At 42.7% G+C, this 53,206-nt stretch overlaps 1 protein-coding gene across 2 annotated transcripts; it reads right to left on the bottom strand.

The window, feature by feature from the left end:
• Positions 1–3,783: 3,783 nt before the first annotated feature.
• Positions 3,784–50,763, bottom strand: CAPN3 (calpain 3). 2 transcript variants are annotated; one of them, XM_060262931.1, is made up of 23 exons: positions 50,320–50,763; positions 44,871–44,940; positions 42,349–42,467; positions 41,961–42,094; positions 41,084–41,252; positions 36,801–36,932; positions 35,421–35,504; positions 29,298–29,383; positions 28,221–28,298; positions 27,560–27,720; positions 27,063–27,232; positions 26,210–26,221; positions 24,844–25,052; positions 22,552–22,588; positions 21,544–21,657; positions 20,016–20,093; positions 16,562–16,619; positions 16,241–16,305; positions 10,988–11,056; positions 8,408–8,486; positions 7,536–7,652; positions 5,523–5,581; positions 3,784–4,055 (listed from the first exon to the last, which is right to left on the bottom strand). In XM_060262931.1, the coding sequence occupies exons 1-23, from the start codon at positions 50,602–50,604 to the stop codon at positions 4,029–4,031; spliced, it is 2,412 nt and encodes an 803-aa protein (XP_060118914.1). In that variant the 5' UTR covers positions 50,605–50,763; the 3' UTR covers positions 3,784–4,028. The 2 variants fall into 2 exon arrangements, with proteins under 2 accessions (XP_060118914.1, XP_060118915.1); XM_060262932.1 differs by lacking the exon at positions 21,544–21,657.
• Positions 50,764–53,206: the final 2,443 nt, after the last annotated feature.

Here is a 53,206-nt window from a genome sequence, read left to right as displayed (position 1 = left end):
ATTCCTAGTAAAAATACCATTCCTGCATTGTTGTCAGATTCACAAAACTCTATTTTATTGGCCAAAAAATTGTTGTGAAGGCCTTGGACTGAGCCTTCAGCACAATACATGTACTAAATATATCAGCTACTTCCATTCAACCTAATGGAGAAAGGCTGGTCAAGAAATTTCTCTGTGCCTGTTGGAATCCTTGGACATGTAAATCACCAAACCAGGATATAAATGTATAACTTCTGCCACAGAAGGGATGAAGAATAATTTTCACAAATAGCTCATAACTTTAGTTCTATGTGCATGATCTTAGTGTGCATATAACTTCTGAATGACTTAGCAGTGTTGCATGGTTGCAGTTCTGTTATTTTTTGGTAATTTGTCTTGAAGTCTGTAAGCAGAAGTCTACATTTTTGTAGAAGCAATTGAACTCCCACAGCCCAGCATCCTATCCATGTGCAGCTGAGTTTGTTGTGTGCTGGAAAGCTGGCCACTCATCTGATGAAATTCATGTTACAAGGTTTGGCCTTGGATATGAGAAATGTCTCTGCCACCAAAAGAGATTTTTCAAAACAGGCTGGGGCTTGACTAGGAGACACCTCCAAGATCTTCCCCAGAGCCAATATTTCTCCTGCCTCTGTGGAGAATGGTCCTGTTGGTCTGTTTGCATCTGGTTTAGCTGGCAGGCAAGGCCTTTTTGTGTTTTCTGCACATGCAAAGGAGGCCATGCCTTGTGTTCTCTCCCTGGCTTCAAGGAAGTTTTCCCCTTTTGTCAGGCTATTTTTTTTTTTGCAGGGCTTACTGCTTGGGGGGGGGGGTTGTTTCTCCCATCCAGCCTCCATCCCTGCTATCATATAAGGGGACTGATAACTGATCTTTCCGCATGCATTCTCTGCATTTCCCCTCTCTGCAAGTTCTGGACTTTTAACTTTGGAAAGAGTTATTTTCTGCACTGTTACTAGACACTAAGCAGTGTTCTGAATTAATTTAGGAGTTATTTCATATCCCTTGTTCACAAGTATATCAGACTTTTCTGGTAATCAGGTATCTTGGTCTACACATGTACTAAATTTCTTGTATTGTAAATCTGAAGTACTGCAATAACCTTAAAGGTAAAATTTGAGTAGGGAAACGGAAAAAAAAACCTTCCAGAAATCAGTTTGACTTAAGGTCCATTGACCTAGTCCACTCACAGAGAAAATCATTCCTGTCTCTTGCTCCATCTACTACAGCTTCACCAGCAACCCCAAAAGCCTTTCCTGAATGTTAGAACTCTTGAGCAGCACAGGCTGCAAAGCAGGGACTGTTACTCAAATTACAACAGACTGTGGAAACTTTACATGTGCCTCATGCAACAGTGCTTAGAATCCAACTCTATGAATTTATCAAGCTTCAGGTCTCTGAGTGCAAGCAGACCCTGCTTTTCTCTACCCTAAGGAATCTCAGAGTGGTTTATAGTCACTTTGCCTTCCTCCCCCTGCAACAGCCATCTTGTGAGATAGGTGGGGCTGGGGGAGAGCTGAGAGAAGGTCACCCAGCAGGCTTCATGTGCAAGAGTGGGGAATCAAACCCAGTTCTCCAGATTAGAGTTCGCCACTCTTAACCAAACAATATCCTGCAGCTATCCCACCAATGAGTAAAAATATTTTATAATGGTCTTTCCATTAGAGTACAACAAACAATTACTTCCCTTCCCCCCCTACCCCAATCAATCCAAAAATAAAAGGTTGGAGTGATCTCCTGCCTTAACTTTCAACATGCTTTTTTGAAATAAGGATACTGGACACAGCATGGCTGGTTGCTTTTTCCATTTGCTCTATACCAGTTTCAAAAGTGCAGATTGTACAAAGTCCTTGAATATTACGTACCAACTCTGATTTAAGCCACTTTTCACTATACAAAAGAAAAGTGGCATATAATAAATACTTTAATTAAATCTGCTCAAATTCTTCAAAAGTTGATCTTCAAGGTTACAGTAACTCAGAATATGAATAGAAATATTTATGAGACAGAACAGTTAAAAATGCTTCTCAGGACAGTTTGACCCATCTTCCCCTGATGTTACCTTCTGGCTCTGGGATTCAGAGGATTAAAGGTAAAGGTAGTCCCCTGTGCAAGCACCAGTTGTTTCTGACTCTGGGGTGACATCGCATCATGATGATTTCACAGCAGACTTTTTATGGGGTGGCTTGCCATTGCCTTCCCCAGTCATCTACACTTTACCCCCAGCAAGCTGGGTCCTCATTTTACCGACTTTGGAAAGATGGAAGGCTGAGTCAACCTTGAGCTGGTTACCTGAACCCAGCTTCTGCCGGGATGGAACTCAGGTCATGAGCAGAGCTTGGACTGCAGTACTGTGGCTTACCACTCTGAGTTTGGAGGTTCCCTTAGACACCATGGCTAGTAGCCATTAACTGACTTGTCCTCCATGAATGTATTTAATCCCCTTTTAAAGCTGTTTCTTCCTGTGGCCATCACTACATCCTCTGGCAGCAAATTCCACATTTTAATCACTCTGTGTCAAGTAGTATTTCCTTTTGTCCATCCTGAACCTATTAACCATAAGCTTCATTGGATGTCCTTGAGTTTTATTATTTTGAGAAGAATCTAGTATTCTGAGAGGGAGAGAAGTTCTTTTTGTCAACTCTCTCCATCCCATGGATAATTTTATGAACCTCTACCATGTCCCCACCCACCTCCCGTAGTTGTCTCTCTCCTAAAAGGAAAAGTCTCAGACTCTTCAGCCTTTCCTCATAGAGAAGGTACTCAGACTCCCTTATCACCTTGCTTACCCTCTGTATTTGAGATCTAGTGACCAGAACTGTACACATTATTCCAAGTGAGGCTGTATCATAGCTCTATATAGGGCTAGTACAATACTGACCACTGTATTCTCAGTCCCTTTCCTAATAATCCCTAACATAGAGATTGCCTTTTTCACTGCTGCAGCACACTGGGTTGAAACTATCCACTACAGCCCCAAGATCTTTTCCCCTGTCAGTCTCAGCAGGTTCAGACCCCATTAGCCTGTACAAAGTTGGGATTTAAGCAGGGCTTTTTTTGTAGCAAGAACTCCTTTGAATATCTGGCTACATCAGTGGAGTGTGGCCTAATGTAGAGTTCCTGCTACAAAAAAGTCTTGAATTTAATCATCAACTTACACCAATACTGAACTTAATTTGCCACATTGTTGCCCACTCACCCAGTTTGTAGAGCTCTTGGAGCCATTCACAGTCAGCCTTGGTTTTCACCATCCCGAATACTTTTGTGTTAGCAGTCATGGGATAGGAGGTCAAGTTCTCTTATGGATTAAAAACTGGTTAAATGCCAGGAAGCAAAGAGTAGAAATAAATGGACAGTTCTCACAATGGAGGGAAATAAGCAGCAGGGTCCCAGAAGGATTAGTTATTTATTCATAAATGATCTGGAACTAGTGGTGAGTACTGTAGTGGCCAAGTTCTTTGTGTGTTCATCTTCATAGTGAGAAGCTGTCATAGTGATACAAATCTCCAAGCCTGGAGATGTCTGCAAAGTATTAAGGAAATTACATGGATAGGTTCCAAACAGGCTCAGCACATGATATGCAAGTGTACTGCATTTATTTAAAAACAAGATAACATCACAAATTTAGAATGGCTTTCCAGTAATAATTCTTTGTTTAATATTTCTGACTCCTTTGGACCTCACACTACAAAACCTGTTTTCAAACTAGACAGTAGGTATGCTTGCATGGGAAAGTAAAGTACAAGAAATGTCCAGTGAGCACTAGATTGATAAGTGTTTCCCATTGCATAGATGTCCCTTGCCATTTGGAAGATGCTGTAGTGCTGGTATAAGTTACCAACATGTGGAAGAACATCTATTTTGGACAAATGACAGTCATCTGATAGAGGAAGAAAGACGTTGATTATGTCTAATGTAGCTGTCAAGTTGCACTTGCCTTCCTGTGTAGCTTTCAGATGTCCCAGTTGTGCAAATGAATGTTGTTTAGAAAGCAAAATCAGCATACAGTTGGTGGTGGGGAGGCAGGTGAGGTTTTATGCATACATGGTGAGCTGTAGCCACTGGAAGGAGATAAAAGCAGCAAGTTACCAAAAACAAAACAAAAAAACCCCACCACCCCTAACCAAAAGGAGAATGTAGGGCTGTGTGTGGAATTTCTGAAATACCTGCATACAAGCCCTGAAGAACCCAGTGGGATTTATTTTCAACTAACCCTATGGGGTTGCCATAAGTTTGCTGCAATTCAACAGCACTTTGCACCACCTCCAAACATGTAAAAGAACAAGCTTCTTTCTTTCCTCTTGTTCCTATACTCATGGGAGTGACTGTCTTGTCTAAAAGTCAAACTTAAGTTTATGAAACTTGCTTTCCATTGTGTAATCATTAACAGTTGCATCATCACACATTCATCTTTTGTGAATATAAAGCTGGATCAGCATGTTCTGAAAGGACTGAAAAATTACTGCTCTGCAATCCTGAAAGTAAGAATAATACTGCTCTGCAATCCTGAAAGTAAGCATAATAGTACAGCAGCACATGGTGTTAAAGGATAACTAATTTGTGATAAATTATCCTTGGCATGTGACCTTTATTCAAATTCTCCGTACAAATCTAGAGGACTAATATTTTTTTGCCAATTTCTTTAAGGGTTCCCCCCCCCATTTGCTTTATTTGTACACATTTTGATCCTGCTGTGAATGTGAATTGTTAACAGATAATAACATATCCACTGTTTTAGGTGAACACAATCGTACATCCAGGCATTCCCAAATGCCAACCAAAATCCTGCACTATAACCATGGTTCAACTTTTGCTTCTTGTTTAGCCTGTAGTGCCAGTGTTCAACCAAAATTGTACTTAATAGGGTTTCTGTTATTTGGAGATGACATAGCTGTTCAGTAAAGGATTACAGTAATAAGGATTACAGTAAAACAGGTTTCATCTATAAACTGGTATTTGAAAATACTTAAATGCATGTACTGCTAGGAATTCTGTTAGTCATCTGTACCAAACCCCTCTGTCCTTCAGCTCAAATAAATAACTCTTGAGGGCCACTTCACACACTTTCAATGTATATCTAGGGGTGCTCAGCTCACTTGTATGGGACTGAAGTTCACTGTCAGTGTCTTCTGCCCCAGATGATGGATTGCATCCAGAGAAAACTTCCACTGATGGAAGGGGAAGGCTGATTTTTGCCTATTTTCCCTTCCACTGCAAATCCCTTCTTGTGATGTTCTGAGGATCCTTTGTCACCCAGGAATAGTATTTCACAGGGAAATTTGGGTTGTAGTGTTAGCAAAGAGCCAAGGAATTCCTTCTTTGACAGCAATCCCTTCCATTTGCATAGATTTCCAGCCTCCAGCCCAATAAGCTTTACTGCCAAGGAGGCAATTCTTTGGGATATCCAATGTACTTCTTTGCAGTACAGTTAATGTGAGGGCCTACTTCCCATCAATTTCTAAGTTTCTTCTTTAAGAAAAGAAACATCTAAACAGTATTCTAATGAAATGTCAACAAAAAGTATTTACCTCTAAGACATTCAGTTTAATAATGCCATCTCCATCTTTATCAAATGCATGAAATGCGCCTATGGAGCAGAAAAAAAATAATATATGAAAATCACTTAACTTAAAATATAGATCAGTCTGAACAGTATGCCAAGCATAGGTCCCTAGTGAGGTATCAGTTGTTGAATATTGTAACTCTGCATGCAAGAGGGAAAGGGTTAAGGGAACTCTCTCATTTGGGTACACCTGGCAATTGACCCAACCCTCTCATGGGTTAGATGATCAGCCCCTTTGGCCATTTCTTGCCTTCTGCTTCATCTTATATAGGGCCTCTCTTCTTCTCTTCCCTTGGGCTTGGAGCTGTAGTAAGCTAACCTTTTTGAAGTTAATTGTTCTCAATAAGTTAAATGTACCTACATGAATATGCTATGTATGTGTTTCTGTTTTTGTAAGTAATTTCTTTCTCTTGTTACCACTAAGTAACTTCTTTGAACAGCATTTTTCCCTTAACAGGGAAATGTGGAAGGTTGGGGATTAATGCATAAAGTTTCTGTGCTTCCAAGTCAATTTTTTTTTTTTAAATTCAATTCAATATCAACATCAACATTCCCAGAAGTTGGTAGTAGATTATGGGGGTTAACTGCTTGTTGGGGCAATTTAGTGTCATGAGCTAGAAATGCATGGACTTGGATCCTAAGCTCTTTTCTATGCAAAGGGAGAACATTGGCTTGTGGAAGAGAAGGGAGGGTAATTTTTGCTGATTCCCCCATGGCAGTTCTCTGTTTTGACTCCCATGATGTTTCTGAAGTTTCACTGAACCATTAAACACAATACCAAAGTAGAAATGACAGCAACAGAATGGGGGGAGGAGAGAAAGCTACCACTTAGGTAGTGCTGATTGCAATTCACAGAATCTAAGCCACAGATCTCAGTAGTGACAAGTTTCATTATTTGAAAGCTAAGTTTGGGAGACTGAGAAATTAATCATATGGATGAGGTAATAGATGCTAAATATACTCTGTGTAATTCTCTGGGTGAAGGAGAAGGTGAGTTGCATTTGGGCCATAACAGCTTAGAACATTTCAGTTTGGCCAGAAGAACGAAGCAGTCAAATTTACAAGGAAAATATTTTATCTCTTCAATTCCTATATGTGTTCAACTTGGGCTAGGCAGCAATATCAATTGCCTATAAAGTGACATTTATTAATCATAAAATGGACTGAAAACCTACACTATATGGCTGCTGAATTAGGCAGCTTTATGATCGTTAGCTAAAGTATCAAACTATAGTTTGATTTCTGAATAGTTAAAAATGTAAACATCCATTCAACTGATAGCAGGACTTTTGATAGCAGGATTTTGCATGTGAAATAATGAAAATGGTTTTATATATTCCCATGTATAAAAACAAGCCCTATAAGTTACTTGTTGGTTTGAGTTTAGTTGGTATCAAAGCTGAAAGTCCTATAGCAGTGAACAAAAATTCAGTTTAAATCTGAAAAACCTGAGTTCCCTTTTAAACTTGCAGGGCTAGACAGGAGGAATAGAGCATGTGGTAGTAGCTTTGTTAGTGCTTTTATTGTAAACAAACAAACAAACTGCTGGTTCTTGTATATAAGATTTTGCCAATTTCCATTAATTCCCCATCAGGCCTTGGGAAATCCCACACCTAAAGGTGCCAGTACTCTCTCTAGTGAATATTAAAAAAAAAAAAAAAAAGCCTTGTGCTCTGCCTTCCACAGAAACAAACTCTTCCTAAGTTTGTATTTGAAAATTCTCATGACAGGAGACAACTTAAGAAATTTAATGTTGAAGACTGATTCCTTTCTTCTAGAAGGCAAGTGAAAACAATTTTTTTTGTTCTAGATGTGCCTCTGAGGGAGGACAAGATGGCCAGGAGGTTTGTTCTGTATTTGAACTGATGTTTTGTATACTAATTGACAATATTTTGGTTTTATCTTGTGTGATTTTGACTGGTTTTGTGCCATTCGTGTCTAATAGTGGGATATAGATAAGTACAATATACAGACTTACGGAACATTCCTTCTAGTCGCACAAAGCAACAGATAAAACTGTCAAAGTCAATATTCATATTTCTGTCAGCATAGCGCATAGTAATGATGTCATAAAGCTGGTTATTCAGCTGAAACCCTGAAAAGGAAAACAGACCGCATAGAACACCTTAGATGTCTTGGGCAGGGGGAAAAGGAAACATTATTTAGATACTATACTTTTATAGGAGACCTATAAGACAGGGGTGTCAGACTAATTTATTATGAAGGCCGGATCTGACATAAATGAGACCTTTTTGGGCTGGGCCATGTGTGTACTTATTTAAGATTAGGTAGCAGAGATATAAACTTTATAGAGGGCACAAAAACAATTAAAGTTTTTTTAAAAAAAAACCCCTTAAAACATGCTTAAAACATTAGCACTTGTTTTTAAAGGTGCTTTCTTTGTATTTCACCCATGGGATCCAGGGAACTGGGCAAAGGAAGTTCCGGCTCTTTCCTGCTTTCCCTAGGGGACCAGGAGGTGAAGGAGCCTCAGCCAATAGATGAGAGAGAGAGGCTTGGCTAATAGTTCTGTGTGATTGAGAGAACCTGGCAAAGCAAACTCTGCCTCCCCCCCCCGCTTCCTTCCCAAGGGAGAAGCCTCAACGAATGGAGAAAATAGAGGTTTTGCTCTGTAGCTCTTGTGCAATTGAGCAAGCCTGGAAAAGCAAGCTGTGATGCAGAAGGAAGCAAGAAAGAGCGAGAAGGAAGCAGACAACAGCCAGTTGCTTGGGAGCCTGATTCAGCCCCTGGGCTGCATGTTTGATACCCCTGCTATAAGAGGTGAAACAAAGGAAACTGATTGAGAAACATCCTTCCCGTAAATACAGGGCAATGAACCCTCTGTGATACCTGCATCTTTAACGGCATTGCGCATCTCATAGCTGTTAATGGTTCCTGAGCGATCCGTGTCATAGTGTTTGAAAATTTTCTGGAAAAGAAGAGTCATAATGATGTCAATGATAACACTAAAGCCCTCCCACTTCAAAGAACACCACAAATCCTTTCTCAGTGTTATTCTGTGGAACAAAATTTCCACCATCTACAGAAAATAATGAAAACCTGACATAATTTTTTCAAAAGCATACAGAACACAGGCTGATTTTATGGCCTAATGATACTGGTTTGAATACAACAAAATGAAGGCAAAATAGAGCTTGTGGAAGCAGATATTCTCGACTTCCTCCTGCTTCCAGCAGCTTCCTGTTGACCCCTCAGAAAGTTGATGTCAGAAAGTGCCTTATAGAAAAATCTCATGTGGCCTGGGCTGGTGCAGAGAGGAGGAGAAGGAAGAAGAGTTGGATTTATACCCCACCCTTCACTATAGTCTCAGAACAGCTTACAGTCTCCATCCCTTCCCCTCCCCACAACAGACACCCTGTGGGGTAGATGGGGCTGAGAGAACTCTAAGAGAACAGCTTTGAGAGAGGTCACCCAACTGGCTGCATCTGGAGGAGTGGGGAATCAAACTTGGTTCTCCAGATTAAAGTCCTCCGCTCTTAACCATTACACCAAACTGGCTCTCTGGGAGGGAAATTAGGCCAGGGCAGTGATTCTGGGGCCATGGACAAAGATCCATGATGGGCCCCTGAATCACAGTCATCCCTCTCCCCTACCTGCCCCCCCCCCCACAAGCTTAAGCAATTTGCAAGGAAAGCATGCTTGCTTGCATAGTGGCTGCTGAACCCATTGCTGCCTAGCTCAAGCCTCTGAGGGGGCATGAGCTGAAGGGTGAGCGCTAAAGGGCTCTTGGTCTGTGGCTCTTAGCCTGGGGGCTGTGTAAGGATCAGAAACCCAGATCCTATTTTCCTTGTGTTCCCAATATGGTAAGTAGACCCTCCAGAAGGAGAGCCACATAAACAAGCAGGATTTAAAAAGACCTTCCTTGATGAATCAGCTTTAACAGAAGTTCAATTCACTGGGATCTCAAAGAGGACCTTTTCCACTGCTGCCCTGCTGTGCCTGTGATATCAGCGTGTGATATCTGTGATATCAGAGTCAACAGTGTGATGCGGTGGCTAAAAGGCAAATGCAATTTTTGGCTGAATCAACAGACGTATAGTGTCCAGATCACGTGATGTGATGGTATCGCTTTACTCGGCTCTGGTAAGACCTCATCTGGAGTATTGTGTTCAGTTTTGGGCACCACATTTTAAGAAGGATATAGACAAGCTAGAACGGGTCCAGAGGAGGGCGACGAAGATGGTGAGGGGTCTGGAGATCAAGTCCTATGAGGAAAGGTTGAAGGAGCTGGGCATGTTTAGCCTGGAGAGGAGGCGTCTGAGAGGTGATATGAACACCATCTTCAAGTACTTGAAGAAGGGCTGTCATATAGAGGATAGTGTGGAATTGTTTTCTGTGGCCCCAGAAGGTAGGACCAGAACCAATGGGTTGAAATTAAATCAAAAGAGTTTCCGTCTCAACATTAGAAAGAACTTCCTAACCGTTAGAGCGATTCCTCAATGGAACAGGCTTTCTCGGGAGGTGGTGAGGTCTCCTTCCTTGGAGGCTTTTGAACAGAGGCTAGATGGCCATCTGACAGCAATGAATATCCTGTGAATTTTGGGGGAGGTATTTGTGAGTTTCCTGCATTGTGCAGGGGGTTGGACTAGATGACCCTGGAGGTCCCTTCCAACTCTATGATTCTATGATTCAATATTCCCTCCTCCAGGAGGAAAGGTTGTGACCGCATTCCTCAGGGCATTCTGGATTGATTGAATACCTTCTTTTTTGGGAAAGCCTTCAGTCTGAATAGGTGAAGGGATGTTATGGCATTCTATGGTTTTATATAAATGATGTTGAAAGATAGTATTCTGGGCTCACCAGACACGCCTTTCTCCAGGTGAAGTTTTTATTTTATTTTAATATTTTAGTTTTTAACTGTTAACCTTGTTTTAAGTATAAACAACCTTTGGAATTTCTACATGGGGAGACTTTTTAAAGAGACAAGAGTTGGGCAATATTTTAAAATGATATTCTCAAATACTGCACTGGAAAGGTGTGTTAGTTTTAACCTCTTGTGTGTGTGTCATGGTTTCAAAATGAATTGAGAACCATGTTGGAGACCACATATGCCCAAAAGGTAGTTAGAACTTTATGTAAATAAACATTTGAAAGCAATCCTACTTCAAAATCACTATCCATATGACAAGCCAATACAACACAAATAAAGCTTCTAGCTTACACTTATTCCTTTTATGTTGGCTTTCTATGCATGTGTGTGTTGGGCAACCTTCTGCTGAATGCTTATTTTATATTGCTGCTTAGAATGTTTATAGTCTGCATTTTGAATGAAGTAGGTCCACAGAGCACTCCTACTCTTTAGAGATTACTCTATTATGATATGCCTGGGTAGCTCTGACATCCACAAACAACCCCCCCAACCCCAAATACTATCTCTAAAAGAAAGAGCATGCAAAAATTCCAGAATACCTGCCAGCTTTTAATCTTGTCCCAAAGATGTCGAAACTCATCAAGATTTATCTTCCCAGACCCATCTGTCTGTGATGTTAGCATTTAAGTCAAAACAGTTCATAAAACAAAATAAGTAAAGCCAGAGTTCAATTAAGGAAGGTGGGGGGAGCTTATTTCCAGAGTAGCATTGCCAGTCTCCGGGTGGGGCCTGATGGTCTCCTGGAATTAAAACAAATCTTCATACTAGAGAAAATGGCTGCTTTGCAGGATGGACTCTATAGCAGTGATAGTGAACCTTTTAGAGATCGAGTGCCCAAACTGCAACCCAAAACCCACTTATTTATCGTGAAGTGCCAACACGGCAATTTAACCTGGATACTGAAGTTTTATTTTAGAAAAAACAACTCATAATGAAATTAAACTGAAAGAACATTTGGTCTGGATAGCATTTGCTTAGGAAACCAAGAAAATAGTAACATGTCATAATGGAAGAATGATGGTGAGTGTCATAAGGCAATAATTGGAGGCTGTTCATTGCTCTGTTGCTTGCAGGTCTGGGTTAAACTGAGAACATGCCTTTCCCAGAGGTGTTCCTGTCCACCTAATTTACTTTTGAACGTGTAGCATACATTATAAATATCATTCTAGTTTGCCATTAGGAAAATGCATGGTTAAGTGCGTGGACTCTTATCTGGGAGAACTGGGTTTGGTTCCCCACTCCTCCACTTTCAGCTGTTGGAATGGCTATCACAGAGCTCTCCTTGAAAGGGCAGCTTCTGGGAGAGCTTCTCTCAGCCCCACCTACCTCACAGGGTGTCTGTTGTGGGGGAGGAAGATAAAGGAGATTGTGAGCTGCTCTGAGGTCCTGAGTTCAGAGTGAAGGGCTGGATATAAATCCAATATCTTCTTCTTTCTTTAAACTAAAACTGCAATCCTGTGCATGTGTAGAGAGTAGGTGCCACAGTGCTCACTGTAGATTACTTCCGAGTAACCATGGACAGCAAGCCCAATGAGCAAAGGTTGTCAGGGATGCTCTGGAAAACCAGAACAGCAGTGCAACAGTTCAAAAACAGCATATCAACAGTTTGCCTTATGGCCCTTGTAGCTTGAAAGAGCTTTGCTCAGATACTGCTATCAGAAGCATCATATTTGAAAGCAAGGAAGCCTGCAGTTCCTCCCTTTCCACTCCTAAACCAGAGGCGATCCCGGCCACTGTTTCTGCCAGATTAGTGGGATCCAGCATTTTCTGTAATAAACATCCCTTCAAAAAAGATGCTTGATTCAAGGTCCTGATCTCTCCTCTCCACCCCCGCCTTCCCCATACACCCGTGCTCTCTTCTTCCCTTCAGCTTGGACCATGCCACAACAGTTTTGAAATATGAAATGCAATCAGGTCTTGGCCACATGAAAATGTGAAACTGCCTTATACCCATCTCTCTAGTGCAGGGGTGGCCAAAGTGTGGCTCAGGAGCCACATGTGGCTCTTTCACACACATCGTGTGGCTCTTGAAGCCCCCACCAGAGAAGGCATTTGTCTCTTTAAACCACTTCTTCAAGCCAAGCCAGCCAGTGGCTTGGAGAATGCATTTAAAGTTCAAGTTGCTTTCTTTCCACCTCTCTCCCTCCCCACCTATTTTCCTTCCTTCCTTCAGACATCTGACGTTCATGTCTGGTGGCTCTCACACATCTGACATTTATTCTATGTGGCTCTTATGTTAAGCAAGTTTGGCCACCCCTGCCCTTGTGGGTCCCATCTAACCCCCTCCCTAAAACTGCAGGAACACCTACAAGGAATTTTCCTCTGTGTGTTGTCCTTGGGGCCTGCATTGTGGTTGCAGCCCCCCCCCTATGTCAGAATTTCAAAGGTGCCCACAAGCTCAAAAAGGTTGGAGTGCCCTGTTGTCTCTCTGAAAGAAGCCCAGTTAGGGTTGCTAGGTTTGGGTTGGGAAATACCTGGATATTCGGGGGAAGGAGCCTGAGTTTGGGGAGAGGAGGAGCTTCAATGAGATATGACTCCAGAGCTTCATGAATGGGGGGGGGCGAGCGAGTGTGCGTGCCCACAGAGAGGGTTCCGAGTGCCGCCTCTGGCACCTGTGCCATAGGTTCACCACCACTGCTGTATAGCAGGGGTGGCCAACGGTAGCTCTCCAGAAGTTTTTTGCCTACAACTCCCATCAGCTGCAGCCAGTATGGCCAACGGCTGGGGCTGATAGGAGTTGTAGGCAAAAAACATCTGGAGAGCTACCGTTGGCCACCCCTGCTCTATAGCATCATACCCCACCTTCCCAGGATTCCACCTCCAAATCTCCAGGAATTTCCCGACATAAAGTTAGCAACTCTATTCCAGAGACAGAAAATTTGTTATGCCTGCTTAGTTGTTAATTTGCTGAGCACTAGACAACATACTATTCATCCTCTGTTCTTCACCTTGTTCTCAAACCATTTTTGTTGGTTTCTGCCCCTTTGGTCTATAATCAAAAGGACTTCTGGTTAAGGAGCTTACTCCAAAAGTTCTTTTCTTCCTGGTTTCTTTATCTTTAAAGCTTCGTTCCATGAAAGCCCTTCCTGGACATGTTTCCTCCCTGCCTCAAGTCTTCTGCCTTTCTCAACTCCAATCTAACCCAAGGACTTGCTTGGGACATCATCTGGACTCTTTCTCAGCCTGAGTAGATAAAATCTTGATTTTTAAAAAATTATCTGGCTTGGCTTCTCAGGCTTTTAACTTGTGCTCAGTTTTTGAACTGCGTACTCTAAGCTCCTTTGCTCAGCCATTATTCTTTATATGGCTAGTTGCATGGGCTTTTTCCTTTGTGCATGTGAGTAATGCCCCTGGCTGCCCACACTGCCCAGTGCCACCATGGGAAGGGCAGACAGCAAGGTGGTGATGGATATACAGGTGGGTAGTAGGAGAGGGGCATATGGGTAAGCATCAGGGGAGGCCCACAGGTGGCAGAAATGGGTCTCCCAATGTACCAGGGCTCTCAACAGCTGCTGCAGCTGATTCCTGATGTCAGGGGTTGCCAGCAGTGCCTTGGGAAATGTCAGGAGATTTTGAGGATAGTGCTTGGGGAGGATGGTGATGTCATTTCAGGGTGATGGTCTAGAAATTCCCCTAATCACTATGGTAAAGGCCATTGAGAAATTCCTAAAACAAAACTAAAGGGCCATACTAGCAACAAGTAAAAAGCAGGCAAACTGCTAATGGTGCAATAAAAGGCAGCAAATATTTATTAAATTAATAATCCCCATGTGTTTCATATTAGCTTTATCAAAGGATCTAGTAGAATAGTACTAGAGTACACATCTTGCCATGTTTTTAAAAGGGGGAAGGGGAGAGAAGGGCTACTTCATGACTGACATGATTTATGTATATATCATGAGATATCATACTATTATAGCTGAAAAAAGACCTATGGAGGTAATGTACAAATTTCAAAGTGCAACTAGGCAGGAGTACCTTAAGAGTTGCTCCTACCGGCATTTGAAAGCTTAGGTAGGGTTAGATAATAAATCATCACAAATCATGATGTTATGCCAATTTTGCAAGACCATTACAGGGCTTTGCAAGGCAGACTGCAGTATTCATTCTGCATGCAGTGGCAGTTACTAAAGCAGGGGTTAGGAAAAGGAATAGTGTTGTGACCAGAGATGAACTGGCCATTTAACTTGCAGGGAAATTTTCCCATGAGCCATACCTGAGAGCAGGGGTGTCAAACATGCAGCCCGAGGCCCAGATCAGGCCCCCGGATTGGCAAAATTGGCATAACATCTTATCAGGCCCCCAAGCAATTCACTGTCATATGCTTCCTTCTCTCTCTCTTGCTTCCTTTTGCATCACAGCTTGCTTTGCCAGGCTTGCTCGGTTGCACAGGGGCTACAGAGCAAAGCCTCTATCTTCTCCATTGGCTGACCAGCACATGAAGCAACTTATGTACAAAACCATGCAATGCCTAGCCATTTCACGTTTTCCCCTGGGTTAGGCTCAAATCAATAACAATGAGATTTCTGTAATGAATGACAATCAAAAGCAATACTCCCTCCGAGCTGTGGTCTTGTGAGCAAAAATTTTACTTTGTGAGCTGCTGGCATTAAAGTTGTGAGCTTTAATTAGTTTAATTAGTTTGTTCTGGGCCATTTTTCCTGAGCTAAGGCAAAAATGTGTGAGCTGGAGGCTAAAAAACTGTGAGCTAGCACACACTAACTCAGCTTAGAGGGAACACTGATCAAAACTGGGTGTGCAACTTACAGATACACACCTGAATAGATTGCTACAGCACAGATATTGTTTCCAGATTTTGATGCAGCAAGAAGTGTCAGTTATGAGACACTATTTAACAAAATATTGTAAGAGTGCTAATCTTTTGAGAATATTTTAAGTTTTTAAAAAATCTTTAATTGTGCTTGTCTCTTTTATAAATTTATATCTCTGCTACCTGGCATTACATTTTATGATACACATGGCCCAGTCCAACAAGTCTCATTTATGTCAGATCTGGCCTTCATAACAAATGAATTTGACCCCTGCCCTAAAGGGTCACTGGTAGCCAAGCATAAGAAGAATCAAGCCCCAGCTACACTGCTGACACCTCAGCGACCACCTTTCAGTGGCAATCATAATCACTGTCAGCTCAACAATGGTTTCCTCATGCATTGCCGCCAGTTTGCATGAGGAAGCAGTGGATGAGTTTGTCTGTTATTGGTGCTGCTGAACTAAGGACCAAAATAAATGATATGCACACTACATGATGGGTCACAGGTGCGCAACTCAACTCAGTCAAACTCACCTTGAACAGTACTCAGCATGGCACAGGAGTAGTGCAAAGGAGGTAGAAGGTGCTTCTGGTTTCCCTTCCTCCATGATTTTGCCACTGGAAAGAGTGGCAATAGGGTTTTTTGTCCCTTTTCTCTGGCTCCACATGTTCAGGACATGTGCAGCCACAGAAAAAGGGCAAAAAGCTCCACATAATGGCCCTTTTTGCTGCCAAAAGCAGCATGGTAGAGAAACTAGAAGCCCCTTCTCCCCCTCCCACAGCACTATGTGAACAAGAGTTGTTTAAGGAGAATTCCTCAAGTCTGCATGATTAGTGAATTGGATTGTGTGCCCATGGCACAGCCCAGGTTAGATATAGCATGTACTCTGGCCCTGCTTGACCCCTGTAGCACTGACTTGCAGTGCTGAAGGACAGCTCAGCTTGGCTTGCTTCAGGGCCATTTTTTAAGTCCTCTTCTGATTGTGATGGCAAATTGTTGCATGTCATTTGAAAAGGATACATCCATTAAGGCAATCATGCTGCGGCAGGACTCTAGTGCAAACCCTTCCGTCTTCAGTTCCTTATCTAAAATGAGTTATTACAATTAAATACCATAAAATATAAATAATTTATATTGCGTTTGAAATGTTGTAAGTAAACAGTATCTTTCCCACCTAATATATTCCAAAACACAATGACCTTGGACATATTGAACACATGAAACTATCAAAGTACATGGTAGGTTGACAAGCATAACAGCCATTCAAAGATGTCTCCTTGCAACATGTAACTTAGACCTCAGAAGTTGAAACTGTAGGGCTAACAGGTGAGCTAAGCTTACGTTTTTTTACAACATTGTTGAGGACGTTTCTCAGTTCATCAGCACTAATCTCCATGTCCTGTAAAGAAAAAGAAGAGTGGCTGACAAAATAGTAACTTCCTTCAAGGAGTGATAGATTGCAAATATAGTAGTTTGATGTGCTCAGTTTCTATGTGTATTTGTGGCAGGCCACACAGTATGGCGTGTGACTTCAGACTACCGTGGGGCCCATAATATGGGCCTTAAGATTCTTTATCTAGTGGAAGAGGCCTGTCTGCAAACAAAGCTCTCTTGAACTCTCTGTTTGGCACCTTAGTTTAAAAGTGCCTGAAATCAGTAACCCTGAAAGAATACCATATAGGGTAGAACTACACATTATGTTTCATTCTGTAATCAGTTTAAAAGAATTTAAATTGGAGCTGGCTGTACATGTGGCTTGCAGAGAATCATATGCACAATGCATCTAGTCAGAACCTTCAGGGCTTCCCAAAGGTTGTACAGTATTAATAATGTAATGATATTCCAAAACAGCTCTAAATTATGAATGGCACTTTCAAGAAACTTTTAGGTCAATGTTGAAGACATTTTACTAAAAACAAAAAGCAGTGGCCTGCATCCAATCATTCTGTGCATAGAGTTTTTCTACATTCCTTTTTGTTCCTTTAGCCTTTGCTGATGCTCAGAGGGATCATTTCCAGGGTTGCAGAACCCTCTTGATGGAATAGCTCTATCCCTGGCTGAAAGAAATTCCTTGTCCTTCCTCTTCTGCAAGCACAACTTCACTGCAGAGAGAGGCAATTCCATCCTGCTGCCCCTCCTTATTCCAGCCCACTGACACACACAGTTACTCATCTGCATGGATTCAGTGACTTATCCCAGGAATGACTGCTGGAATGAAAAGGAATGTGAGAAAATTCCATCCAACTTTTAGTTATGTACATGCCAGTATTTGCAGTTATATTTTGCTTCCTCGCTAATATGTCAATTGCTGTAGTCTGAACAAATGTATTGAAAGAAGCAATTTCATCTCAGATTTGCAACAAAGGTCACTGTGTACAATAACAAACGTCTTTGTTTTAGAAGGACAGTTGTATTATCACTTAGAATTGGTTTGAACCACTCTGATCAAGCAGAGCTAGCTGAATGTCAGGACTGGTTCACAGAACTTTCATTTCTCTCTCTCTCTTTCCACCCTCCCCCTTTTAATATATGTATATGTTTCAGTTTGTATCATGAGCAAACTATTTCAGTTTGTATCATGTTTCAGTTTGTTTAATGAGCCTGTATACAATATACTTAACCACTGAAGAAGGACTGGATGGAACATGTTGGGTTGCATTGGCTTCCACTCGTGTTTTCATAGAATCATAGAGTTGGAAGGGACCTCTAGGGTCATCTCCAACCCTCTGCACAATGCAGGAAACTCACAAACACCTTCCCCTAAATTCACAGGATCTTCATTGTCAGATGGCCATCTAGCCTCTGTTTAAAAACCTCCAAGGAAGGAGATTTATGTTTTATGTATTTTAATTTGTAATGAGGCTAATGTTGGGCCCTTGAATGCTTTTAACCATTTAAAAATACATATATTTTTATAACATTGAAGTTATATATACTGTTTTTAACAAAAGACCCTAAATTTGGTTTGTACTAACCCTTTTGGTTCTTGATTCCATTATTTTTGGGTTAACTGTTGTGATGGACTCAGGAACTTAGCCTGAGTAGCTGGGGGAACAGGCTTGCAGTGATTGGCTGGAACGTTGCCCGAGCAATGAAAAAGTATCCATATGAGGTTTGCTTAGCTGTGGAACACCTCAGGATTTGAGTCTTAGCCAGGGAGTCTTCGAGAGAAGTCCTCAGAGAAGGAGTTTGAAGTGAAGACTGTGGGCTTAGGCCGGTTAGTTGTAAAACCAACTGGACGAGGGGCTGAGAGCAGCCAGAGAGGCTAGGCTCCTTGTGGGAGACAGAGCGGTGTAGTCTCTGTCTGAAGGAGAGAGTTTTCAGGCAGTTTGAAACTCTCTGAGGGAGATTTTGCCAGCCCATCAGGCAATCTCTGTGTACAAACTAGATCACACAAATACACATTGAAGGGGAGAACTGGATTCTGGTGGTCAGCAAGGTTACCCAAGACTCAGACCAGAAGACTAGCTGTGGGGCTGAGACGCATAGGTATTGAGGGGTGTGAGTCCTGGAAGTTAGCTAGTGTGAGAGGGTCTGTGAGGGAGAATATACTGACACCAGTCAGGAGTTCTCTATGTGTGCATGGAAAGAGTGATTGAAGTTTGTTATTTTTATGATTTGGCACTGCCAAAGCCTAGGGTTAAACAACTGAAGTAACAGCATTCTGAGTGGCCAGTGTCAGGCTCTGTTCATTGATGTCATTGCTAACTGCTGTCTACTAACCATATTGATCAATATGCATATATGCCCACTAACCTGTAGTCATAGAACAGTAGGGGGGGCAATGTAGAGAGTAGCTTCCCAAGAATATCAAAGGTTGCCAGGCCTGCTTTGAAGTAGAGAGTGTCTGCCAGACTCTCACCTCCTCCCTAGAGGCGGCAAGGACATTGCCACCGGGAATTGTAACTGAAAAGATAAGGGGGGAAGCCGTGTGAAACTCTCACAGGCAAAAGCAGCCTTTGTTATGGGAATTGGGGTGTAGATGCTATTGCTTTGATGTTAGATGTTAAATACCAATAATTTGAACTGCTCGCTATCAGTTCCAATACCTATCATGCTGGAGTAACTTTGGAGTATACAATAAATGCAATTTTGTTTCAAACAACAAGTTTGCTCATTTGGAAACTTCAACGAACCTTCGCTGACAGCCAGAAGGCACAGCCTGCCTGAAGTAGAATCTAGTAAAATTCTGAAACCTGCCTGATTTATTGTTATTTTAAAAATCTTCTGCCGAAGTATTTGTTATAGTTAACCTCAACCTGAAAAATTTCTTTTCTCAGTAATTGATTTATTTGCCATCCATCTGCCTGCCAACTGATTCTGTGTTATTGATTAGTCCCAATCAATATTATTTTATCCCTCTTCTTTGCCTTTTGTTATCCAAAAAATATTTTTGTGGTTTTTGACTTTAAAACCGTCTGGTGCCAATTTTTAAGAGTTCTGACAGGATTTCTGTGAGTGTGACTGAGGGAAGGTGACTGGGGAGAAATTTAAAGTGGTTGCCCTCCCGAGTAAGTCTCTGACTTGATTCTTTCACAACTGTTTTGCTCTCTGTTTATTTTTCTGGTTCATAGATAACCATTATCATTCAGTAGAATAAATGCAGTCTAATTTGAAGACAGCCTCCAGTTTATCCAATTTGATAACGTAACAACAAGCTCCCTTGCAACACTGATCAGATGAAACTTCAGAACCAGCTTTCAGACATGTTGTGACTGGCTTGACTTAGGGCCTTGCAGGAGCTATTTATTTAGCTGCTGTCAGTCTGACAAGAGAGAAACAGATGCATACTCACATCCCCTGCGATCTGCCGGAAAATGTTTTGGAACTGTCTGTCTTCCTCACTGTCCTTATCAGAATCTGCTGGAGTGGGCTGTAAAACCAAAAAGGATTGATTGAAATGACAGAAGTTGGTATGTTGATTTACAGGTATTCAGAAAAGAGAACATGTTCTTCTCTCTTTCATTTCCCAGGCTGACCTTCTGTCTTCTGTTTATTTCACTGTGTCTAATTTGATGACAGAATACCCATATTTGTCTAACAAGGAGAGGATAGTCTGCCTAGCTTGTTTATATAATGGACAGGCATAAGAGAATAAGATAGACCTACATAATAGCAACATTACAGAATAATTTAAATGAACTTTGCCCTTCTCCCAGTCATGCAATGATAAGGATTCCATGCATGTAGAGATATACCCCGTAAAAAGTCTGCCATGAAAACATCGTGGTGCAACATCGCCCCAGAGTCAGAAACAATGGTGCTTGCACAGGGGACTACCTTTACCTTTATCTTTTTAGAGATGATATTGCATCCACACAGTGAGGGTTTTCTGGTTCCCTGCCACTGCCACTTGTGAATATAGAGGCATTTGCACTAGTAACAAATTGTCCACACAGGAGTGTTGTGCATACTTTCCTCCATCAGCTGTTATGTGCCTTGCCATGTTTCCCTTGCTGCACCATCAAGGGCTTTTAAAGCAACTGGTAATTGATATTGTGCTATATGATCTATAGCCATGATCTATTGAATTCCAAGATTTAGATTTTAAAAATTTGGCCTATTTATCACAGTAATGAAAATGGCTAGATTTGCTTTTTCTTCAACATGAAACCTAGAAACTAATAAATTATGGCAACAGATCATTATAACAGCAATTACTGATTAAAATAAAACTAGAGAAAAATCCTCCAGTGTTATGTATATGGAGGGAATGGTGGCCACAGAGCAAGGAAAATTGCATAGATGGGCACAGGACCTTCTAACATGCACACCCTTCTGTCCAGCTAATGCACTTACACTGCCTTTTTTCCAGAAAATTAGTACCAAACAAGGATGCAAAAATGTACCAAGGATGGGAAAGACCTGAAAACTGAATGTTTAGAGGACAACTTTATGTGGATGTTCCAGAAAAACTCACTGCAGTTTGGGAATTAAAATTTAGGATTTGCTGTTTTATTTTGGTTTTAACTGAAAATGTTTTTAACAATTATTGTAAGCCATCTTGAGCCACAATGAAAGGTGGGATGTAAATGTTGTGATAAATAAAGATGGAGAAAGATTTCTGTCTGGATGCAAGTTAAATCAGACTGTATCTGCATTTATTTTTAAGGAAAGACCAGGGAACTGGAGATCAGGTTTTTACCATCTCTTGTTGGAATTCTGATTTGACTGTTTCTTCTTTGTTCTTCTATGGAATTCATTTTTCAAAGCATTATGGCAGAAGAGGCATGCTTTGCTATGCACAGGGGATAGATGTCGTGTGCTACTTAAACATGCTAGTTAAAACACACAGTTTTCCTCATGCTGACTGATACAAAAACCTCATTGTTTTCCTTTTTTGCGTCTGCACTTCCTTTTTCCTTGTCTTTTTTAAGCCCCTCACCACCTTTCAAATCCTTATTTTTGTTTGCTCTGTCTGAGACAAAGATGATAGGCTAGAGAAAGGACAAGTGGAGAAAAAGAAGAAAAATCCTTGAGTGGAGCTTACCAGGAGAACAGTGTATTTGAAAATGTGTTATACAAATTCTCATGCTTTTCAAGATGGGTAGCCATGTTTGTCTGTAGCATTGGAAAAGAGCAAGAGTCCAGTAGCACCTTAAAGACAAATAAAATTTGTGGCAGGGTATGCGCTTTCATGAGTCACAGTGACTAATGGAAGCTCATACCCTGGATTCGTGCTCTTTTCTCATGCTTTTTAGGCAGGTGTTGTCTTATACACATGCAGAATGCAAATAATGTTACAAACTGAGAATGAAGACAAGACTAGGCTCAGAACTCTTCTTGTTAATTATTTATTTAAAGTACCAAGTGAGTCCATTCCTCAGTACAAATGGTAGCAACAAAGACTGAAGACAACCCAACCCAGTCATGATTGCTGCTTTTGGTGTATAAACACATATCACATATCATCACATATTAGTTCTACTCTTTCTCCAAGGAGCTTAATATATGGTTCCTACTCCCCCCATTTCTTCTCCATGACAACTCTGTGAGGTAGTTTGGACTGAGAGAAAATGACTGTGCTGAGCAAGAAACTGGAGCTCAGCCTCCCCAGTTAGTCTGCCATTCTAACTACTTCACCAGACTGTCTCTATATAAAGCCATTTGACTAAGGATGACAGTGGGACAGTACATGTATACATCACTGGCAACTACCTCAATATTTTCAACTTTCATCGAATCATTGAGTTGGAAGGAACCTTCAGGGTAATCTAGTCCAACTCCCTGCCCAATGCAGGAAATTCACAAATACCTCCCTTCTACATCCCCAGTTACCCCTGCTCCATGAAAGGACTTTAAATAATAAACTGAATTTAGCATGTACTCACAGAAAGATGTCCTGCTTCGATCTTGTTTTCAACTTCCCTACAAAATTGGTAGGATAGCAGAAAGGGGTGGGAGAAAATGAAAAAAAAGAGGAAACATGTCCATTTATTTTTGCCTTAGCACTGTATAACAAAAAATTCCAAAGGAGAAGCCCATGCTGATTCTAAGCATCTTCCGTTTGTATTCCATTTGTATTGTACCTATTCACAGTCTCATTAAAGTTAATTAAAAAAACCAACTTGTCTATATAAATGACAGTTCTGGCACACAGAATAGATCCTGGGAGGTCTTCCTCAGACTGCCAAAATCTCTTGTGCCTAATAAAGTAAAAATAAGCCAAAACATTGTGAAGGTTTGATTACATTGCAGGAATTGTACAGGAAAACACTGGAGATGAAGCTCAGAAGTAACATAAATAATTTAGTTAGTTCTGTGACAGATATTAAATCCTGTTAAAACACATTCAACTACTTGTTTTTTCATTTAAATAATTTGTTTATTTAACAACTCAATAATTGCAGTCACACAAAAAATAGTTACAAAACGTAGTAGAAAAATTCATGTAGTAAATTTAAAATACAGATACAGAAAAAAAACACCACAAATGCTCATTTAAACTTTATACTTTGTAAGGACTACTCGACCTAACCAAGATACCGGTAGTTTATATTTAGCCCAATTTTTGAAGTAGTTTTCAATTTTTAAAATTACTAAATGTAAGTTTTGCTGTATTACAGACTCTAGATTATTGAAGATTAAGATTCCTAAGTATTTTATATTTTTGGTCTGCCCAGGACCCTGGTTATATCAGTTCTGAAATGTTTGTCCTCTTCTGTTGATTCTACCCTCATTGATACTGACTTGATATTAATTTTAGAACCAGACATTGCTTCGAACTCACAGCTTATTAATAGACTGTAGACTCATATCAATTTTTTCTGCCCATCTCTTGGAAGCTAACTGATGGTCAATGAAAATGGACAACTAGGGATTGGCAAGGACCAAAGCACAAACTGAAATTCACCACAAACTAGGCCTGGTTCCCTACAGACCTCCCAGGTGGCTCTGGGAGGGTTGTGTGGTTTTTGTTGATGGTCTTTTTAGTTGCCTTCTCCTATTCCTTCAAGGAATTGAAATGCCTTCTGAGTTCACTTGTGAGTTGCGTGCAGTGACACAGCTTGTAAAAACCATTTAAAGGGAACTCTTACAATGGCTTTTGCAAGCAACGCCATATCACGAACCATGAACCGTGAACAAATTAATTAAACCGAAAGGTTCGTGGAAGTTCATGAGAACCCATGAATCATGAACCATCACAAATCTCCATTTTCCCAGTTTGTGCCAATTCATAATTACAATGTTGGAAAGATAAAAGCTCATCTCCAGTAAACCAATGGATTGAGGACTTTAGAACGCTGTCAATATTTTGAATGCATGACATATAGATGACAATTGTATATGAACTTATTTTTAGATGTTTGGAAACTGTTTAAAGAAAATAATGTGTAGATCTGCCACCTGTGTTACATTTTTGTCTTGTCTTAAGGATATATTTCTCCCCTTGAAAAAAAAATCTTATTTAGTTGCTGGATTTTCATTTTTTCTTTCCCTTTTTCTTTTTTCTATTTTTTTGTTGTGAAAGGAAGAATTCTTTTTAAAAAGTGCAATTGAAAATCCTTTGAAAGGCATGTAAATAATACCTGTTACAAATGGGTCCAGATGCATTACAAGATGTGTTGCATGATAGGCAGGTGATATAAAGAGACCATTGTCTGCAGGCTAAGTAGTGGTTTAGCCTGTTGAGTTGGTGAGCCCCTGGTTGAGATCTCACCTCTGCCATAAAATCACTAGCTGGGTGTAAACAGGTGAGAGGCTGTGGCTTAATACATTGAGAAGGTTCCAAGTTCAATCTCTGACATCTCAAGTTATTTTTGTTTATTTACTTATTTATTTATAAGAATTCCTGAAGCTGGCCAGCAACCACTCATTGAATCACCTTATTCAAGACCGGTACATTGGACAGAAGTTAACCAACTCTCCTGGGCTCAGAATAGGTTTCTTTAAGGAGTAAATGCAGTTAAAAGGACAAAGTAGCTTGTGGTGTGAAAGACCTATGCCTGAGGTTGGAAGCCTATGCAGACTCAGTATAAGGCAGCTTCATGTTTTTATTTCACTATAGCCTCATCCCCACCCCCCAACTTGGAAGATTGTTATACGGATTACTGATATAATGGATGTGAAATGCTCTGAATGTCCCCAAACTGCAGAATCCAAAGTGAGCATTTAGCACTTACTCTGAATGACTCCTTTTTTCTGAGAAAACTCTTAGGATGAACTCCCCCTCTTGGTGAGGTTCATATGTGGATGGGATGATGACATATTCATTTGGGGGCAGCCGGAAGCGTTCAGCGACTTCTCGCATGTTTATATATGTCTTGCACTTGACTTTGGAGGCATTGTAGAGGAAGAAATCCTTCTGTAAATGCTTCTTGTCACCTTGCATCTGTAAATAAAAAGTAATTCCCAGCAAAGCCTTACATATTTTACAGAAGCATCAAACAACTTTGAAATCAATTGCACTAGACAGTATCATCCCAACTCAGTTGAATTAGCAGTGAGGGACTAACATCTTCTATTGAGTCATGGACCGATTTTGCACTCACCTTACTCCGCCCTCACATCCGTCTTTGCGTGGCATCCTCCTGGTTTCCCACTATTTGTGTCGGGGCTGCAGCAAACATTGCGGTTTTTGCACAGAAAATGGAAACTGTTTTTTAGAGGTTTCCGTTTGTTGTGTGAAAACCGCGATGTTTGCTGCAGCCCCGGTGCAAATAGTGGGAAATCGGGAGGACCCTGTGTGGAGAAGATGGACATGAGGGCAGAGTAAGGTGAGTGTGAAATCGGTCATGGTCACACCTAAATTTTCCTAGGTGGGGGCCACTTTATATTTATATTAATATTTTAATGCTGTTTAATAATCTGTGTTCAGATTACAGAAATAATAACAAAACAAATCACAATAAAGAAAAAAAATCTAGTGCATACTGATGCTCCACAGGGCTATTTTTTTAGTCAGAAAAACAGTGCAGAGAGATGGCAATTTTGTTGTCTACATTGTCGCCTCTGGTGATTTTTAATTATTTGTTCACATTGTTTTCCAGCTCTTCAATCCTAACTCACTGTGAAGTTTGGTTTGTTAGAGATCTTTGCTGTCTGAATTTGTTTTTCCTGTTTTGTAATCCGCCTTCAGTCCCATTGAGAAAGATGGGCTATAAATGAAGTTGTTGTGATTGTTATTAATCACCATTACCACCACAACTACAGCTTTGTGTTTCTTCAGATTCTGAGTAGGTTCTGTGGAGACATTTTTCTATGGGTGGCTCACACACATGGCATTTCCTAAAACCTATAGCTCCTTATCACTGCTATCAAATATTACTTCTTTGCATGGTTTGAGACACCACACATAGGATTTATCCAAGCTTTTAAAATATAGCCAAAGCATGGACAAAGATGTGGGCAAAATTTTACACTTATGCTGAATCACAGAAAAGAAACACATGAAGATTCCAAATGGCTGACATGGACAAGCACAAAAGCAGAAATATCTGAGAATGTTACATCAAAGTATCAGCTCTTCTGCCTCCATTCTGTTCATACCTCTTTGGGTACCTTGGAGTGAAAATAAGACAGAAATAGCATTAGAAATTAGATAATGTCTTACTGCACGTTTATTTACAATTATCACCCAGAAACTCTATTTCTAAATTAAGCGATTATTCTAGGACCAGTATTTGAGATTTCTTCTAAGCTGTAGACAATATACTTGTGTTTACTCATATGAGGAAAATGTTTTGAAATAACTCATGCCTGATTAAATATGTGTTTAAAAGCAGTAACAACAATGTTCACTCTTAATACAGCTGTGAAGTATTAGCAGTTGTCCATAATAGACATATAATTATAGTCCCAAATTTAATCAGTTCAACAATGAATATTAAATTAATGGCCACCCAAAAATGAATAGCTCTTAAATGGAAATAAAAAGATCCTCCAATGGTACAATTATGGTATACTAAACTATGGGATTATTTCATTTTAGATAAAATTTCAGATAATATGGTCAAATCAGAACCTCAAATTTGTCATCTTAATTTGTCAGAGAAAATGGCTTCCCATTATTGACAGAAAATTTAAAGATAAAAATTTTATTAGTAATTTTTCTTTAGATAATTGTTTTTCTCTGGTAGCATTATAATAGTCAATATAGCTCTATAGTTGGTTAGCGAATAGTAGTAAGATTATCTGTTTTTGTGTAATAATGGGTATTTATGTAATATGTAATGTATTTATGTAATAATGGGTATCTTATTCTTGTTGTATACTGCGATATTTTTCTTTTACTGATGCCGTTGTATATGCGTGTTTTCAATAAAAGATAATTTTTTTAAAAGTTCTACAATGACTTGAGAAAGCTGAGTAGAATAAGATGGTAGCTTAGTAACAGTTGTACCTCATAGATGGCAAAGCCTATAGTGAGAAGGTTGGCTCCTAGCTTGCGTTCTTTCCTCCTGTTTTTCTGCATCAGAGCAACTAGAAAACTACACACAACTTCATTATCTTCTGGGTCATCATCTTCTTCCAGGAGTCTCAAGCGATATTGAGGATTGGTCCAAAATGTGTCTGCAAATAAACACACCCCAACCCATAAAATTATTTTATTTTTCCAAAATCTATACTGTCAGTCTCTGTGAGAATCCTTCTCATCTATCTTTCTCTTATCAAAATCATGGCCTCCATGGCTGCTTTTAAGGAGAAACAAAAATTTCAGGAGATTTGATTATGGATCTCTCATGTCACGTTGTTTGTACTCTTTGAAAATCTCTAAAAGGACTGACTCCTAGTTTGTCTACTACATAGTAAGTGGTTCCAGAAGAAAATGTATGCTTCAGGTGGGTAAGTAGGGTGCACAGAATATGGCAGAATCTACAACTGCAATATTTAACTTACCTGGATAGTTACGGCAACCACCTGCAGTGCATCCTCGCACCCACCGCCCTTCTGTAACTGAAACTGTCCATGTTTGAAGTTTATCAGCTTCTAGAGTATCAGGTGTGAGATTACACATCTCAAGCTTTGTGAAGTACCTCATAAAATCTTCAAGTGATATCCTAGAGAGATGGGGGGGGGGGGGACAATGGTGCTGTAATATTTAATTAATTTAAAGATTTTTCTGCTAACTGGGGGCTTTTTAAAGGTTTGTAAAAACTCTGTTTCATCTGTCCATGGCACCAATATCTAGATTAATGTATACTCAGATGGGGCCATATTGAGAATTAGATATATTAATTATTATGATAAATTATAATTATAAAATTATAATTGTATAACAAGAATGAGAAATGCAAAGTGTATTATAAAAGCTGCTGAATTAAAACAAAAATGTATGCTAACTGACAACCAAAATGCAAATGGAAAATAGGGAGTCCTCTGTTTATTGTGTGGCAATAATCTGATTACTGGTTTTTGGTGGACTATGAACATTAGTTTGAGAAATTTATTGTGTGACTGACTAGACATTAGATCATGGTTTTGTGCTGAAGTTCAAATACATGAATGATTTCGATACAAAATTGCATTCTTTTCTCCACAAGCAAGCAAGAGTATTTACCAGAATTCCCCATCTTCTGCAATCTTATGTTGCAAACGAATCTTCTCTGACTTGTCAATGAGGTTCCACTCATTAGAGCTGCAATAAAATTAAGATGTACCTTTTTCAGTACAAAACTGATGAAAAATTAAGTCTCTCCACCGTTACTCAATTAATGATCTATGAATGAAAGGTTTACCCATTTTAGTTAAAAAAATGTTTAAGATCTGTCTGAGAACAAAAGGCACAACAACCCAATGAAAACAGAGGACTCATATACTGATGCCAGACTGAAAGTTAAGCACATGCTTCTTTCTCTCCTAACTATCCAATTGTCTGTCATGACCAGTCAGCAAAGGTACTGATGGTTGCCCATCTTCCAAGCTTTCCTCTCTTCCCTTCCAGTCACCATGTCCAACCCTCTGATGATTAATCCCCAGGGTAAGGGGACCTGCTGTGTAAAGTAACAGCCACACAGGTTGGGAGGATGCAGTGGGGAGGGGAAGAGAAAGGTGAAACCACTGCTTCAGTCTTCTTGTGGGAGCCATGTCAATAATTTTCAATTTCTGACATCAGCATTGGAGTACATTGTAGAATTCTGTAATCAGGGCCATCTTTGACTGAACCAAGTGAGCACACTATGTTTTCCATTCCTGTTCTTTTCTTTAAGGGCTAATTAATGCACTCATTTACATTTATTATGCAGACACGACATGCAACTGAATGTATGAACTAATGTCATTGAATCATGTGATGCTGGAGGAAGCATGAAAGCTCCATCTTTGGTGTAGAATTCACTTTAGTCAATTAATAGAAAAGTGTCAACATTTCATAGTCCCATAACTGATTGATGAATATGCAAGTGTGAACTTGCCCTAAGACATTTCTACCAGACTTCTTTTGCACACTTAAAAAACATCTTTTCATTTTAAGGATCTTATGCTATCAAAAGAACACTAATTTCTGTATTTTACACAAGAACACAAACAAGATCAGAATCTTGTTTAGCACATTTGCAGGAAAAACAAAATGCACTCATAATGTAACACAGCTGTTTTCACCTAGTCTGTGTCCCACTATGAACTGTCTTGCACTCACTTGTCACTCCAACTTCCATTCCATTCTACTTGCCCCCAAGGATTTCTTAGTCGCACCAGCCTTATTTTTTCGCCTTTAAAAGTTGTCTTGGAAGAGAGAAAACATATAATTAATCAAATAAAATTTATTAGCAAGCATCCTCTTATAGATGAATGCAGCGGAACAGAGTTCCAGAACCTCTTTGTGAAAACAAAATTCTCAAAAAACATTTAAAAATCCATGACAGGCACCCATTTATTTCTCCATTTCTCTCTTTTCAGTTCTGGCACCTCTTTTTCCAGAAAAGAAGCCCTGGATGACAGCATAACTCAGAATGCATGCTGTCCTTGATTCTGTAGTGCTTTATTTACAACTCTGATCCTGACTCATATCTATTTCCTTTCTCCCCCCATAAAGAAATCGCTTCATTGCATATTGTACAAAATAACATTCTTATTTTTTTGCATCTAGCAACAGTTATTTATGGCTGTGTCTTTAGAAAATTTCTAACCCGTCTTTCTCCCATAAGCAAAACCACTGATTCTTATGCTTGCAGACTGCAGCGTAGCTGCTAGGCTGCATGAGCAGAGTTTGCTTCCCTGGATGGGAAGAGTCAGGGGGCGCCCGTTTCGGCGTGCAGAGAAAAAGGCGCTCCTCGTCGGCTCCTACGTCTTGGCAGACGATCAGCTGAGGCTGAGGTTTTATTTTTGGTTGGATGTTGGGGTTTGTTGGGGCAGTCGACTGGGCAGCGGCGGGTGAAGCATTGGCTGCAGTGCTGCGGGCTGGCGGCAGCATTGGAGGCGGTGGAGGACATGCCGTTGTCCTTCTTGTTGGCTGAGCCTGCCTAGGGTTTGGGGTCTGGTGGGGCAGGGGTTGTGGAGCCCAGGGGTTGGTCTTTCCCCTTTTAATTTTTGAGGGTGTGTGCCTGTGGGGCAACCTGGGTTTTTTATTATTGCCCTTGAGGTTGGCAGGTGACCATTTTGGAGTGCCTCCCTCTCCCCGCCCCCCATTTTTCTCCTACTGGAGACATTGGTGTGCAGCAGAGGCTTTTGTGGTCATTTTAAGTTCCCTTTCTTCTTCCAGGGGGAAGCCATTTTAGAGTGGAGCTGCCGGAGGCCATTTTGTGGTCTTGTGCTTGCTATTTAGATGGCTGGTGGAAAAGGGTCGGGCAAGCCCAAAGGAAAAAAGCCAGCGCCTAAGGCACCCAAGGCTCCTGTGAAAAGGCCACCACCGCTGTTATCCTCTTCTGATGAGGAGGGTGATATGGTGGTTGGTTCCAATATTGCTTGTAGATTGAGAGCATTGGAACAGGCAGCGGGCATCCTTTCTCCAGGTGGGGAGGATGGTGTGAGGCAATCTAAGAAGGGTAAGCAGGCGAGTATTCTCACCAGGCTGTCTATTCTTGAGGGCAGGTCTGGTGGAGTCGTGCCTGGCAGGGACGCTGGCCTTTGCGGTCCAGATGTGGGTTTGATGGCGGCTGGATCATCGGAGGTCGGTTTGCCATTGGTTCCTGCTGGATTCGGAGGTAGGTCGGGTGATAATTTACAGGCGGGGCCTGGGCAGGTTTGGCCATGGGGAGCATGGGGGCCTGCTTCAGCGGCTGGGCAGGGCGCTTCCATGTCAAGCGCAGGGGCGTTGGGCGCATTTCAGAATTGGGCTTGGCCATGTGGGCAAGGCGTTCCTAGTGTGTACCCGGGTGCAGGGCATCCTGGCATGGTTGGTTCCTTTATGGGGGCACCCTCAACATATGGGATGGTGCCTTTTGCTGCTTTGCCGTTTGGGGAGGTTGCCTTGCCGCTGGGGGACCACTTGCTTTTTGCTACTAGGGAAAAAATATTAAAATGGAAGTATGTGGATATTTTTTCTCTTCTCTTTCGGGAGGTTGAGAAAAAAGACAAGGAAGAATTGGATGAGAAAGAGAAGGAAAAACTGAAAAAATGGGAGGTGGACAGGACCTGGGCTAATTGGCTTCCTGGGTTCTGTATTTATGCCGGGGTGATTGCGAGGGCGCAGCCATGGCGAACAGCATCCCTGTTCCAGTATTTGGACATAATTTATAAAGGCTATACGGCCTTTAATGAACCAGCCTGGTTACAATATGACCAGGAATTTAGGATGAGGGCTGCCCTGTATTCGTCCCTTCAGTGGGATCGGATCCATCAGCAGCTTTGGCTGCAGGTTATGTCCCCGGCTAGGCCTAATCTGGGTGATCGCTCTGATAGTGGTCACTTGGTGAGTAGGTCATCCACATCCACTGCTGGATCATCAGGCTCTCCCCGTGGTGCAGCGGGGCAGGCAGTTCAACCCCGCATGCTCTGCTGGGAATTTGGATCCCTTGGGGTATGTAATAGGAAGGCGTGCCAATTCAAGCATGAGTGCCCCATGTGTGGTGGTTCCCACTCAGTTGACAACTGCCCTAGAGCCCGTGGGCATAAAAGTACGAAGAAGCCTGGCGGGAGCGGAGGTACCTTTCCAGCTAAGAAAGGGGCCCAGGCCGATAAGGGTGGGACCTCTTGAGCAGTGGCTGTCGAGGTACCCTCGAAGGATTGATAGTTTGTATTTGTTAGAAGGTTTTTAAGTTGGGTTTAGGATCCCTTTTCAGGGTCCTCGAGTTCCGTTTATGTCAGGAAACCTTAAGTCAGTTCAGGGCTTGGAGCAGGCCATTAGGGACAAGATTGCAAAAGAACTGGCTGAAGGAAGGATACTGGGTCCTTTTTCACATCCTCCAGTGAATACTCTTAGAGTCTCACCTTTGGGTGTGGTGCTTAAAACGGCACCTGGTGAATTTCGTTTGATTCACCATTTGTCTTTTCCTAACGGTAAGTCCGTGAATGATGGGATCCCAGAGCACTTATGCTCTGTTAGGTACACCAGCTTTGACCACGCTATTGCCGTGGTGAGGCGTTGCGGGGTGGGGGCAGAATTGGCAAAATGTGACATTAAGTCTGCGTTTCGCCTTTTACCTGTCCATCCCGATGATTTTGAACTTCTAGAGTTTTCTTTTGAGGGTCAATTTTACATGGATAGAGCATTGCCAATGGGCTGCTCTGTGTCCTGTTTGGCTTTCGAGCGTTTCAGCACATTTTTGCTGTGCGAGAGAAAGGATGTTGTTCATTATTTAGATGACTATCTTTTTGTGGGTCCCGAGGAGACTGGGTGTTGTGGGCAGTTGCTGTCTGGCTTTGTTGAGCTGGCGGCGGAGCTTGGGGTTCCTTTAGCGCCTGAGAAAACTGAAGGTCCGACCCAGAGGTCGACCTTTTTGGGGATTGAGATTGACACTATTGCACAGTTGTCTAGGGTGCCTCTTCAGAAAATAGTGGAGCTGAGGGCTAGGATTTCTACCTTTCTTCTTAAAAGGAAGGTTACTTTGTTGGAGTTGCAGCAGCTAGTTGGGCACCTCAACTTTGCTTGCAAAGTGGTTGCTCCTGGGAGGGCTTTTCTTAGAAAGCTGTGCGATGCTATGGCAGGGTTACACTTGCCTCAGCATAGAACTAGGGTCACCTGCAGCATGAGGGATGATTTGAGGGTTTGGCAGGAATTTTTGGAGTCCTTTAATGGAGTCTCTTTTTGGAGGGACAACATGAGGCTCGAAGCTGAGCTTCAGGTCATGTCTGATGCTGCTGGTTCCTTGGGTTTTGGAGTCTATTTCCATGGACATTGGTGGGCGGATAGTTGGCCTGACTCCTGGGTAAAGGTTGGTGTGAACCGGGATCTTACGTTTCTCAAGTTCTTTCCTATTTTAGTCGTGGTTTGGCTGTGGGGGAAGGATATGGTCAATCACACTGTCCATTTTTGGTGTGATAAGATGGTGGTGGTCCATGTCAATTCCCTTTCATCCAAATCTGGCCGGGTTATGAGATTGGTTGAGGGCCTTCACTCTGCACTGTTTGCAGGTTAAGATTTTGTTTTTAGCCGAGCATGTTCCTGGAGTGAGTAATGGGGTGGCTGACTCTCTATCTCGTAAACAGATGGAGAGGTTTCGTCAGCTGGCCCCAGATGCTGACAGAGAGTCGGTGCCAATGCCCCAGGAGTTATGGCTGATTGGAGAGCCGAGGCCTGCAGAGCGATAGGTTTAGCCATTGCACCCAGCACCAGGAAGTCTTACGAACAGGCTGTGCGGCAGTTTGAAGACTTTAGGGCTGAGGTAGGGTATTGCAAGGTTTGGCCCCTCCCGGTGGAGCATTTGCTCCATTACTGTGTTTTGCTGCAAAGTAAGGGGTTGGCCATGCGATCCATTAGGGGGCGCCTGTCTGCATTGGCTTTGGTCAGTAAGGCGCTGGGTTATAGGGAAGAAACAGCTGACTTTTGTATTCGAAAGATGCTGGAGGGGTGGGCCAGAGAGGTCGGTCCCAGGGTTGATATGCGGAATCCTGTGTCTCCTTTGATTCTGCGGGGTTTGAAGAGGGTTTGGGACGTGGTGTGTGCTTCGTCATTTGAAGCATGTTTGTTTCACGCTGCATCTTTGTTAGCTTTTGGGGGGGCTCTTAGAGTAAGTGAGCTGGTGGCACAGTCTAGAAACAATGTTTCTGGTAAGGCTCTGTTGTTAAGGGATCTGCAGCTATTTGCGGGTAAGGCAGTCATCACTGTCCGTTGCTCTAAGACGGATCAGTTGCAGAAGGGTACGGTGCTCGAGTTGGGTAGTTGTTCAGAGCTTGAGCTGTGTCCAGTTACTGCGTTGGCTGCTTATTTGGCAGTTAGGGGGTCCATGGAGGGGGTTTTGTTTATGCATTCGAATGGTTGCCTGTTGACGAAGCATCGGTTTTGGGCAGTAACGTCACGGGCTTTGGGTGAGTTGGGGTTGTCTGGGGTGTGGTTTGGGACCCACTCCTTTAGAATTGGGGTAGCCTCAACAGCGGCTGTCATGGGGTATCCTTCCACTTCCATTCAGAGATTGGGCAGGTGGCGTTCCTCGACCTATAAGGCTTACGAGCGACGTTTTATTAGGCTGTGAGTGACTTGGTGTCTGTTTATTGTTGGTTCTGTTCTAGTTTAACTGTTTTTTCTCTTTAGATGCTGTTGTTCCTGGCCAGAGGAGCTGAGTTCTCATATGCGGCCATAGCCACGTGTTTTAGGCCGCTCATCAGGCTTGGAGAACTGCGGTTGGCTCTCAGCTGGGACTCAGCCAGCCTGTGTGTATCAAATGGCGGGGGCGCCGGGGCCTTCAGTGGCCAGGCCTGCTGCCTTTGTTGTTTAAAGATTGTGTGGGTCCTCCTCCTCAGGTTTTAATTGTTCACCTGGGAGGGAACGATCTGGGACTCTTAAAGGGCAAGGCCTTACAAACCCTAATGATGCTACCAGCCGTGAAAACCTGAAATCTTTGGCAAGGCCTTAGTTTGGCAGGCCCGGGATGATTTCCAGCACATTCGGGAGCGATGGCCTGGGACCACCATAATTTGGTCAGCCATGCTGCCCCACCTGGTGTGGCATTGTGCTTGAGACCCTGCAGCTATAGAAAGGGCCCGGTATATGGCTAATAAGGAGATCAGGAAGGTGCTGGAAAAGGGGTTGGGCCACTATTTGCCCCATCCGGACATTTTGTTGAAATTTCCTGACCTCTACAGAGGGGATGGGGTCCATCTCTCAGAAAAGGGTAATATGCTTTTTCTGAGAGATTTGCAACAAGGGTTGCGGGTGGCTTTGGGCCTCCTGGTGGGCACTAAGCCCTAAGTAGAGACTTGGCCTTAGTAGTGGCAGGTTTTTGGGGTTTAGGGCACTATGAGGCTAGGGGAGGACTGTGAAGCATTCCCCTTTTGGGGAATTTGGGGTCTGGCATGATCAGCCTTTGGGTTTCAAAACCCGGGTTTGGAGAATGCAGACTGCAAGACCCGGGTTTGGAGAATGTCCGGGAGGCTTGGCTAGAGGGTGCCTTTCTGGCGAGATGTGTGTCTGGGTTTGGGCCCTCTGGTGCGTGCCTCCCTGCTGGGCCTGCCTGGAGGGAGCCGAGTAACACTCAGCTCCGGCTGGGGGGCTTGGTCTCTCGCCCGTTAATGGTAGGGAAGTGGTCGCGGTGACCCCTAGCCCTGGCCAGGCCGCTGGTGTGGTACCCTTGCTGTTTACTAGAATATTGAATAAAGTGGCCCAATTTTATACCAATACTCTGTGTTTGACTCTTTATTCCGTCCTTGGGGAGCAATAACTATTTACCTCATCCACTGCTGTCACTGAATATGCATGACCTTTAACAAGTCCATTAGCCAGTCGCATCTCAAACAACATTGGAACAATTGTCTGAAAAACACAATGATAATATGGTAGCAGTTGCATTCTCTGAGTTTTTTTTTAAAAGGGCAGCTTATAATTATGCTTTACATTTTGTTTTGTTCTAATTCATATTTTCCTTGGCAAACAGTTCCATAAATAGACAAGGCAGTCATTGAATATTTATGATATGAACATTGGTCATAGGAGGCTAGGTAAAGGCCTGTCAAAAGTAGTTGAGACAATGATGAAATGCAGCAGTCATTAATTTACTTCCTTTCACTGGGTTACAAAAATTCTTTCCCTATGCACTGGCTGCTCACATCCTGCCAGACATGCCTACTGCAACTCTAAGTTGCTCCAGACTACTTCATTTGGTGTCTAGCCAACCAAACATAACCTTCCAGGCCATGGCATCTATCTCTTTCTTTAATCCTCCCAACATCTCAGAGTGTTTCCTGCCTCTTCGGTGGGCATGCCCCACAAAAGTAATCCCTGCCGCATTCAACTTGTGCTCAACCAGGCTCATCCCACCAGATTCAACCTGTGTTTCCCTCTGGGTCGTACTGCCTCTGGACCCACATAGGGTTGGCCTGGGTTATCCCAGCACCCTCTGTTTATTTCCTTTGCTTGTATGTCCCAGCTGCCATGAACCGTCACAAACACCAGAGCAATAAGAATTCATTCCACAGAAATTCCACAATAACACTATTGCAAAATAAATAAGTAACAGTAAAGACTTACTAGAACTACCTTTTTCTGAAGGAAGGGTAAACAGTTCTTACACTGAATATACAATATAAGCCAGGTCATTGGTTCATCTCACTCAGTATCTACTGTCACTGGCAACGGGGGTCTGATAGAGTTGCCAACCTCCTGAGAACTAGAGAAGTCCCAGGATTATGAATGATCTCCAGGCTACAGAAATCCATTCCTCTGAAGAAAATGGCTACTTTGGAGACTGAGACCGCTATAGCATTATACCTTGCTATAGCCTCTCCACAAACACCTCCCTACCCAGACTCCATCCCCAAATCTCCAGGAATTTCCCAGCCCCAGGTTGGCAACCCTAATTGTGTTTGTATTTTTTATTTTTAGCAATGTGCAAGTTTTATATTTTAACATAAGTGTTTTAGGTTTTTGTTTGTATTCTGGTCATGGGCTATAATAAATTGTATTACTATTAATTGTCCAGAGAATGTGTTCTACCACTGAACCAAAGACTGCCAATATTTCAGTCTGGTGCCAACTTTCAGGAGTTCCAGTTGTTCTGTTAGACATATGAATAGATTGTACTGGGTAGCTGTTGACTATAGGTATACAAACCCGAGTTGCCCCATCATTAGTATGTTTGGTTGAATCATTCAGTCGTTGAACATTCATATTCTTCTTCATTTGGTCAATTAACAACCCAATATCAGTTTGAGGAGCGCTTCCATAAATAAGTCCCATGTTGTCCTGGGATAGAAAAAAAGGACAGACAGAGCAGGAAACAAAAGAAATAAAGGAATAGGAAGAGAAAATAAAACAGAAAGAGTGGAAAGTAAAGAGTAGGGCCCATTGTGAAAGACAGAAAAACACCGAGGATAGGCAAAAGAAGCAAACCCCCCCCCCAATGTTAGTAATTTCTGTAGCCCCATGTCAGAGGAATTTGTGAATTTCTCAGTAGTATATATTGAAATACATGTGGTAGCACTTCTACTGTATCTTTTGAATTTGCTCTATCTGTTAGCAAAACTCCCACGCCTGATTGAGTATGAGTACACTATTTGATCCAATCTGACACAGAAGTGACTCAGTTGAGTTAGAGGAAGGTGCTTGGGGCTGGGACAGAACTGCTGGCAAGGTGTTAAGTTTTTCGAAACTGCTGGGGAACATTATTTAGAGTTGCTGTGTGAGACTATTGTGTGAGTGCTTGAAGCCTGCTGGAGAGGGGTTTCTTATTGCTTCTGTGTGTCTTTTGTGTGGTTGTTGCTGAGAGAGGGGGGCCTATTTACCTGGGAATGGTTGCTGGCCCCACCCTCTACTGTTGCTCTGGCTGTTGAGTCAGAGGTGGGGGCTTGAGCCTTTAAATTGCAAGGCTCCTCTTCTCCAGAGGTGTGTGCTGAAGGGCTCTTGGCCTGTGGCTCTTAGCCTGGGGGTTCTGTAGGAGGGTGAGTAGTTCCTCACAAGTAGTCTCAAGAGGCAGTTGGGCAGTGGAATTTACAGGGAAGTCAAAATAAGGAGAACTACTTTTGGAAAGAACAGCCGGTGAGGAAGCTGAGGCAGTTACGTGTAAAGTCTGTGGGATATTTGTATTTCTACCTGAGGATAGCAGCAATTACACTTGCATCAAGTGTAAGTTGGTAGCCCAGCTAGAGGAGAAGATATGGGGACTTGAGGCCCTCTTGTCTACTCTACAGTGTATATAGGAAGGTGAGGATTTTTTGGGGGGCAGAACCCATGAAGTGCTCTTGAAAGAATAACAGGAGGAAGAGGAAAAGGTATCTCAGCAAATGGAATCCAACACAGGAAGAGAGTTCATGGAAAAATGTAATCTGCAGGAGCAGAAAAACCAGGAGACATTCTGAGCCTCTGTTGCTCAGCAATCAGTTCCAGGATCTCCCCACAGATACTAATTCTGAACCACTGGAACAAGGGTTGCTTCTCCAGCCAGTGGTGTAGGGAGGGGAGGGCAGGGGGCTGGGTCGCCCCAGGTCTGGGGGGTCTGGGGGGCCCCCGCATTGCCAAGGGGGGTCCCGAACAATGGGCTGGAAGCGAATGCAAGCCCTTGGCAAGTTGTAGGGGGAGCGGCGGCCGTCTGGAGCCGGGGAAGGCGCATGGCTGGCTCCCTGCAGCCCGAGGGGGAACCCGGCAGGCGCCACCGGTGACTTCCTCCCGCTGCAGCGCTTGGTGATCCGGTAGGTCCCCAGGATGGATGGGCTCTCTCGGGCGCGCCTCTGGAGGAATGAAGCCGGGAAGGCGGCAGCCAAGGGAGGCTGGGATCCTGTGCACGCTGCCCTGGTACGGTGGAGGGCTTGCTTGCGAAGAAGGCGGGCTTCAGGTCGGGCTGCCTTTTCGGGCGTCCCCTTTGCAGAGCGGCGCTTCGGAGCGGTTTTCTTTGCAAAGCGTTTTTTTTTCTTGTTCTTTGCGAGTTCGTTTTTTAAAACTGTTATGTAAGGCTTTGTAGATCGCACATGTAAGGAACGGACGGGTTGTCATGCTTGGAACGTGTGAAGCGCTCGTGCTCTCCCGCCCCCACATAGGGGGGCCCACATAAATTTTGGGCCCCAGGCCCCCAAAGCCCTAGCTACGCCCCTGTCTCCAGCCTCTATGAAGTTTGAACGAAATTTCTCAGGATCCTGTGGATAAGAAGCCTGGAGCTTCTGCTCCCCAATATAGGAAGAGGAGGGTATTGGTAATTGGAGTTTCCTTGCTCAGGGGGGTAAAGCCCAAAGTGTACCAACTGGACTTGTTGTCTCAAGAGGTATGGTGTTTACTGGGTTCATGCATCCAGGATATGACAGAAAGGATAGGCTCATGGATTATTATCCCTTTTTACTGATCCACATGGGAACAAATGATACTGCCTGGCACAGCCCTGAGTGTATTAAAAGAGACTATGTGACTCTGGGTCAGCACAGCCCTGAGTGTATTAAAAGAGACTATGTGACTCTGGGTCGGCACAGCCCTGAGTGTATTAAAAGAGACTATGTGACTCTGGGTCGGAAAGCAAAGGAGCTGGGAGTGCAGGTTGTGTTTTAATCAGTTCTTCCTGTTGAAGGCCATGGCTTAGGATGAGAAAGAAGAATACTTCAAATAAATGACTGGCTACGTCAATGGTGTCATCAGGAAAGATTTGGATTTCTGGACCATGGCTTACATTTTCGAGATGGTGGTCTTCTATCGGAAGATAGGTTGCATCTCATGAAGATAGGAAAAAGGGTGTTTGGTAAGAGCCTTGCTAACCTAATAAGGAGGGCTTTAAACTAAATTGTATGGGGGGAGAGAGCCAATAATTCAGAGTTTAATATGATGCCACTAACTGAAGATAAGTATACTACACCAATATGTTGTTCTTTAAAGGAGTTATATCAGAAAAAATATATTCCCATATACTGCATTCTATTACAAACAGTATTCCATTATATTAGTGGTCCCCAACCTTTTTGGCACCAGGGACCAGTTTTGTGGAAGACAATTTTTCCACAGACCGGGGGTGGGTGGGAGGGGAATGGTTTCCGGATGATACAATTGTGCACTTTATTTGGGTGTAGTGGTTAAGTATGCGGACTCTTATCTGGAAGAATCAGGTTTGATTCCCCACTCCTCCACTTATAGCTACTGGAATGGCCTTGGGTCAGCCATAGCTCTCGTAGGAGTTGTCCTTGAAAGGGCAGCTTCTGGGAGAGCTCTGTCAGCCCCACCCACCTCACAGGGTGTCTGTTGTGGGGGAAGAAGATAAAGGAGATTGTAAGCCACTCTGAGACTGATTCAGAGAGAAGGGTGGGGTATAAATCTACGGTCGTCTTATTATTATTTCAGTATTGACAATCTAAAGAAATTCCTTTAATTAAGGGCTCTCTAAAAATTATAAGGAAGTCCAACAAATCATTTGATATGCCCTGATTTTGAAGTCACATTACATATTCATCCTATAACTCTTGCAAGACTTTTATGCATATGAAAAAATATACACATATACACAGTGATGTAGATTAGGGATGGGTATGAATCAGTTAAGGAACCAAAATTTGGCACAAACTTGGGCCAGTTCAGAGTTTGTGAACTAATGTTCAGGGAAGGTCCCTTTCCTGAACATTTCCCAGACTTGTGGCTGGTTTTGTCCAGCTGTTCAGGACCAGCCATTTAAACCTGACAGCTGAGTGGTGTGGGGTCCTGTCAGTTTCCGCCCCCCCTTCAAAGGGGGAAGTGAAACCAACTGTTTAAATAGCTGACAGCCACTTCAACCTAACTGCTGGCCAGTGGACCTAGTAAACTGTTAAAGGTAAAGGTAGTCTCCTGTGCAAGCACCAGTTGTTTTTGACTCTGAGGTGACGTTGCTTTCACAACGTTTTCATGACAGACTTTTTATGGGGTGGTTTGCCATTGCCTTCCCAGTCATCTACACTTCCCCCCAGCAAGCTGGGTACTCATTTTACCCTTGCCATGTGTTTTCTCCTTTCTCCTAGCCCCAGTGAGCCATGGCAGGGAGAAAGGAGGAAGGGAAGACCCTTCCAGGAAGGTCTCTGTCCCCTTTATACCAGCAGCAGCTTGCTTGGTGGGCCCTTTTGGCTTGGTTTGGTTCAGAGGTTGGTTCAGAAGCCACACTGAACCAAACAGCTTTTGGGGGGGTTCGTGTCCATCCCTATTGTAGATAAGGTGAAACAAAGGTATTTTCATGTGTCTGAAATCAATTCAATATATAGTGCAATACTGAGGGCAACAATATTCCAGATGATTAGTGAACAGTTACATGAATGATCATTGTATCCAATAGCCATCTGTTGCCAGATCATCCTCATTATGACGTGTTTGCCTTGTATTTATTTAATATAAACAGCATAAAATATTATGCTAGAATGATAATTATGGATGTGAGTAAATCCTTAGCACTTTCTAGCATGTACCTCAATAGAGCATGCCATGAGTGATCCTCTCTCAATGACGTGCTTCATGATTTTGTATATATCTTTAGGTGCATCCTTTATCTCATAGAACTCTGTCACTCCTCCAGTGAAATCTTCCATGGCCTCTGTGGTGTTGCCTCCTTTCAGAGCCTCATAGGACCCATGAAGTCTGAAAAGATCAACCAAAAAAATCAGTACAGACAATCCTTGAACTTCTTCGTCATTTATATATAGTTTGTTTTTGAATGAAAGGTTTGTAATGTAAATCAAGAACTCAAACATTGAAAGCATTTGTATTGTTTGATTTTGTCTATGTTCTCAATTTAACACTGGCAGGCTGAACACATCCTGGCCCAGTAGTTCTCCAGATGAAAGGTCTCAAGGAAACAAAAATAGTTGCCAGCCTCCAGGTGGGGCCTGGAGATCTCCTGCTTTTATAACTGATCTCCAGCTGGCAGAGATCAGCTTCCCTGGAGAAAATGGCTGCTTTGAAGGGTGGACTCTATAGTATTGTACCATGCTAAGGCCCGTCCCCAAACTCCACCCTCTCCTGGATCCACCTCAAAGTCTCCAGGTATTTTCCAGTACAGACCTGGCAACCCTAAAAATAGTTTCCAGGAGAGGCAGAAACTTTTCCCAGTATATGCACCAGGAAGCACAGTATCCACACTGTCTTGTAGTGGCTTCTTCCTAAGAAACCATACAACACTGGAGTTATATTGCTGCATGGTTGGTGGACCTGAAAAAACTCAAGGGAAGATAGCTCTTTATTATAATATGCATCTGTAGTTACTTGTGGTAAGATTACTGCCATTAGTTTATAATCAGATGTCTCTGCTTTACCATAGACAGCAAATAGGATCCAAAATGTATTTACTTTGCATAGGCCTTTTCCAGCAAAGCACTCCAAAATTCATTTTGCTGGGAGGATTTGGTAAATACCAGCTGTTTACCGTATGTTGGTAAGCGATCATCAATGACAACTTCCACCCAACTTCCATAACGCCAAAACTGGAAAGTAAAAAGTTAAATTAGAATTTGAAGTGGTGAAATATGTAACAAAAAGCAGGTAACTACAGCCTGTAAACACGAGCTGGCTTGCACATTACAGCTGCCATGTATGGATTGGTTTTATTGTTTCAGTATACATTTGTAACTGGGAAAGAGTAGTTAAAGAGGCCATTCATTAGAATATTTCTGTGCTATGCACTGCTACAGCTGAATGATGAAAAGGGAACCACTTGTCTAAAATTAACAAGACGTACCTGGAAGTGAAAAATCCCAGCATAATCTTTGATGAAGGTCTGGTCTTGAGGTATGACCCGGAACAGCAACTTTTCATTCAAGGTCAGACAAGCAATGGCAGCCAAGAACCAACAATCACCTGAGATAAAGGAAAAGGGGTAGGGGGGAAAGAGTCAGAATTAAGGGGAAAAGGAAAGTGTATACAATGGAAGAATGAGGCTATTTACAGATGATTTTTCTGTTGTAAAATAAAGAAAACTCTATAACCCTTTAGAGGTGGTCCAGAGAATGCAGATAATTTGCCCACTTAGCACTAAAACAACAACCAAAACATACACAAATAAAAAAACCAAAACCAAACAATGCTGTGAGTTGAATATGATTCTCCACCATTTTGCCAACACCATTGTTACCAAGATTTCTACTCATAATATGTCCATAGTCTCACGGGTGACATTCCTTCACCAGTACATATACACTAAAGTTATACGAGTTTTCATGTTGGTAAACTATTCTTATAATCCCTTAAAAGAAAAACAGGACCTGTGTGGATTGGTGGGGTGGGGGACCAAGAACTCCCCACCCCACCAATCCACACAGGTGTAGCATTGCTCTGCATTTTCATGTTTTGACCTGTTTAATTTTTTTCTTTGCAGAAATATGGGTGCTGCTGCCCCTTATCCTCAAGTACTGGAGTGAATATCTTTGTTTAAAAGGACCCTTCCTCCACAGAAAAGCTTAGATCATTACAGCAAGATTCAATTACATCAGAGCAGCTTTATGCTGTAATTTCAGCGTCAGGGCAGGTGCAGGACTAAAGCTAAGTGGGAAACCCCAGCCATTGCATCTTGAATGATCATCTGTGCCCTTATACCTTCTGACTCTACTAAGTGTGCAGTTGTCTTTACAGCAAAATCATCATAGTCCCTGGAAGAGGAGATCAGGGGATCTTCTTACTCTCCTTATCCAGAACCTCCAAATTAGGCTATCAGTGTAAAAGTAGAAATAAGGATAATGTAAATGATTATCTAATTAAAATATCAAAAGACTTGTCAGTAAGTAAATACTGTAGTGCTGAAACATCTTAGGTTGTTGAGTTCATATAACAAATGCTCCAGCATTCACCTGGGTTGTGCAGGAAAAGCATAGCGAGGAAGAATTTGTTTGCAACATCTTTTAATACTTCAAATGGAAGTTCTCAGATGTTTAGACTTGGCCTGTTACCTTTTTATTTCAATTAATTGACCTTTGGTGGTATGTTCCAGTAAGCAGCAAGCTTGTTTGAGAGCTATCACCATGATGTAATATCTTTTCTAATAAGGCCAGGATGCATTCAGTTTTAGTCACTTTTCCCTTTGTTTCATCAGGTGCTGGGTTTGGATCAGACCCAGGGGGCAGAAAAGGAAAAGGAAAAAAAGAGAAATGATAAAAGGAGTGCCTGCAGGAAAAGTTCAGCTGCTTGCTGTTCAACAGCAGTCACCCCATGAAAGCTACTAGTAGTGGTTAGATTTTCAGACCAAGATCCAAGCTCAAAGACACACTCTGCCATGGAACTTCAATGGGTGATCTGGGGCCAATCACACCCTCTCAGGCTAATTTATCTCATATGATTGTTGTGAGGATAAAAACAGTCCCCATTGAGGACATAAAGTGGGGTAAAAATGAAATAATATATAGCTGAAGATGGGGGAGCAGATAAAAGGTAGGTCTGGTCAGTGGTAGAAGGAAGTAGAGAAAGGTAAGGATTTGGGGGTTGCCAAGAGGAAGGATAGCGTAGGGAAGGGAATACATGGAAGAATGAGTTGCCCCTCACAAGTCGTTTCCCAAGTAGAGTCTGCTTCTGTGGGAGGGGGAGGGCTAAAGACAGGGACAAATAAATGGAAGTTGGCTGGTAGGTGAGAAGGGAGAGGGAAGCAGGAAAAGAGAAGAAGCTAGGGGGGATTCAGGGAAGGGAAAGATGAAATGAGGGAAATGAGTCCCCATGAGTTCCTGTGTGTGACCCCCAATCCATAGATTTAGTGGAGGCCTGCTATACGTGTGGGAGGGATCTCATCTTCCCCCACTTTCTCCCTGGGTTCCTCTGCAGCCGCTGGACCCAACACCTTCCTCCTTTCTCTCAGTGGTTCATCTGGAGCTGCTCCAGGTAAGCTCACAGAGGCTTCCTTCCTTCCTCCCCTTTCCTTCAGACCATGCTCTGCTGCCATGGCTGGACAGTTCTAGGCTTATTCCTGAGTCATTTTAACATCTCAATTATCCTCTGATTGTCTCTGACAAATAATGTGGTGGTGGTTAATGGAAAGTCACATTAAGTTGGCCCTGTAGGTTTTCAAGGCAAGAGATATTTAGAGGTGGTTTGCTATTGTTTGCCTCTGCATTGTGACCCTGGACTTCCTTGGTGGTCTCCCATTCTAATACTAAACAGAATGACTGTGCTTAGCAGCCAAAATCCAATGAGATCAGGCTAGCCTAGACCATCCAACTCAGGGTAATTAATGTGGTTTGTTAACACAAATTCAAATAGTGCAGAGCAAGATTCTCATACCTAGTTCTCCTTGACAAATGTCAGTCCTGTTGGCTCCACCAACAATAAAACGTGGATTCTCACAGATTTCCTACAGATAAGAAAGAAATTCCTGAGAAGGAACAATGCATTACAGTTTAAAAGTGAAACAAATTGTTGCTGTGCTGGTACAAGCCTTCTGCATTTTTTCATTTGGCTAAATATGCAAAGCCTCAGGTTGGATGCAATCCACATTTTTTGGACAGTATTTGGACAATATTTGGACTGTATTTTGACACTGGAAGTAAACTACTCTGCCATAAGATCTGTTCACAATACCTTTGTGAAATACATGTAGCTCTCTGGAGTTTCTGTGTTCTGTAAGCAAACTGTTTCTGATTAAGAACAGCCCATGACTACGCTTTCTGCCTACATGGTTGGGGAGCTGATGTGATTATGAACCACACCTGCCCAATGCCTACAAAAATAACTTTCAAAACCAATAGTGTATTTGTATTTGTCCTGGGTGCTCAACACTTTTGACAAGCCGTAAAAAGAAGAGAAAGACAAACAGTAGCCAGATGCTTTAAATTTTAAAAAGCACTACACAGATACATATATTACTTTCTCCTACCTTCTGTGTGCTTCTGGGTGCCCTTAACTTGGTGAATGCATGTAGAAGAGAGCAGAATGGCGCCTGCTGAACTTTCCCCTTGATATCTGTTCAGTCAGTAGAAGGTTTGTAGAGAACCTGCATACATATAAATATATGTGCATAGGTTCTGTATGAGTAGTTGGGGGCCTTGCTTTGTGGTGCTGTTTCTGATACAGTAGAAGAACCTACCTGTGTGCATTTATATGCTCATAGAATTCTGTGCAGACTGCATAGGTGTATGGTAAGCAGATGCAATTGTGCTCCCCGCTACATACATCTGGTGACCATCTGAGGAGGACCACAGTCTTCATAGACTGCACTAATGACTAAAAAGCCTGCACCCCAGGCCTGCAGATTCTGGCTGACTCCTGTATATTCTGCCTTTAGGTCCTTTGGTGGAAGATACAGAAATCAGTCAGGATTTGCAGTCTGGGGTGAGGTCTTTTTAGCCATTAATGCAGACTGTGAAGACTGTGGTCCTCTTCAGATGGTCACTGAATGCATGTAGGAGGGCGCATGATCACAACAGCTAAATGTACTCCTGTCATCATGCCACTCTGTTTTTCTGAGTTTCTTTAATTAGCATATTGTTACTATTTTGGTCTGTTATTAGGAAAGTACTTCCTTTTACAAGATGCTTTGAGTGGCTATTCCAAATACCAATTCAAAACAACATCCTCTGACACCCATAGCACATGAAGGGAAATACACTTCAACTTCTGCAACAGCATAATACTGCAGAACAGGGCTTTTTTTTTTTTAGTAGGAACACACAGGAATGCAGTTTTGGCTGGCATGGCCAGAGCTCTAGCTCAAAAAAAGGTCTCAGGCAGAGGGAAGGCACTAGGTAGCCATGTGCTCCCAGACCATGTGCCCCATCCTCTCTGCGACTTCCAGCCTCCAACGGGGTTGTGAAGAGATTGAGAGATGTGGAGCCAACCATGAGTGCTCCCTCCGGGGAGAAGCTGGGCCTGCCACTGCCGGCTCTGCTGCACATTGCTCTCTCTCCAGTTGTGTTGGGGGAGAAGGGGAACAAGGTTTCTAATTGGGCTGTGTGGGAACACACATCCGTGAAATGCAGCTGATGGCACTGCACTGTTCTGTGTCAATATGTGGAAAGTAGACTACTAAATGTGTGACATCTCTTCTGGTGATATCAGGGGGTGTTGCCTAATATGCAAATATGTTCCTGCTGGGCTTTTTCTACAAAAAAAGTCCTGCTGCAGAACATTGTCCAGCTTCTGCTCATTACTAAATGCTTCACAAAATGAAATTGTAAAAAGCACGTAAAAAATGCTGAAGGTGGGGGTTGGGGATAGAAAAAGAATCGTCCCTATAATTTCTCCACTACCAATGATGACCACCCAAACATACTTCTAAAGTAATCAAAATCATGTGTGCCTGCCAGAAACATCTAGTTTGGATCTGAATGAAAAAAGTTTTAGTGTAGTGCAGTAAATTTCATTAACAGGCAGAGTTTCCCTATTTTAGAGAGAGCTTTGCTAGACAAAGGTCTTCTCCGATGGCAACAACAGCAAGCTAATATTGCCCTAATTCTAGCTGTCTATATGGAAGTCCACACTGCCATTTTAAGGATAGGGGTGGAGCTAACCTAAAGATAGTAGGGGATAGAATCATAGAGTTGGAAGAAACCTCCAGGGTCATCTAGTCCAACCCCCTGCACAATGCAGGAAACTCACAAACACCTCCCCCTAAATTCACAGGATCATCATTGCTGTCAGATGGCTAACTAGCCTCTGTTTAAAAACCTCCAAAGGAGGAGAGTCCACCACCTCCCAAGGAAGCCTGTTCTACTGAGGAATCGCTCTAACGGTCAGGAAGTTCTTCCTAATGTTGAGCCGGAATTTCAACCCATTGGTTCTGGTCCTATTTCAACCCACTGGTTCTGGTCCAACCTTCTGGGGCCACAGAAAACAATTCCACACCATCCTCTAAGACAGCCCTTCAAGTACTGAAGATGGTGATCATATCACCTCTCAGCCACCTCCTCTCCAGGCTAAACATGCCCAGCTCCTTCAACTTTTCCTTCAACTTTTTCAGTTTGGTGTAGTGGTTAAGTGCATGGACTCTTATCTGGGAGAACCAGGTTTGATTCCCCACTCCTCCACTTGCACCTGCTGGAATGGCCTTGGGTTAGTCATAGCTCTGGCAGAGGTTGTCCTTGAAAGGGCAGTTGCTGTGAGAGCCCTCAGCCCCACCCACCTCACAGGGTGTTTGTTGTGGGAGGAGAAGATAAAGGAGATTGTAAGCCACTCTGAGTCTCTGATTCAGAGAGAAGGGCAGGGTATAAATCTGCAATTCTTTTTCTTCTTCATAAAACTTGGTCTCCAAACCCCTCACCATCTTCGTCGCCCTCCTCTGGACCCATTCCAGTTGTCTATATCCTTCTTAAAATGTGGTGCCCAAAACTGAACACAATACTCCAGGTGAGGTCTTAACAGAGCCGAGTAAAGCGATACCATCACATCATGTGATCTGGACACTATACTTCTGTAGATACAGTCCAAAATTGCATTTGCCTTTTTAGCCACCGCATCACACTGTTGACTCATGTTCAGCGTATGATCCACTAAGACTCCTAGATCCTTTTCACACAGACCACTGCTAAGACAAGTCTCCCCCATCCTATAACCATGCATTGGATTTTTCCTACCTAAATGCAGAACTTTACATTTATCCCTGTTAAAATTCATTTTATTGGTTTTAGCTCTGTTTTCCAGCCTGTCAAGGTCATCCTTTATCCTGTTTCTGTCTTCTACTGTATTTGCAACCCCTCCCAATTTAGTATCATCAGCAAATTTAATGCTGGCTCCCTCTATTCCTTCATCCAAATCATTTATAAAGATGTTGAACAAAACAGGCCCCAGGACAGATCCTTGATGCACTCCACTTTTCACTCCTTTTCACTTCTCTCCAAGAGGATGAGGAACCATTCACAAGCACTGTCAATCAGTTACAGATCCACCTAACGGTAACAGGATGCAAATTACATTTACCAACTTGTCAACAAGGATAAAATGTAAAAGACTGGGGAAGGCAATGGCAAACCATCCCGTAAAAAGTTTGCTGTGAAAACGTTGTGAAAGCAACATCACCCCAGAGTCAGAAACGACTGGTGCTTGCACAGGGGACCTTTCCTTTCCTTTTTCCAACAAGGATAGTATGTGGAACCTTATCAAAAGCCTTACTGAAATCAAGATAAACTATGTCTACAGCATTCCCCTGATCCAGCAAGGTAGTCACTTTCTCAAAAGAAGAGATCAGATTAGTCTGACATTTCTTATTCTTGAGAAACCCATGCTGGCTCTTAGTAATAACATCAATTCTTTCTAAATGTTCTAGGACTGACTGTCTGATGATTTGTTCTAAAACTTTTCCAGGTATAGATGTCAAGCTGACGGGTCGGTAGTTACCTGGATCGTCTTTTTCCCCTTCTTGAAGATGGGGACAACAGTTGCCCGCCTCCAATCTTCCAACACATCTCCTGTTCTCCAAGAATTCTCAAAAATAATAGCCAGAGGCTCAGAAATTACATCCGCAAGCTCTTTTAGAACCCTTGGATGCAATTCATCTGGCCCTGAGGACTTAGTTTCATTTAAAGAATGTGTTTATGTACTACCCCTATGATGATCCTAGGTTTAGAATTTCATACCCTCCTTATATGCTCTGTTTTTGCCATGTTGAGCACCGTTTCCCTCAGAAGAAAAGACTGAGGAAAAGTAGGAAATGAGCAATTCCGCCCTCTCTTCATTACCTGTTACAATTTCACTTTCTTGCTCTTGCAATGGGCCTGCCATGTCTTTGCTCTTTTTCTTTCCCCTTTTTTGTTGTTTCTTTCCCCTTTTTTGTTGTTTTTGGCATCTTTGGCCAGCCTAAGCTCATACTGAGCTTTAGCTTTCCTAACTTTTTCCTTACAAACACTGGGATTAATCTTTCCTGTTTGGAAACAATGCAGGTGAACAAAATAATAATAAACTATAGAGAAATAATTGAATGGAGGGTGGTGGAGCAGATTAAAAATAGCATGAGAGAGGAACTTGCAATATCTTGTGTCATATATTATGACACCATCTAATGTGTCTGATCTGAAGGTATTCACCTTCTTCCACAGTGTTAGCAGTGTCATAGTGCCTCTTGGAGCAAGGAACAATTGTTTTCTGTTAAAGATTTGACCATTGGATAGGAGTGATGCCTCTACAAATGGAATAGGCCCTGGTGACTGTAACATCTGAAAGAGCCTAGAGTCTTTCTAATGAAACTATCAATCTACAAAAATATTTGTTACTTTTTAAGTTGAAGGAGTTGACCAATATTTGCACATGATGCATGTGTAATGAATATGTTGAATGTAGCAATCATTATAGTAAGCATGCTGTGTATATGGGGTGTATGTGTTAATCACATTTTCCCAGTAGCAAAATATTGTACTCAGTGCTGAGGAACTGGAATTTCCCTGCAGCAAATGAGCTAGTGTTTAGATGCCCCCTCAACACCTGAGTAATAATAATATATTTAAGAACCAAAGGTGAACTCTATCTGGCATGACATTTGAGCTCTGTATTCAGATGAAGCCAAGTCCAAATATAACTTTTAAAAAGCTGAAGGATCAGGCAAATCCTTTATTCTAAAAATCCCACTGTTTTCTAAATACACTTTTAATAAACAGTGCTTTCCCATCTTGAATAGTACATGCTAGAGGCAAAGCATGAAATTTTAAGATATTTGTCTAAACCAAAGAATTATTGATTTGGTTATATTTGCTAATCTTAAATACAATCAATCTATATACTAGACAGACAGCCTAGTCCTACTCACTGGTGGTCTCTTCCACTCAAATTTAACAGGGAGCTTTTGACTGTAGAAGAGGGAGGTATCATTAGCTGGGAAATCTGGATCCTCATACAGAATCTTCTTTTCAAGACACTTCTTGTAGAGCTCATGAAAAGTCTTCTCTTTCACTCCAATGATGGGCTGATTGCGACTGAGAATGGCAGAATAGATCCCTCCTGTGCCTCCACCTGTTTCAGCAGTGCTAACATGTTGTGGAACTGTTCCAGCCTCAGCCTTCTGAGCCACAGTGGCACTGACAGCCGTCGGCATGAAGGTAAAATTTAAGAAAATTGATCAAGAGCAACAACAAAAAGCAAGGAAGATTTTGCAATCTGGAAGGAAATGACAGAAAAGAGGAAGTTGCGCTGTAAGCTGTTTCACCAACACTGTTGTCTCTTTGTCTGCTGCTCGTCTACATACATTCAGGGAGAAAAAAGTTTAAAGTTGCACCACCAAGTTCTGCTCATATCACTCTGGGAGTCTTCCTGAAGTTAAAATTGTTATCTCAGCAAGAAGCAAGATGAATTGTTGAGTAACTTTTGCCTCTTGATGTATGTGTGTGTGTGTGTGTGTGTGTGTGTGAGAGAGAGAGAGAGAGAGAGAATGCCAATGGCATGCTTTGCGAAGGTTGCGACTCAGAAAACTAAAAATAAACTCTTAGGGTTGGTGTGGAGGAGGGGTGGATGAAAGATGTCCACTCAGAGCTGATTCTTTCAGAAGGAACTAAGAAGAATAGGCAGAATTTGAAGTCGCTTTTTTTTTTTCATTTATGTCACACATAACTTATGGTGACCCTGTAGGGTTTTCAAGGCAAGAGACATCCAAAGATGGTTTGCCATTGCCTGCCTCTGCATAGCACTCCTGAACTTCCTTGGTGGTCTCCCATCCAAAAACTAACCAGGGCCAACCCTGTTTAGCTTCCAAGATCTGAAAAAAAAATCAGGCCACCTGGGCTATCCAGGGCAGGGTTTTTTTACCCTCGTGTTTGTTTGTTTTTTTAAACAGCTTAAATGTCCAGGTTGATTAAGAAGTTCTTTTAGTAGAGTAGCTAATTGGTTTAAAGGATTTGACATACATGTAATAATAATAATAATAATAAAATTTTATTTATAACCCACCCTCTTCACCAAGGCAGGCTCAGGGCGGCTTACAGGCATGGCAAAGCCATTGAACAATAAAACAGTTATACAATTCAATAAAATTACAATTTACTATTAAGTTTTTACATAATCTAAAAACAATCTAAAAACAGTCTAAAATATCTCTATTCGGTGTTATCTCAGTTATTAATATTTGTGATGGCGTGATGTTTATTTCAAGCTCTATCTTGAAAGGCTAGCCGGAAGAGGGCGGTTTTGCACGCCCTACAGAATTGACTAAGGTCCCGTAGGGCCCGCACCTCTTCCGGCAGCTGGTTCCACCATTGGGGTGCTTTTATAGAGAAGGCCTGTTCTCTAGTTATTTTTAGTTTGGCCTCCTTTGGCCCAGGTACTTCTAGGAGATTTTGTGAGCTAGATCGTAGTGCTCTCTGGGGAACATATGGAGAGAGGCGGTCCCTAAGGTAGACAGGTCCTCGGCCATATAGGGCTTTAAAGGTAATAACCAGCACCTTGTAATGAACTCGGTAAACAATTGGCAGCCAATGCAGCTCCCGCAGCCTAGCCTGCACATGTTCCCACCAGGGTAGGCCCAATAGCAGTCTGGCTGCTGCGTTCTGCACTAGCTGCAGTTTCTGGGTTCGGCACAGGGGTAGCCCCATGTAGAGGGCATTACAGTAGTCTAGCCTCGAGGTGACCGTTGCATGGATCACTGTTGCCAGGTCACTGCGCTCCAGGAAGGGAGCCAACTGCCTCACCCGCCTAAGATGAAAGAAGGCGGATTTGGCAGTGGCTGCCACCTGGGCCTCCATTGACAGGGAAGACTCCAGTAGCACTCCCAAGCTCATGACCCTGCGCACTGGTACCAGTGACGCGCTGTCAAAAGCAGGAAGGGAGATCCCTCCATCCGGAGCACCGCGTCCCAGGCACAGGACCTCTCGCTGGATTCAATTTCAGCCCACTCGACCTGACCCAATCTGCTACGGCCTGCAGCGCCCGGTCCAAATTTATAGGAACATCGACAGCCCGGCTGCCCATCAATAGATAGAGCTGGGTGTCATCAGCGTACTGGTGGCACCCCAGCCCATACCTCCGGGCAATCTGGGCAAGGGGGCGCATGTAGATGTTAAATAACATCGGGGAGAGAACTGCTCCCTGAGGCACCCCACAATTAAGTAGGTGCCTCCGGGACAGCTCCCCCCCAATTGCCACCCTTTGTCCCCGACCCTCCAGGAAAGAGGAAAGCCACTGCAAGGCTAACCCCTGAATCCCTGCGTCGGCGAGGCGGCGGGTCAGCAGCCGGTGGTCGACCATATCGAATGCAGCTGAAAGGTCTAACAACAGCAATACCGCCGCACCGCCTCGGTCCAGATGTCGCCGGAGATCATCCATGAGGGCGACCAGAACTGTTTCTGTCCCATGGCCCGGGCGGAAGCTGGACTGGAATGGATCAAGAGTGGAAGCGTCATCCAGGAAGCTCTGTAGTTGCAACGCCACAGCCCTCTCTATAACTTTGCCCAAAAAGGGCAGATTTGAGACTGGCCGGTAATGAGCCAATTCGGCCGGGTCTGATGTAGCTTTTTTCAAGAGGGTGTGGACCACTGCCTCCTTCAGAGGGGTTGGAAAATAACCCTCTGAAAGAGATCTATTTATGATGTCCCGTATAGGACATCTTAGCTCCTCCTGGCAAGCTTTAATTAGCCAGGAGGGGCACGGGTCCAGATCGCAAGTTGTTGGGCGTGCAGTAGAGAGGATCCTGTCAACCTCCTCTAGGT

Source organism: Heteronotia binoei, chromosome 21, assembly GCF_032191835.1.
Source record: "Heteronotia binoei isolate CCM8104 ecotype False Entrance Well chromosome 21, APGP_CSIRO_Hbin_v1, whole genome shotgun sequence".
In the NCBI taxonomy this organism is placed as follows: Eukaryota; Metazoa; Chordata; class Lepidosauria; order Squamata; family Gekkonidae; genus Heteronotia; species Heteronotia binoei.
Note: the sequence above shows the minus strand (reverse complement) of the source record. Positions and strands in the feature narration are given on the sequence as shown.

Coding starts and splice junctions, on each gene's coding strand:
- CAPN3 (XM_060262931.1), bottom strand. CDS start 50,604: ATGCCGACGGCTGTCAGTGCCACTGTGGCTCAGAAGGCTGAGGCTGGA. Junction 22,589..24,843: donor GAAAAAAGGAGTCATTCAGA/GTAAGTGCTAAA, acceptor CCAATTTTGTAG/GGAAGTTGAAAACAAGATCG. Junction 21,658..22,551: donor TCGAAGCAGGACATCTTTCT/GTGAGTACATGC, acceptor TCCTTTCTCTAG/CCTATCATCTTTGTCTCAGA.